Below are 72,089 nucleotides of genomic sequence, written 5' to 3'. Positions count from 1 at the left end.
TATATTACACCAGTGACATCACTATTCACCACATTATATATTACACCAGTGACATCACTATTCACCACATTATATATTACACCAGTGACATCACTATTCACCACATTATATATTACACCAGTGACATCACTATTCACCACATTATATATTATACCAGTGACATCACTATTCACCACATTATATATTATACCAGTGACATCACTATTCACCACATTATATATTATACCAGTGACATCACTATTCACCACATTATATATTATACCAGTGACATCACTATTCACCACATTATATATTACAACAGTGACAATCACTATTCACCACATTATATATTATACCAGTGACATCACTATTCACCTACATTATATATTATACCAGTGACATCACTATTCACCACATTATATATTACACCAGTGACATCACTATTCACCACATTATATATTATACCAGTGACATCACTATTCACCACATTATATATTATACCAGTGACATCACTATTCACCACATTATATATTACAGCAGTAACATCACTATTCACCACATTATATATATTACACCAGTGACATCACTATTCACCACATTATATATTACACCAGTGACATCACTATTCACCACATTATATATTATACCAGTGACATCACTATTCACCACATTATATATTATACCAGTGACATCACTATTCACCACATTATATATTACACCAGTGACATCACTATTCACCACATTATATATTACACCAGTGACATCACTATTCACCACATTATATATTATACCAGTGACATCACTATTCACCACATTATATATTATACAGTGACATCACTATTCACCACATTATATATTATACCAGTGACATCACTATTCACCACATTATACATTACACCAGTGACATCACTATTCACCACATTATATATTATACCAGTGACATCACTATTCACCACATTATATATTACACCAGTGACATCACTATTCACCACATTATATATTATACCAGTGACATCACTATTCACCACATTATATATTATACCAGTGACATCACTATTCACCACATTATATATATTATACCAGTGACATCACTATTCACCACATTATACATTACACCAGTGACATCACTATTCACCACATTATATATTATACCAGTGACATCACTATTCACCACATTATATATTATACCAGTGACATCACTATTCACCACATTATATATTATACCAGTGACATCACTATTCACCACATTATATATTATACCAGTGACATCACTATTCACCACATTATATATTACACCAGTGACATCACTATTCACCACATTATATATTATACCAGTGACATCACTATTCACCACATTATATATTATACCAGTGACATCACTATTCACCACATTATATATTACAACAGTGACATCACTATTCACCACATTATATATTATACCAGTGACATCACTATTCACTACATTATATATTATACCAGTGACATCACTATTCACCACATTATATATTACACCAGTGACATCACTATTCACCACATTATATATTATACCAGTGACATCACTATTCACCACATTATATATTATACCAGTGACATCACTATTCACCACATTATATATTACAGCAGTAACATCACTATTCACCACATTATATATATTACACCAGTGACATCACTATTCACCACATTATATATTACACCAGTGACATCACTATTCACCACATTATATATTATACCAGTGACATCACTATTCACCACATTATATATTATACCAGTGACATCACTATTCACCACATTATATATTACACCAGTGACATCACTATTCACCACATTATATATTACACCAGTGACATCACTATTCACCACATTATATATTATACCAGTGACATCACTATTCACCACATTATATATTATACCAGTGACATCACTATTCACCACATTATATATTATACCAGTGACATCACTATTCACCACATTATACATTACACCAGTGACATCACTATTCACCACATTATATATTATACCAGTGACATCACTATTCACCACATTATATATTACACCAGTGACATCACTATTCACCACATTATATATTATACCAGTGACATCACTATTCACCACATTATATATTATACCAGTGACATCACTATTCACCACATTATATATATTATACCAGTGACATCACTATTCACCACATTATACATTACACCAGTGACATCACTATTCACCACATTATATATTATACCAGTGACATCACTATTCACCACATTATATATTATACCAGTGACATCACTATTCACCACATTATATATTATACCAGTGACATCACTATTCACCACATTATATATTATACCAGTGACATCACTATTCACCACATTATATATTACACCAGTGACATCACTATTCACCACATTATATATTATACCAGTGACATCACTATTCACCACATTATATATTATACCAGTGACATCACTATTCACCACATTATATATTATACCAGTGACATCACTATTCACCACATTATATATTACACCAGTGACATCACTATTCACCACATTAAATATCACACCAGTGACATCACTATTCACCACATTATATATTATACCAGTGACATCACTATTCACCACATTATACATTACATAGATCAGTTTTTCCCAACCAGGGTGCCTCCAGCTGTTTCAAAACTACAACTCCCAGCATGCTCGGACAGCCGTTGGCTGTCCGAGCATGCTGGGAGTTGTAGTTTTGAAAAAGTTGAAGGCCTCCAGAGGTCATCCAGGTAACAGATCGCAGAGGACTCACCTGAGCGCCCGTCACATGACCACGTCTTCATCTACATCTCCCTCCATACAGAGAGCGGAATTTGACCTTTGCCCTTTATAAAGGTGGAGGCGGAATAGACATGGCTGACAATTACAGGGAAGAGACCAAGGACCTAATAAAAGGTGACGGGACGTGAAGCCTTAGGACTAGAGATGAGCGAACTTACAGTAAATTCGATTCGTCACAAACTTCTCGGCTCGGCAGTTGATGACTTATCCTGCGTTAATTAGTTCAGCTTTCCGGTGCTCCGGTGGGCTGGAAAAGGTGGATACATTCCTAGGAAAGAGTCTCCTAGGACTGTATCCATCTTTTCCAGCCCACGGGAGCACCGGAAAGCTGAACTAATTTATGCAGGAAAAGTCATCAACTGCCGAGCCGAGAAGTTCGTGACGAATCGAATTTACTGTAAGTTCGCTCATCTCTACTCGGGACCTCCTGACGGTTCATAGTGAGAACCATCACCGATACGGATCCGATAGACGCGACTTGTCTATTCACACTACGGACAATTTCCACCCGGAGATTCCGAGTGCGGCCGACGCTAGGACCGCGCAGACTGAATAAGTCTCCAATAGACTGCAATGTGTTCCGCGAGTAGAAGAATGAGCAACGCCAGTCTTCAGGCGGAAATTTTAAAGCGGATTTTTTTTTTCCGTTCGCAAATTCCGCTTCCAAAATTCTGTAGTGTGAATTTTGTGAAATGAAAACCCATTAATACCCATTCACTATATTATACATTTTCGTGAGCGGAATTTCTACAAGTAATTTCACAGCGGAATTGCAGGTGGAAATTCCGTAGTGTGAACCTGGCCTTAGAGTCAGGGGGGAGGGGCATCTCCTACATCATAATGAAAAGGTTAATAGTAACCGGGACCACCTGTGACCCGGAGGAACACCCCTACCCCACACCATACAGTAACAGTGGGAGTGGCTCATTATATAACAGCGGGGAGTGGCTTATTATAATATAACTGTGGAGTGGCTTATTATAATATAACAGTGGGAGTGGCTTATTATAATATAACAGTGGGAGTGGCTTATTATAATATAACAGTGGGAGTGGCTCATTATACAGTAACAGTGGGAGTGGCTTATGATAATATAACAGTGGGAGTGGCTCATTATAATATAACTGTGGGAGTGGGCTCATTATAATATAACTGTGGGAGTGGCTCATTATAATATAACTGTGGGTGTGGCTAATTATACAGTAACGGTGGGAGTGGGCTCATTATAATATAAATGTGGGAGTGGCTCATTATAATATAACAGTGGGAGTGGCTCATTATAATATAACAGTGGGAATGGCTCATTATAATATAACAGTGGGAGTGGCTAATTATACAGTAAAAGTGGGGAGTGGCTCATTATAATATAACAGTGGGAGTGGCTCATTATAATATAACAGTGGGAGTAGCTCATTATATTATAACAGTGGGAGTGGCTCATTATATTATAACAGTGGGAGTGGCTCATTATACAGTAACAGTGGGAATGGCTCATTATAATATAACAGTGGGAGTGGCTAATTATACAGTAAAAGTGGGAGTGGCTCATTATAATATAACAGTGGGAGTGGCTCATTATAATATAACAGTGGGAGTGGCTCATTATAATATAACAGTGGGAGAGGCTCATTATAATATAACAGTGGGAGTGGCTCATTATAATATAACAGTGGGAGTGGCTCATTATACAGTAACAGTGGGAGTGGCTCATTATAGATATAACAGTGGGAGTGGCTCATTATAATATAACAGTGGGAATGGCTCATTATAATATAACAGTGGGAGTGGCTCATTATAATATAACAGTGGGAGTGGCTCATTATACTATAACAGTGGGAGTGGCTCATTATAACAGTGGGAGTGGCTCATTATAATATAACAGTGGGAGTGGCTCATTATAATATAACAGTGGGAGTGGCTCATTATAATATAACAGTGGGAGTGGCTCATTATACAGTAACAGTGGGAGTGGCTCATTATAATATAACAGTGGGAGTGGCTCATTATAATATAACAGTGGGAGTGGCTCATTATACAGTAACAGTGGGAGTGGCACATTCTACAGTAACAGTGGGAGTGGCTCATTATAATATAACAGTGGGAGTGGCTCATTATACAGTAACAGTGGGAGTGGCACATTCTACAGTAACAGTGGGAGTGGCTCATTATAATATAACAGTGGGAGTGGCTCATTATAATATAACAGTGGGAGTGGCTCATTATAATATAACAGTGGGAGTGGCTCATTATAATATAACAGTGGGAGTGGCACATTCTACAGTAACAGTGGGAGTGGCTCATTATAATATAACAGTGGGAGTGGCTCATTATACAGTAACAGTGGGAGTGGCTCATTCTACAGTAACAGTGGGAGTGGCTCATTATAATATAACAGTGGGAGTGGCTCATTATAATATAACAGTGGGAGTGGCTCATTATAATATAACAGTGGGAGTGGCTCATTATACAGTAACAGTGGGAGTGGCACATTCTACAGTAACAGTGGGAGTGGCTCATTATAATATAACAGTGGGAGTGGCTCATTATACAGTAACAGTGGGAGTGGCACATTCTACAGTAACAGTGGGAGTGGCTCATTATAATATAACAGTGGGAGTGGCTCATTATAATATAACAGTGGGAGTGGCTCATTATAATATAACAGTGGGAGTGGCTCATTATAATATAACAGTGGGAGGGGCTCATTAATTATACAGTAGTGTTTTCCATGAAGCGGCGGTAGACCAGTGTCTTATACCGCTGGGTAATAAAGCCGCAGATCTGGCGAGCGCCTCTGTTCTTTCTAGTTCTTGTATCCTAAGGAAAGGCTCAGAGGAGCTCATACATCTGTGCCCGGTGGGGGGAGGCAGGGGGTGCGTATTCGTTTTTTCCTACCATGTTTTGGAGGAGCCCACAGTCGGCTATATACTGTGTGTGGGGCCACAAGGCAATCTAGGGCCCAGATTTATCAAACTGTGAGAGAAAATGTGGAGTGATTTTCCCCCAGCAGCCAATCACAGCTCAGCTTTCACTTTACCACAGCTTGTTAGCTGAGCTGCGATTGGTCACTGGGGGAAGATCCCTCCAGTTCGGATAAATCTGGGCCCTAGTTAGTAATATTAGAGTTTGTGGCTTTATTACCATTCGGGGGCACTATGGGGTGGGGAAAGCTGAGTAGGGTGCTGGGGAGGTGCACAGTCTAAGGGTATGTTCACACTGCGGAATTTGGGCGGCAGACAATTCCGCCGCTGAAATAGTTCCGTGCAAAGAGAGAACATGTTCCTTCTTTGCGGGAAGTCCGCGAACACTACATAGCCGGTAATGGTGACGGCGCAGTTCCGCGTGGACCCACCACCGCCGCTGGCTGCCAGACGGAATCTCCCCTCACTGAATTCCGTGAGTGGAGATTCAGCTACAAATCCTCAGTCTGAGCATATCCTGAGATGTGTGTCCGGCAGGTTCTGTGGAGACAAGTCATGGCGGTCTGGGCTGGATGGAGGGAAAAACAAAGGAAACCTCCCCTCCCCCCTTGTATACACCTCCCCTCCCCCTTGTATACACCTCCCCCCTGTATACACCTCCCCCTCCCCCTTGTATACACCTCCCCTCTGTATACACCTCCCCTCCCCCTTGTATACATCTCCCCCTGTATACACCTCCCTTCCCCCTGTATACACCTCTCCTCCTGTATACACCTCCCCCTGTATACACCTCCCCCCCTGTATACACATCCCCTCCCCTCTGTATACACCTCTCCCCCTGTATACACCTCCCCTTCCCTCTGTATACACCTCCCCTCCCCTCTGTATACACCTCCCCTCCCCTCTGTATACACCTCCCCTCCCCTTTGTATACACCTCTCCCCCTGTATACACCTCCCCTCCCCCTGTATACACCTCCCCCCTGTATACACATCCCCTCCCCTCTGTATACACCTCCCCCTGTATACACATCCCCTCCCCTCTGTATACACCTCCCCCCTGTATACACCTCCCCCCCTCTGTATACACCTCTCCCCCTGTATACACCTCCCCTTCCCTCTGTATACACCTCTCCCCCTGTATACACCTCCCCTCCCCTCTGTATACACCTCTCCCCCTGTATACACCTCCCCTTCCCTCTGTATACACCTCTCCCCCTGTATACACCTCCCCTTCCCTCTGTATACACCTCTCCCCCTGTATACACCTCCCCTCCCCTCTGTATACACCTCTCCCCCTGTATACACCTCCCCTCCCCTCTGTATACACCTCTCCCCCTGTATACACCTCCCCTCCCCTCTGTATACACCTCTCCCCCTGTATACACCTCCCCTCCCCTCTGTATACGCCTCTCCCCCTGTATACACCTCCCCTCCCCTCTGTATACACCTCTCCCCCCGTATACACCTCTCCCCCTGTATACACCTCCCCTCCCCTCTGTATACACCTCTCCCCCTGTATACACCTCCCCTCCCCTCTGTATACACCTCTCCCCCTGTATACACCTCCCCTCCCCCTATTGTATATACCTCAGGTGACCAATGACATCACAAACAGCTGGAAATATAACTTCCTGCTTGGACTGTGGATTTGTTCACACACAGCCGATTATTTACTATTGTCTATGATTGTTTACAGGACTCTATGGTTGTGTTCATGTAGGGGGTCCGCCCACAGGACAGATATTCGGATATACAGTGAAGTGACCCCGGCCCACGACTCACCTGGTGATCGGCAGGTAGTCAGTGACCAGCGGTCGGTGTGTACGATCGCCCCATGTGATCAGAACCCCGAGTGTCAGGTAAAACATTACAAAATACCCACAATCCAATGGGAATGAAGTCAGACCTGCCCGTCCTGTCAGTACAGAACAGCCTGTACCTGTGCCCCGCCCACCTGCTGCCCCGCCCAGGGGAGGTCACATGGTGTCTACACAGCGGGGACTACAACTCCCAGCACGACTGTTACATAGGACTGCAGGTCACATGGTGTCTACCCAGCGGGGACTACAACTCCCAGCACGACTGTTACATAGGACTGCAGGTCACATGGTGTCTACACAGCGGGGACTACAACTCCCAGCATGACTGTTACATAGGACTGCAGGTCACATGGTGTCTACACAGCGGGGACTACAACTCCCAGCACGACTGTTACATAGGACTGCAGGTCACATGGTGTCTACCCAGCGGGGACTAGAACTCCCAGCACGACTGTTACATAGGACTGCAGGTCACATGGTGTCTACCCAGCGGGGACTACAACTCCCAGCACAACTGTTACATAGGACTGCAGGTCACATGGTGTCTACCCAGCGGGGACTACAACTCTCAGCACGACTGTTACATAGGACTGCAGGTCACATGGTGTCTACACAGCGGGGACTACAACTCCCAGCACGACTGTTACATAGGACTGCAGGTCACATGGTGTCTACCCAGCGGGGACTGCAACTCTCAGCACGACTGTTACATAGGACTGCAGGTCACATGGTGTCTACACAGCGGGGACTACAACTCCCAGCATGACTGTTACATAGGACTGCAGTTCACATGGTGTCTACACAGCGGGGACTACAACTTCCAGCACGACTGCTACATAGGACTGCAGTTCACATGGTATCTACACAGCGGGGACTACAACTCCCAGCACGACTGTTACATAGGACTGCAGGTCACATGGTGTCTACACAGCGGGGACTACAACTCCCAGCACGACTGTTACATAGGACTGCAGGTCACATGGTGTCTACACAGCGGGGACTACAACTCCCAGAACGACTGTTACATAGGACTGCAGGTCACATTGTATCTACACAGCAGGGACTACAACTCCCAGAATGACTGTTACATAGGACTGCAGGTCACATGGTGTCTACACAGTGGGGACTACAACTCTCAGCACGACTGTTACATAGGACTGCAGGTCACATGGTGTCTACACAGCGGGGACTACAACTCCCAGCATGACTGTTACATAGGACTGCAGGTCACATGGTGTGTACATAGCGGGGACTACAACTCCCAGCTCAACTGTTACATGGGACTGCAGGTCACATGGTGTCTACACAGCGGGGACTACAACTCCCAGCACGACTGTTACATAGGACTGCAGGTCACATAGTGTCTACACAGCGGGGACTACAACTCCCAGCATGACTGTTACATAGGACTGCAGGTCACATCTATACATTCTCTGTACTCAGAGAGTTATCACTGTTATCTGTGGTGTTACATAGGACTGCAGGTCACATCTATACATTATCTGTACTCAGAGAGTTATCACTGTGTTATCTGTAGTGTTACATAGGACTGCAGGTCACATCTATACATTATCTGTACTCAGAGAGTTATCACTGTTATCTGTGGTGTTACATAGGACTGCAGGTCACATCTATACATTATCTGTACTCAGAGAGTTATCATTGTGTTATCTGTGGTGTTACATAGGACTGCAGGTCACATCTACTACATTATCTGTACTCAGAGAGTTATCACTGTGTTATCTGTGGTGTTACATAGGACTGCAGGTCACATCTATACATTATCTGTACTCAGAGAGTTATCACTGTTATATGTGGTGTTACATAGGACTGCAGGTCACATCTATACATTATCTGTACTCAGAGAGTTATCACTGTGTTATCTGTGGTGTTACATAGGACTGCAGGTCACATCTACTACATTATCTGTACTCAGAGAGTTATCACTGTGTTATCTGTGGTGTTACATAGGACTGCAGGTCACATCTATACATTATCTGTACTCAGAGAGTTATCACTGTGTTATCTGTGGTGTTACATAGGACTGCAGGTCACATCTATACATTATCTGTACTCAGAGAGTTATCACTGTTATCTGTGGTGTTACATAGGACTGCAGGTCACATCTACTACATTATCTGTACTCAGAGAGTTATCACTGTGTTATCTGTGGTGTTACATAGGACTGCAGGTCACATCTATACATTATCTGTGCTCAGAGAGCTATCACTGTTATCTGTGGTGTTACATAGGACTGCAGGTCACATCTATACATTATCTGTACTCAGAGAGTTATCATTGTGTTATCTGTGGTGTTACATAGGACTGCAGGTCACATCTATACATTATCTGTACTCAGAGAGTTATCACTGTTATCTGTGGTGTTACATAGGACTGCAGGTCACATCTATACATTATCTGTACTCAGAGAGTTATCACTGTGTTATCTGTGGTGTTACATAGGACTGCAGGTCACATCTATACATTATCTGTACTCAGAGAGTTATCATTGTGTTATCTGTGGTGTTACATAGGACTGCAGGTCACATCTATACATTCTCTGTACTCAGGGAGTTATCACTGTGTTATCTGTGGTGTTACATAGGACTGCAGGTCACATCTATACATTATCTGTACTCAGAGAGTTATCACTGTGTTATCTGTGGTGTTACATAGGACTGCAGGTCACATCTATACATTATCTGTACTCAGAGAGTTATCACTGTTATCTGTGGTGTTACATAGGACTGCAGGTCACATCTATACATTATCTGTACTCAGAGAGTTATCACTGTGTTATCTGTGGTGTTACATAGGACTGCAGGTCACATCTATACATTATCTGTACTCAGAGAGTTATCACTGTGTTATCTGTGGTGTTACATAGGACTGCAGGTCACATCTATACATTATCTGTACTCAGAGAGTTATCACTGTGTTATCTGTGGTGTTACATAGGACTGCAGGTCACATCTATACATTATCTGTACTCAGAGAGTTATCACTGTTATCTGTGGTGTTACATAGGACTGCAGGTCACATCTATACATTATCTGTACTCAGAGAGTTATCACTGTTATCTGTGGTGTTACATAGGACTGCAGGTCACATCTATACATTATCTGTAATCAGAGAGTTATCACTGTTATCTGTGGTGTTACATAGGACTGCAGGTCACATCTATACATTATCTGTACTCAGAGAGTTATCACTGTGTTATCTGTGGTGTTACATAGGACTGCAGGTCACATCTATACATTATCTGTACTCAGAGAGTTATCACTGTGTTATCTGTGGTGTTACATAGGACTGCAGGTCACATCTATACATTATCTGTACTCAGAGAGTTATCACTGTTATCTGTGGTGTTACATAGGACTGCAGGTCACATCTATACATTATCTGTACTCAGAGAGTTATCACTGTTATCTGTGGTGTTACATAGGACTGCAGGTCACATCTATACATTATCTGTACTCAGAGAGTTATCACTGTTATCTGTGGTGTTACATAGGACTGCAGGTCACATCTATACATTATCTGTACTCAGAGAGTTATCACTGTTATCTGTGGTGTTACATAGGACTGCAGGTCACATCTACTACATTATCTGTACTCAGAGAGTTATCACTGTTATCTGTGGTGTTACATAGGACTGCAGGTCACATCTATACATTATCTGTATTCAGAGAGTTATCACTGTGTTATCTGTGGTGTTACATAGGACTGCAGGTCACATCTATACATTATCTGTACTCAGAGAGTTATCACTGTGTTATCTGTGGTGTTACATGGGACTGCAGGTCACATCTATACATTATCTGTACTCAGAGAGTTATCACTGTGTTATCTGTGGTGTTACATAGGACTGCAGGTCACATCTATACATTATCTGTACTCAGAGAGTTATCACTGTGTTATCTGTGGTGTTACATAGGACTGCAGGTCACATCTATACATTATCTGTACTCAGAGAGTTATCACTGTGTTATCTGTGGTGTTACATAGGACTGCAGGTCACATCTACTACAGTGATGTAGTAATTGGGGGCAGTGATATAATAATGTAAGGGGGTGCAGTGATATAATTTGGGGCCAGTGATATAATTTGGGGGCAGTGATGTAATTTGGGGGCAGTAATAGAATTTGGGAGCAGTGATATAATAATGTAGGGGGGTGCAGTGATATAATTTGGGGGCAGTGATATAATTTGGGGGCAGTGATATAATAATGTAGGGGGTGCAGTGATATCATTTGGGTGCAGTGATATAATAATGTAGGGGGGTACAGTGATGTAATTTGGGGGCTGTGATATAATTTGGGGGCTGTGATATAATTTGGGGGCTGTGATATAATTTGGGGGCTGTGATATAATTTGGGGGCTGTGATATAATTTGGGGGCAGTGATGTAATTTGGGGGCAGTGATGTAATTTGGGGGCAGTGATGTAATTTGGGGGCAGTGATGTAATTTGGGGGAAGTGATGTAATTTGGGGGAAGTGATGTAATTTGGGGGCAGTGATGTAATTTGGGGGCAGTGATGTAATTTGGGGGAAGTGATGTAATTTGGGGGCAGTGATATAATTTGGGGGCAGTGATATAATTTGGGGGAGTGATATAATTTGAGGGAGTGATATAATTTGGGGGAGTGATAATTTGGGGGAGTGATAATTTGGGGCAGTGATATAATTTGGGGGCAGTGATATAATTTGGGGGCAGTGATATAATAATTTGGGGCAGTGATATAATAATTTGGGGGCAGTGATGTAATTTGGGGGCAGTGATATAATTTGGGGGCAGTGATATAATTTGGGGGCAGTGATATAATTTGGGGGCAGTAATATAATTTGGGGGCAGTGATATAATTTGGGGGCAGTGATATAATTTGGGGGCAGTGATATAATTTGGGGGCAGTAATATAATTTGGGGGCAGTAATATAATGATGATAATTTCCCACTGATCCTTTACCCCCTCAGTGATCGGTCCTGCAGACAGAGGTCAGATCAGTCAGCTCCTCAGCAGCGCCCCCTCCCTGGAGAGATGGAGATGACGGCTGCCAGGATCAGCATCTGCCCCTCCAGCTGTTATAATCATCATCATCATCATCGCTGCGGCCACTCTTTAACCCTTTCCCCTCCGCTCCTCACAGACTGTCGGCTCCTGAGGTGATGAGGCCACTCTTTAACCCTTTCCCCTCCGCTCCTCACAGACTGTCGGCTCCTGAGGTGATGAGGCCACCCTTTAACCCTTTCCCCTCCGCTCCTCACAGACTGTCGGCTCCTGAGGTGATGAGGCCACTCTTTAACCCTTTCCCCTCTGCTCCTCACAGACTGTCGGCTCCTGAGGTGATGAGGCCACCCTTTAACCCTTTCCCCTCCGCTCCTCACAGACTGTCGGCTCCTGAGGTGATGAGGCCACTCTTTAACCCTTTCCCCTCCGCTCCTCACAGACTGTCGGCTCATGAGGTGATGAGGCCACTCTTTAACCCTTTCCCCTCCGCTCCTCACAGACTGTCGGCTCATGAGGTGATGAGGTCACTCTTTAACCCTTTCCCCTCCGCTCCTCACAGACTATCGGCTCCTGAGGTTTAATCACCGTAATCTTTCTGGCAACAATAGAGCTCGGCTTTAACCGTGTGTGTGCCGCAGCCCCTCCACCCCAGGACCCTATCCTCAGGGATGGCTTGTCCAGCAGTGCGGTGGTTAATGCTGCCTCCGTCGGGCTCCGTTCACACCGCGCAGCCACTCAGCGCCCTTTTTTGGAAATGCAGCAAATGACTGAGGAGATTCCCATTGGCTGCCAACAGCTGTCAGTCATCATCCGGAGCCCCGGCACCGCAGGGATATATATATATACATCGCACATATAGGCAGAGCGGATCCCACAGGCTGCAGCACGGAGCAGAGCGCCACCATGAGCGAGGTGAGTGCCGCACACTTCACATTCCCGGCACACTTCACATTCCCGGCACACTTCACATTCCCGGCACACTTCACATTCCCGGCACACTTCACTGCAGCTTCTCTGGACTGTCACATAATACTATGTGTGGACGGAGCCTGAGAGAGCGGGAAGAGGTGAGGGAGAGAGATGAGGGACGGAGCCTGAGAGAGCGGGAAGAGGTGAGGGAGAGAGATGAGGGACGGAGCCTGAGAGAGCGGGAAGAGGTGAGGGACGGAGCCTGAGAGAGCGGGAAGAGGTGAGGGACGGAGCCTGAGAGAGCGGGAAGAGGTGAGGGACGGAGCCTGAGAGAGCGGGAAGAGGTGAGGGACGGATTGGGGGAGATGAGAGTGAGGAGAGAGATGAGGGGGATGAGAGTGAGGAGAGAGAAGAGGGGGATGAGAGTGAGGAGAGAGAAGAGGGGGATGAGAGTGAGGAGAGAGAAGAGGGGGATGAGAGTGAGGAGAGAGATGAGGGGGATGAGAGTGAGGAGAGAGAAGAGGGGGATGAGAGTGAGGAGAGAGATGAGGGGGATGAGAGTGAGGAGAGAGAAGAGGGGGATGAGAGTGAGGAGAGAGAAGAGGGGGATGAGAGTGAGGAGAGAGAAGAGGGGGATGAGAGTGAGGAGAGAGAAGAGGGGGATGAGAGTGAGGAGAGAGAAGAGGGGGATGAGAGTGAGGAGAGAGAAGAGGGGGATGAGAGTGAGGAGAGAGAAGAGGGGGATGAGAGTGAGGAGAGAGATGAGGGGGATGAGAGTGAGGAGAGAGAAGAGGGGGATGAGAGTGAGGAGAGAGAAGAGGGGGATGAGAGTGAGGAGAGAGATGAGGGGGATGAGAGTGAGGAGAGAGAAGAGGGGGATGAGAGTGAGGAGAGAGAAGAGGGGGATGAGAGTGAGGAGAGAGAAGAGGGGGATGAGAGTGAGGAGAGAGAAGAGGGGGATGAGAGTGAGGAGAGAGATGAGGGATGGGGGGGGGGATGAGAGTGATGAGAGAGATGAGGGATCGGGGGATGAGAGAGATGAGGGATCGGGGGATGAGAGAGATGAGGGACCGGGGGATAAGAGAGATGAGGGACCGGGGGATGAGAGTGAGGAGAGAGATGAGGGACCGGGGATGAGAGAGATGAGGGACCGGGGGATGAGAGAGATGAGGGATCGGGGGATGAGAGAGATGAGGGACCGGGGGATGAGAGAGATGAGGGATCGGGGGATGAGAGAGATGAGGGACCGGGGGATGAGAGTGAGGAGAGAGATGAGGGACCGGGGGATGAGAGAGATGAGGGACCGGGGGATGAGAGAGATGAGGGACCGGGGGATGAGAGAGATGAGGGACCGGGGGATGAGAGAGATGAGGGACCGGGGGATGAGAGAGATGAGGAATCGGGGGATGAGAGAGATGAGGGACCGGGGGATGAGAGTGAGGAGAGAGATGAGGGACCGGGGGATGAGAGAGATGAGGGACCGGGGGATGAGAGTGAGGAGAGAGATGAGGGGGATGAGAGTGAGGAGAGAGAAGAGGGGGATGAGAGTGAGGAGAGAGAAGAGGGGGATGAGAGTGAGGAGAGAGAAGAGGGGGATGAGAGTGAGGAGAGAGAAGAGGGGGATGAGAGTGAGGAGAGAGATGAGGGGGATGAGAGTGAGGAGAGAGAAGAGGGGGATGAGAGTGAGGAGAGAGAAGAGGGGGATGAGAGTGAGGAGAGAGATGAGGGATCGGGGGGGGGGATGAGAGTGATGAGAGAGATGAGGGACCGGGGGATGAGAGGGATGAGGGATCGGGGGATGAGAGAGATGAGGGACCGGGGGATGAGAGAGATGAGGGACCGGGGGATGAGAGTGAGGAGAGAGATGAGGGACCGGGGGATGAGAGAGATGAGGGACCGGGGGATGAGAGAGATGAGGGATCGGGGGATGAGAGAGATGAGGGACCGGGGGATGAGAGTGAGGAGAGAGATGAGGGACCGGGGGATGAGAGAGATGAGGGATCGGGGGATGAGAGAGATGAGGGACCGGGGGATGAGAGAGATGAGGAATCGGGGGATGAGAGAGATGAGGGACCGGGGGATGAGAGTGAGGAGAGAGATGAGGGACCGGGGGATGAGAGAGATGAGGGACCGGGGGATGAGAGAGATGAGGGACCGGGGGATGAGAGTGAGGAGAGAGATGAGGGACCGGGGGATGAGAAAGATGAGGGACCGGGGGATGAGAGTGAGGAGAGAGATGAGGGACCGGGGGATGAGAGAGATGAGGGACCGGGGGATGAGAGTGAGGAGAGAGATGAGGGACCGGGGGATGAGAGAGATGAGGGACCGGGGGATGAGAGTGAGGAGAGAGATGAGGGACCGGGGGATGAGAGAGATGAGGGACCGGGGGATGAGAGTGAGGAGAGAGATGAGGGACCGGGGGATGAGAGAGATGAGGGACCGGGGGATGAGAGTGAGGAGAGAGATGAGGGACCGGGGGATGAGAGAGATGAGGGACCGGGGGATGAGAGAGCGGGAAGAGGTGAGGGAGAGAGATGAGGGACGGAGCCTGAGAGAGCGGGAAGAGGTGAGGGAGAGAGATGAGGGACGGAGCCTGAGAGAGCGGGAAGAGGTGAGGGACGGATTGGGGGAGATGAGAGTGAGGAGAGAGATGAGGGGGATGAGAGAGAAGAGGGGGATGAGAGTGAGGAGAGAGAAGAGGGGGATGAGAGTGAGGAGAGAGAAGAGGGGGATGAGAGTGAGGAGAGAGATGAGGGACGGAGCCTGAGAGAGCGGGAAGAGGTGAGGGAGAGAGATGAGGGACGGAGCCTGAGAGAGCGGGAAGAGGTGAGGGAGAGAGATGAGGGACGGAGCCTGAGAGAGCGGGAAGAGGTGAGGGAGAGAGATGAGGGACGGAGCCTGAGAGAGCGGGAAGAGGTGAGGGACGGAGCCTGAGAGAGCGGGAAGAGGTGAGGGACGGATTGGGGGAGATGAGAGTGAGGAGAAAGATGAGGGGGATGAGAGTGAGGAGAGAGAAGAGGGGGATGAGAGTGAGGAGAGAGAAGAGGGGGATGAGAGTGAGGAGAGAGAAGAGGGGGATGAGAGTGAGGAGAGAGAAGAGGGGGATGAGAGTGAGGAGAGAGAAGAGGGGGATGAGAGTGAGGAGAGAGAAGAGGGGGATGAGAGTGAGGAGAGAGAAGAGGGGGATGAGAGTGAGGAGAGAGAAGAGGGGGATGAGAGTGAGGAGAGAGAAGAGGGGGATGAGAGTGAGGAGAGAGATGAGGGATCGGGGGGGGGGATGAGAGTGATGAGAGAGATGAGGGACCGGGGGATGAGAGGGATGAGGGATCGGGGGATGAGAGAGATGAGGGACCGGGGGATGAGAGAGATGAGGGACCGGGGGATGAGAGTGAGGAGAGAGATGAGGGACCGGGGGATGAGAGAGATGAGGGACCGGGGGATGAGAGAGATGAGGGATCGGGGGATGAGAGAGATGAGGGACCGGGGGATGAGAGTGAGGAGAGAGATGAGGGACCGGGGGATGAGAGAGATGAGGGACCGGGGGATGAGAGAGATGAGGAATCGGGGGATGAGAGAGATGAGGGACCGGGGGATGAGAGTGAGGAGAGAGATGAGGGACCGGGGGATGAGAGAGATGAGGGACCGGGGGATGAGAGAGATGAGGGATCGGGGGATGAGAGTGAGGAGAGAGATGAGGGACCGGGGGATGAGAAAGATGAGGGACCGGGGGATGAGAGTGAGGAGAGAGATGAGGGACCGGGGGATGAGAGAGATGAGGGACCGGGGGATGAGAGTGAGGAGAGAGATGAGGGACCGGGGGATGAGAGAGATGAGGGACCGGGGGATGAGAGTGAGGAGAGAGATGAGGGAATGGGGGATGAGAGAGATGAGGGACCGGGGGATGAGAGTGAGGAGAGAGATGAGGGACCGGGGGATGAGAGAGATGAGGGACCGGGGGATGAGAGTGAGGAGAGAGATGAGGGACCGGGGGATGAGAGAGATGAGGGACCGGGGGATGAGAGAGATGAGGGACCGGGGGATGAGAGTGAGGAGAGAGATGAGGGACCGGGGGGGATGAGAGTGAGGAGAGAGATGAGGGACCGGGGGATGAGAGTGATGAGAGAGATGAGGGACCGGGGGATGAGAGTGAGGAGAGAGATGAGGGACCGGGGGGGATGAGAGGGAGGAGAGAGATGAGGGACCGGGGGGGGGGATGAGAGTGAGGAGAAAGATGAGGGACCGGGGGATGAGAGAGATGAGGGACCGGGGGATGAGAGTGAGGAGAGAGATGAGGGACCGGGGGATGAGAGAGATGAGGGACCGGGGGATGAGAGTGAGGAGAGAGATGAGGGACCGGGGGATGAGAGAGATGAGGGACCGGGGGATGAGAGTGAGGAGAGAGATGAGGGACCGGGGGATGAGAGTGAGGAGAGAGATGAGGGACCGGGGGATGAGAGTGAGGAGAGAGATGAGGGACCAGGGGGGATGAGAGGGAGGAGAGAGATGAGGGACCGGGGGGGGATGAGAGTGAGGAGAGAGATGAGGGACCGGGGGATGAGAGTGAGGAGACCGGGGGATGAGAGTGAGGAGAGAGATGAGGGACCGGGGGGGATGAGAGGAAGGAGAGAGATGAGGGACCGGGGGGGGATGAGAGTGAGGAGAGAGATGAGGGACGGGGGGGGGGGGGATGAGAGTGAGGAGAGAAATGGGGACTGGGGGGATGAGAGTGAGGAGAGAGATGAGGGACGGGGGGGGGGGATGAGAGTGAGGAGAAAGATGAGAGACGGGGGGGGGGGATGAGAGTGAGGAGAGAGGTGAGGGACCTGGGGATGAGAGTGAGGAGAGAGATGAGGGACCGGGGGGGATGAGAGTGAGGAGAGAGATGAGGGACCGGGGGGATGAGAGTGAGGAGAGAGATGAGGGACCGGGGGGGATGAGAGTGAGGAGAGAGATGAGGGACCGGAGGGGATGAGAGTGAGGAGAGAGATGAGGGACCGGAGGGGATGAGAGTGAGGAGAGAGATGAGGGACCGGAGGGGATGAGAGTGAGGAGAGAGATGAGGGACCGGGGGGGATGAGAGTGAGGAGAGAGATGAGGGACCGGGGGGGATGAGAGTGAGGAGAGAGATGAGGGACCGGGGGGGATGAGAGTGAGGGGAGAGATGAGGGATCGGGGGGGATGAGAGTGAGGAGAGAGATGAGGGACCGGGGGGGATGAGAGTGAGGAGAGAGATGAGGGACCGGGGGGGATGAGAGTGAGGAGAGAGATGAGGGACCGGGGGGGATGAGAGTGAGGAGAGAGATGAGGGACCGGGGGGGATGAGAGTGAGGAGAGAGATGAGGGACCGGGGGGGATGAGAGTGAGGAGAGAGATGAGGGACTGGGGGGGATGAGAGTGAGGAGAGAGATGAGGGACTGGGGGGGATGAGAGTGAGGAGAGAGATGAGGGAGCGGGGGATGAGAGTGAGGAGAGAGATGAGGGAGCGGGGGATGAGAGTGAGGAGAGAGATGAGGGAGCGGGGGATGAGAGTGAGGAGAGAGATGAGGGACTGGGGGGGGATGAGAGTGAGGAGAGAGATGAGGGAGCGGGGGATGAGTGAGGAGAGAGATGAGGGACCGGAGGGGATGAGAGTGAGGAGAGAGATGAGGGACCGGAGGGGATGAGAGTGAGGAGAGAGATGAGGGACCTGGGGGGATGAGAGTGAGGAGAGAGATGAGGGACCTGGGGGGGGATGAGAGTGAGGAGAGAGATGAGGGACCGGGGGGAATGAGAGTGAGGAGAGAGATGAGGGACCTGGGGGGGGATGAGAGTGAGGAGAGAGATGAGGGACCTGGAGGGGATGAGAGTGAGGAGAGAGATGAGGGACCTGGGGGGATGAGAGTGAGGAGAGAGATGAGGGACCTGGGGGGGGATGAGAGTGAGGAGAGAGATGAGGGACCGGAGGGGATGAGAGTGAGGAGAGAGATGAGGGACCTGGGGGGATGAGAGTGAGGAGAGAGATGAGGGACCTGGGGGGGGATGAGAGTGAGGAGAGAGATGAGGGACCGGGGGGAATGAGAGTGAGGAGAGAGATGAGGGACCTGGGGGGAATGAGAGTGAGGAGAGAGATGAGGGACCTGGAGGGGATGAGAGTGAGGAGAGAGATGAGGGACCTGGGGGGATGAGAGTGAGGAGAGAGATGAGGGACCTGGGGGGGGATGAGAGTGAGGAGAGAGATGAGGGACCGGGGGGAATGAGAGTGAGGAGAGAGATGAGGGACCTGGGGGGGATGAGAGTGAGGAGAGAGATGAGGGACCAGGGGATGAGAGTGAGGAGACCGGGGGATGAGAGTGAGGAGAGAAATGAGGGACCGGGGGGGATGAGAGTGAGGAGAGAGATGAGGGACCGGGGGATGAGAGTGAGGAGAGAGATGAGTGACCTGGGGGATGGGAGCGGGAAAGAGATGAGGGACTGGGGGGATGGGAGTGGGGAAAAAACTGAAGGACACTGGTGATGAGGGAAGGTATGGGGTGATGAGAGACGTGGGTGATCAGAGCAAAGGGACAGGGCTGATTAGGTCGGGGTGATGGGAACAGGGGGATGGAGGTGTGAGGGACAGGAGTGATAAGAGGGGGTGCCGGAGTGATAAGGGCAGAAGGATTCCTGACCATGTGCAACTTTACCTGGACTGCAGCACCAGACAACATAGCTGAACTGGAATGTAAGGGGTTAAAGAGTCAAAGATTATGTGGTTTATGGCTGGACAGAGACGAGAGAACCGCGTCCGGGTCTGTTCAGACTTTTTTAATTTTTTTCCCCATAACTGCTAAAAATAACGAAATCTTGTTCATGTAGGCTGAAATCCCTTCAGTGTATAGCGCCGGTCGCAGGAGATATGGCGCGTGATGCAAGGAATAGGACGCAGGGAATATGATGCAGGAGATATGGTGCAGGATTCAGGGGAAGTGGTGCAGGACGCAGAGGAAGTGGTACAGGATGCAGGGGATATGGCACAGGACACGGGCTATAGAGCAAGAAGCAGGGGAAGTGACGCATGATGCAAGGGATATGACGCAGGGCATATGGTGCAGGGGAAGTGGCGCTGCACACAGGATATGGAGCAGGACGCAGGGAATATGGCACAGGACTCGGGAAGTGACGCAGGGAATATGGCACAGGACTCGGGAAGTGGCGCAGGACTCAGGGGATATGGCGCAGGACTCAGGGGATATGGCGCAGGACTCAGGGGATATGGCGCAGGACTCAGGGGATGTGGCGCAGGACGCAGGGGAAGTGGCGCAGGATGCAGGGGATATGACGCAGGGAATATGGCATTTAGGAGATATCTTACTTTTATTGGCCCTCAGTATACACAAAAGGGTAAAATCTGTCCGTCTGCTGCTGCTGGAAACCATGTCATCCGTGACCGTAATAATGTGTATGGTAATGAAGTAGTGCGCCAATATCATTATACATTGTAACGACTATGCAGCAGTGTGCAGTAGAGACGTCCATGTAATGCAGAATGTGAAGGTAGCAGAGCCAGGTCATGTACTGTTCACACTGTGCAGCTAATGTAATAGATGTGACCAGCAGTCCTATGTAACACCACAGATAAAATAGTGATTACACACAGTATACAGGACAGGATAAGTGGTACTGTGCAGTGTGTGTGTATATATATATATATATACACACACACACACACTGAATAAAAGCAAATACTGAGGAACTCTTATTTTATGTAAAAAGAAATACAAAACATAAACCAACATAGCAACCATAACAATGATAATCAAACCTCATACATAACAAATAATATTACAAACACAAACAAAATCCCCTCTGGTCCAGGACAACACACACACACTACATACCTATATATACACACCACAACCTATATACACATCATATACCTATACACACAGAACATATACCTATACAAAAAAAAATGTATCAATAATAAACACAACTAAATAAGAATTTACTCATAATATCCCCCACCCTCCCTATGAGTTACGCAAAAATATACACAAAATATAAATCTAATATACTTTTTTATATTTTATTTTTTGTTGCAAAAAAAAAAACATAAATCTATATCTTATCTTATAAATCTCCATTCTATACCTAAACTTAACCAAAACCCTTTGCATCATATTAAATCTACATATACAATCCCTATACCATCCCTATACATATATACAATACCTATACTGTCACTATGCATATATACAAACCCTATACAATATACAGTCCCAATACATATATACAACCCCTATTTATATATGCAATCCCTATTCATACATACAACCACTATTCATATATACAGTCCCTACACCATAACACCAACCCCTCAGGGCTCCGGTTCGATGTCTGTAAGCCGCCTACATCTTTTCATCTTTATCAAAACAAAAATGTCTGGTTACCGCCTCAACTCATCACCAGGGAGGAGATTACTCAGTTAGGGCACCTTAAAGGAGAACCCCCTCCACAGGGAAGAGGCTCCAAATACCCCAAACTTTTCATACTCCAAAGAACAAACCTTCACAAGGTCACCGAGAGTGTTCCTACAAACCTCGTCCACGGGGAGGATTCTGTCTCATCTACACTAAACACCTCGCTTTCCACGTGTGATACCTGACCACTACACTGACTAAAAATGAAGTGCAGCAGTCCTGGACACCCAGATCTTTGAAAGCCCCATAAAGCCACTCAGCATAGGAAAGGGCAGCCAGCCGCGGCCAGCCTATGGAAGCTCCCACCCTTTGATATACCTCTATATTAAAAGGGCACTGAAGCAGGAAGTGGTCCATGTCCTCCAGCACACCCCCACACTCCTCCCGGGGACAACCATTTCATCTGAGTTCCTGTACTTTAGATTGCCCCTTACATATAGATTACCATGGAAGCCTCGCCAGGTCAAGTCCCAATACTTCAAGGGGATCCTAGGTGAATTTAAAAGAGACAACCCAATCCCTTGATCCAGCCTAGGCAATCCTTGAGGGCCAGTGGTTTCTGGAAATGAGTCAGCAAGACCCTGTTATCGAGGATTTTCCTTGGCAGAGTTCTTACCTCCCACATCCCCAGCCCCCACCTCCAGATGACCTTCAGAACCAGTGCAGCATAAGTCGGGAGATGCCCGTGTGGCATGCGAAGATCCTTCACTTGACCTCCTCTCTTCCATTCCTGGAAGAAAGGCTGAAACCATCTCCTGCAAGAGACTACCCACGGAGGAGTCCTCTCTGTCCAGAGGTTTGATATATTGGTCCTTTGACCATACCCAACCCGCCTAGTCTCCTCGTGCGGTAAGTCACCTCCCTCTTAACTAGGTTAAATCTATTCCCGCACAACATTAGGAAGAACAGAATATAGACCCGGGCCCAGAGAGGTTCTGGCAAAAGTCTGACATTGCCCAAATAGATTAACAAGGGGAGCAAGAAAGACCTGATCAAGAAGACCCTTTCCCTAAAGGTCAAAGACCAGCCTATCCACTGTTCCACTCTTTTGGAGACATCTTCCAGTCTGCTTTCCCAATTTCGTGTGGGGTAATCCCCGGGACCAAATTCAATGCCCAGAATTTTTTGCAGATTCCTGGGGCACAGGGAGGGTGTCCGGGAGACAAAACTCAGGGTCTCCACCTCCCAACCAAAGACTTTTGCACTTGTCCCGGTTGATCTTAGACCCAGATGCCTCAGAGTAGCAATCTACCTCCGACATCACCCACCCTGCCTTCCCTTGCGAAGAGACAAAAATGGAGACGTCATCAGCGTACGCCACTACCCTTAAGGCAGAATCCGGCACCGCCGGGTCTACCTCGCCCCCGCCAATGGTCCCCAATCGATCTTTGAAGGAAGGGGTCGATCGCGAACACATAAAGCAAAGGGCTTAACGGACAGCCTTGACGCACACACCAGACTCCACCCCAAAAGGGAGGCCCACCCAATCGTTTACCAATGGAAAAGTCTCAGCCCCTGCATGCAATGTTCTCAGCCAATCCACAAACCCCCCTGGCAGACCGTATTTCAAAAGAGTGGACCAGAGATACTCGTGATCAACTCGATCAAAAGCCTTTGCCTGGTCCAAGGACAGCAGAAACCCCTTCCAGTGACCAGCCCGACCCTGCTCCACGGCCTCGCGGACACCCAGCACCGCTCTAAAAGTGCTGCGACCATGAACAGAGCAGTGCTGGGACCCCGAAAGGAGCTGGGGTGCAAATTTCACCAACCTGTTGAAGAGCACTTTTGCCAGGATCTTTCTGTCCACATTGAGAAGCGCTATGGGACGCTATGGGATGATCAGAGCCGACCTCCTCATTGACTTCGGCAGAGTGCCCGAGGATAGAGCCTCATTTATTACTTCAGTCAAGAGGGGAACCAAAGTGTCCTTAAAGGTCTTATAAAACTCGGATGTTAAGCCATCCGACCCTGGCGACTTTTTGAGGGCAAGCCTCTCAATCGCCAGCTTCACTTCCTCTTCTCTGATCTTCTCTGTCAAAACATTAAGAGAGGGGTGTACTCCTGACTGGGAAATGGCATCAGCCAGGAAAGCCGACATCCTGCCCGATCTAGATCCCTCTTCCCCAAGAGGTGCGAGTAAAAGGCTCTGATGACCTCTAGGATCCCCGATGTTGACTTGTTCAGAGATCCTCTACTATCGATCAGGCCGGTCACGATCTTACGATCCACTGACATCTTACAGCCCCGACAAGGGTCGGGCGAGCGGTACTTCCCAAAATCCCTCTCGAAAACCAAAGATGCTTGTCTGTCATACTGGTGCTTCTTTAGCAAAGATTTCACTTTGAAAATTTCCTCTCGGTCACCTCCAGTTGAGGCCAGAACCTTGAGTTTCCTCCTTAGTTCCTGATAAAGGCGATCCCTATTCAGACTCCTAAGGTTCGCAGTCTGGCGGAAGAATCTCTCCTCCCGTTTTTTGAACATCTCCCTCCACTCTGACTTAGTCTGCATAAGTCCAGTAATGGTACCTGGCTCTGCAGAAACTCCTCAAAGGACCGTCTAATCTCCTTGACTTCCAGGAGAGACAAATTCAGCTTCCACAATCCCCTTCCCATCCTGGGGGTCTTTGAAACATTCAAAGAAACAATAATCAAACAGTGGTCGGAGAACTCTACCTCCACAACCTGCAAAGGTGAAGAGACAGAGTTCTCCTTCAAAAAAAACTATCCTAGACCTAATCTCTCTACCTCTAAAGTATGTGAACCCGCTGTGACCTGGGATGTGCCAGATGTGGACATCCACCAGGCGAGACTCACTAGCTATTCTATTCAAGGCGACGCTATCTCAATCTAGCCGATCCCTGGAGCCTCCCCTATCACAAGACCTTGTTACAGTATTAAAGTCTCCTCCAAAGATGACCTGCCAACTAGTAAAAAGTAGGGGTTTAATCCTCATAAAGAGACTTTTCCGGTCCCACCTAGTCTGTGGACCATAGATGTTTATAAGGCATAGCTCTTGTCCCTTCATGAGGATGTCTAATACCAGACATCTCTCCATTTCTAGCTCGATTACACGTCTGCATTCTACCTGAGCGGTTTTAAAAGCTCGGCCGCAAGAGATCAGTGAGAGGGCCCGTGGCGCCACTCACGCTTCGCCTTATGGATAGCAGTTAGATCTGTTAACCTGGTCTCCTGCAAAAATAAAATGTTGGCCTCAATTCGGCCGAGAAAATCAAAGGCCGCAAATCTTGCCGCATCTGACTTTATGCTGGCGACATTAATACTTGCCAGCGTCAATGGGGAGGGTGCCACCATCATGTGTGATAAAGCTAGACAGCCCTCTTCTTCCCTCCCTTTCCCTGAGTGTCATCATCTGATTTCCCCACATTCCCCCTTTTTAAACACACAGACATATCCATATTTTTTACAGAGTTTCCCTCTTTCCAGAGGTCACCTCCTGCACCTGGGACAGCTCATCCCCCCCCCCCCCCCCTGTTACCAGAGAAGAAGGCTTAACGCTTCCCGAAGGCCTCACTTCGGACACCGGCACCTTGTCTCCGGCCTCCTCATCTGAGGAGGAGATGTCATCCCTGAGGACTTGGTACCAGTTAGGGCTATCTACCAGAGGGGAGCCGGTAGATCCTTCTGCTGGTACCTGGACAAGGGTGAGGGGGACTGAATGATCCCACTCCAAAGAAGGGGGATCATTCTCCTTCCTCTTCTTCACTATCTTTTTTTCTGGCACCCGATTTTCTCTTATTCTTTAGCCACTCTTTGCTCTCCTCATCCATACTCTCCTGGAGAGGAGGTAGCAGTGATAGCCATTTTCTCCTCCTCCTCTCTATCAGGTCTCCTGGCCTCCTCCTCCAGCTCACCATCCCTCAGGTCCTCAGCAGAAACCACCATCTCAGGGTCAGGTAAAGCTACCTCACCTGCCACCTGAGGATCCCCCTCCCTTTCCCTTTGGCGTGCCTCCAAATGCCTCAGCCTAGAAGGTGTCATTCTTTTCTTCCTTGAACCAGAAGTCTCCCCGCCTCCACCGGTACCCTCTCCAGTGGAGTCAGCATCTTGGCTAACCCCAGCTGGAGATTCGACCGGCAAAAGAGACCGGACAGCGGCTGAAGAGGTGACCAAGGTCACCACACAGGTGACAACAAATGTCCCCACAGGTTGCGGTGAGATGTCCTATCCCTCCACACAACGCGCACTTCTGGACCCTACATTGTGTGCTGAAGTGTGTTGGGTCACCGCACCTATGGCAGACCTTTGGCTGTCCCTCGTAGAAAACCAGGATCCTGTCCCTCCCCAGAAAAGTGGAGGAGGGAATGTGGGTGACAGAATTACCTGAAACCTTCAACTTGACCATGAAGGTCCAGGCCCCTGACCAAATACCAAATTCATCCCAGTTCTTCTGGGGAATGCTGACCACCTCTCCATAATGCCCAATCCAGGTCATGATGTCTATGCAAGAAAGAGATTCGTTACACGTTAATACCATCACTTTCTTGATGTTATTTTGGCGAGAAATTGCCTGTACAGCATAATCTCGCCACTCGGGTTCTATCTTTGCCAGCTCGTACTGAGACCAAAAGAGCTTGAGCCCTTCGGCCCGGACGAAACTGACATTGAAAAATGGGGGTACCATGAGGATGTATCAGGGCAAAGATGTCAGCTGCCCTGAAATCCATCTTGAGGAGGAGCTCTACCACCTTTGTCCGGTTTGGACAAGTATCATTGCCGCTCCACCTAAGACGGACCACATTCCTCCTGGTGACCCAGGACCCGGCTGTGGGGAGTGACCATGACTACTCTCCTTTGCTCTCGGGAGGCCCCAAAGCCGTGCCTCTCTATCCAAAAGGACAGTTCTACCTCTCTACCCTCTACAGTGATAGATTTATCCTCCCCTACACAAGGCCTCCAGAAAGTCTCTGAAGGTCACTATTCCCAGGACCAGAGGGTGCAGGACTCTCATGAGGCCTACGTGACCCAGCAGCAACGTTGGCATAACTCCTACTGGGCACCTCTGCTGGGGGTTCTGATGGACCAATCACTCTAACATCGCTTTCACTCCCCACAGAATCCATACTCTTCCCCCCCCCCCCTCTCACACTCACATCCCCTCCATCCGTCCTGTCATCATCCTTCCCGTCCTCTCTTACTCCCTTTCCCCCAATCGCACCTACATTCAGTCCTGGACCAGACTCCACAGACAGATCCCCCGTATTTACAGTATCCACAGCATTTACACTATGTACAGAATTTACAGTATCTACAGTATAGTATATACAGATGTGACCTCGGGTGATCCCGACCAGTCTTGCTCTGCCACAGACTCTGACTGGTCAGGAACCCCCTCTGCTTCACTGGCCACAGGAAAGTCCTTTGGGGCTGGAGGCCGTCCAGAAACAGTTTTTATAATATTGTCCATAGAACCTCCTGTCCCCACGGGTTTCAAGACAGTCCCCTTCATGTTTCTCAATCGCTTTAGCAGCCGCCATCGCCAGTCCAGCTTGGCCGGTTTTATTATCCCTGTCTAGGTGCCACCCGCCCCAACCGCAGATGAGGTTCCCCTTCGAGAAGCCTCTGCAGGTGACACCCCAACAGCAGACAACACACCTGCCGCAGACCCCACCACGGAGCCTGCTTTGCCACTAGGCACCCCATGGTGCCGCTTATCTCCGCCCTCGCTCTCAATCTCCGCCGAAGAAAAGCAGCCTCCCGCTGGGCTGCTGACCTCGCCAAACATGTCCGGCTTCACAGCCGAAATCGCCCCGACACTCTTACCGCTATGACAAGCTGAAACAGTGTCACTTGACTCTCCTGTAGGAGCCTCCATACTCTGCTCCTCCCCTGTACAGAACCCACTGAAGGGCCCTGACTAAATGAAGCTGGGGAAAGGGGGACATAAGAAAGCGACACCGACTCACCCCTTTTCTTGTCACTTTTCCTCTTTCTCCTCCTCTCCTCCTCATCCGGTACAGAGTCTTCTCCAAAGGTAAATTTCTCCAGATGTACCGGAGATTCCATCTCCCTGATGACCGCCATGAGTCTCCCCCCAGGGTCACTGTTGTCCTCCGAGCTTCTCCGTGATCCTGGCGCTGAGGCTGGGGGTCCTTGTCTGGGGCAGATCCTGCTCTGAGACCCCTGCGATGGATCCTGGGTCATAATGGGGTCACCATCCTCCGCTTCAGCCATGGGGTCATTTAGCCCCTTCATTTCCTCAAACCTCTCCTGCTTACTTAGCTTTTCCAGAAATGGTCCGCTGTTGGTCTGGATGTCCATCCATTTCTTTTCAATCATATTAATTTCCGTTTTTATCCTTGTAATGTCCTTATCGGCCTCTACGCTCTTGCTCCCGGACATGGTGTTTTCCCGCACTCGAGCGCATTTTAGCTCTGCCCTCAATCTACTGAGTTATTTGCCATTAATTTTAAAGGCCTGCAGAAAATAGGCAATTCTTGAGCTATAGTTGCTGACAGACTCCTGAGGCCTCCGCACACCCCAATCTTTCACATTCAAGTTTTCCACCAAAACCTCTCGGCTTCGGCTTGGATCCAGAGGGGGGCAGGAAAAACATTGCTGCTTCCCCCACCAGGTCTCCTTACCCCCTCTGAACAGGCCGGTCGCTGTGCTTCCTCTGTCCCCGCCGGCCTACTCCGGGAACCAGAGGCCTGGGACTTGCTCTCCTCCTGCATCCCAAGAAACCTACTCCCCTCCAGGCCGAAGGGAGCAGGAACCAGGAGCCACACAGATCGCCTCCCAGCAGCAGCACTGACAAACGATCCACACCCGATCCACCTGAGGGTTACACCCAGTATACAGGACATGAGAAGTGGTACTGTGCAGTGTACATATATGTGTGTGTAAATATATATACAGTATACAGGACAGGAGAACTGGTACTGTGCAGTGTGTATATATTTATATATATATATATATATATATATATATATCTCAAAACAAATTTGTAGAGCAGTGCCCAATCAAGTTGCAGGTGGTGCAAGCAGCAGCAAAGGTCCCCGGTCAAGGCAGGTTACACATCCAAGAAAGAGCTGCAACACTCAGGATTATAAACGTAACAAAAGGTGTTTATTCCATATCAATACAGCAAGCAACGTTTCTGCTGCCAATGCAGCCTTTGCGTTGCTTGAAAAAAGCTGCATTGGCAGCAGAAACGTTGCTTGGTGTATTGATATGGAATAAACACCTTTTGTTACGTTTATAATCCTAAGTGCTGCAGCTCTTTCTTGGATATATATATATATATATATATATACTGAGCTGTGAGGATAGATGCACACTGGCAGTATGCCACTAGAGTGTAAGCTTGTTAGACGAGCGTCCTTTTACAATATAGGCTCTTAAGCTCCTGTGCACGTTGTAATCTCTCTTGGGTGATGTTTGGAGGGGGGGGGGGGGGTCAGATCTTAGTTATTGGCTAAATCTCCATCTGGTAAATACGGGTCCCCCAGAGCCGATCACGTGGAGAACCAATCCGAGGAATATTCTACACGGAACCTACCATATTATCTGTGGGGGAGGGAAAGTAACAACCCCTATGGACTTAATTACCCTCATAATTTCCTTTTACTTTCAGGTGACCACTAGGGGCTCTCACTGCCAGGGGTTAAGGACATTTTTGTCTGCTACCGCACGGTCATAGGGGGAAATTTATCAAAACCTGTGCAAAGGAAAAGTTGCCCATAGCAACCAATCAGATAGTTTATTTCATTTTGCAGAGGCCTGATTAAAAATGAAAGAAGTGAGCCGATTGGTTGCTATGGGCAACTGGACAGGTTTTGATAAATCTCCCCCATAGTCCCCAATTGATTTTGGCAGTGGACTTCAACGGCTGTCCGGGCATGCTGGGAGTTGTACTTTTGCAACAGCTGAAGGTCCACAGTTTGTGACAAACAGGATTTCTGTCAAACGCCTTCTGCCCTGAAACATACTATTACGTTGCATCATCTGTTCATTTGAAGTGTAATAGTACGTTGCAGTGATGGCGTGGGCTTAGGAGATGTACCCACACCATCACTTTCGGATGCCAACTGTTTTATACAGCTGACACCTCCCTCTAATATCCATCGGTGACTGTGGCATCTAAGTGGTTAAACACATGGGTCTCTATCGCGCCAATGTGTTGCTATGGCAGATGGGAGCATAACACAGTCCCTTATGTCTGCCGTGTACGGATGCCAACTAGGCCTTGCCATAGGCGTATATGGCAATTCAGACATATAACAGTGTATACTATATGAGAGGATCAGAGAATCACAGGATCAGGTCCCCTATTGGGGCAAAATATATATATATATATATATATATATATATATATATATATTGAAAAAAGTTTCGGATTTTAGTAAAATAAGAAATCTAAGTTTTTTTTAACTTTTTTTTTTTTTCTTTTATTTTTTTTTTATAAAAAATGATTTTTCACCTTTCTAAAGCTCTGCACTGGGAATAAATAAAAATAATAAAAATAAAAGAAGCTTCACAGAACTGTTATCGCCCCATCTGTAACAATGAAAAAGCTAAAATAAACATGTTCGTTATCCTGTACAGAGAACGCAGAAATACCTTAGAAGCGAAGCCAGAACAGCTGTTCTTTGTTCATAACACCTCCCAAAAGACGGAATAAAAAAAGCATCAAAAAAGGGGTTTGTACTCCGAGACGGTGTCAGAGAAAACTACGAGGTAAAAAACTGCTAAACAATTCTTACAAAAGAACAAAGCATAATTAAAAAAAGAAAAAACTTTATAAAGTTGTTGTTGGACAAAAATAGTAAAGTATAATAAAAAAGAAAAACAACTTCGTAAAGTTGACACTGGACGAAAATAGTAAAGTATAATAAAAAAAAACTTTATACAGTTGTTATTTGGCCAAAAATAATTATAAAAAAAAAAAGATAAATACTTTATAAAGTTATTATAATTGGACAAAAATAGTAAATTATAAGAAAAAAGAACTTTGGAAAGTTGACATTGGATGTAAATAGTAAAGGATAATAAAAAAAACTTCATACAATTGTTATTGGAGAAAAATAGTAAAGTATAGTAAAAAAAATACTTTTTAAAGTTGTTATTGGACAAAAATAGTAAATTATAATAAAAAGAAATGACAGTTATTGGACAAATATATTAGAGTATAATAAAAAAATTTATAAAGTTGTTATTGGAGAAAAATAGTAAAGTATAATAAAAAGAGAAAACCTTATACAGTTAATGAGCAAAAATAGTAAAGTATAATAAAAAAAAAATACAAAAAATTTATAAAATTGTTACTGGACAAAAATAGTAAAGTATAATAAAGAGAAAACTTTAGTAAAATAAAAAACAAAAATAAATAAAATTTTAATAGTAAACAATACATACCCCAAAATAGTGGCATTAAAAAAAAAAAAAAAAAAAACGATAAAAAAATGGCTACACTGAAAAAGTTAAAATCTTTTAGGGCTTTTAAAAAGAAAGATGCAAAAAATAAATAAATATATCACAGTGTCATTAATTACCAACAAACTAGGTCGCGTCCTGGAGGGGTATAAAAAATGCATTAAATTGTACATTTGGGCCAAAACACTCACGTCCAGGCCGAGGTTCGACAAAAACAACATAAAATAATAGATGAAGGTGTCTACCGCTTGGGCTCCCAAAAATGCTGAGGCACAGGCCATGCAATATTTAGCCGCCATCTGCAAGTGTGTGAAAAATATAAACTGCGCACCGCCTTTACACTACAACTTTACAATGGAAACGCACAAAGTCCAACACCTTCATGTGACTTTGTGTCAGTTGTTATCAGCAAAAATTTAGCAAAAAGTTCAACTACGTAACATTTACACAAGTAGCGAAAAGCGGTAGAGTTTATATGTACCCCACATGTTTGGCTCACAGTAGGAATGCTAAAGTTGTGCCAATTTTTCCATGGAAATTAAATAGTGATATATAATTTCCTATCTCCCTTTTGAACTCTAAGGGCACGTCCCCACGTGCCGTATTTGCTGCTGCGTATATTCTCAATGAAGTCAATGGGTAGCAAAATCAACTGCGTATTTTGTTAGCCATTGACTTCAATGGGAAAGAAAATACACAGCAGCAAAATACGCAGAAAAATATGCCCTGTGGGAGCGTGCCCTCAATCTAATGATCCAGATTTCTATGTATTTAAACAATAATTCTGGTGACTGGCGGAGATCTGTTCCATCTGTCAGGTATTAGAGGATTAGACGTTCCTCTCCTCCTATTATTGCTAGAAAAGCAGGCGGCATAAGGAAAAAACATTTTGAGGCTCTAAATCAGTGTTTCCAATAGCTGTCCAGGCATGATGGGAGTTGTGATTTTGCAGCTGTAGGCACCCTGGTTGGGAAACACTGATTTAAAGCCAGATAGAAGGAGGATCACAGCTTACACATCCTCATCCTCCTCCTCTTCATACATCCTCCTCCTCTTCATACATCCTCCTCCTCTCCATGCATCCTCCTTCTCTCCTCTCCATACATCCTCCTCTTCTCCATGCATCCTCCTCCTCTCCATGCATCCTCCTTCTCTCCTCTCCATGCATCCTCCTCCTCTCCTCTCTATACATCCTCCTCTCCATACATCCTCCTCTACTCTCTATACATCCTCCTCCTCTTCATACATCCTCCTCCTCTCCATGCATCCTCCTTCTCTCCTCTCCATACATCCTCCTCTTCTCCATGCATCCTCCTCCTCTCCATGCATCCTCCTTCTCTCCTCTCCATGCATCCTCCTCCTCTCCTCTCTATACATCCTCCTCTCCATACATCCTCCTCCTCTTCATACATCCTCCTCCTCTCCATGCATCCTCCTCCTCTCCTCTCTATACATCTTCCTCTCCATACATCCTCCTCTACTCTCTATACATCCTCCTCCTCTCCATGCATCCTCCTTCTCTCCTCTCCATACATCCTCCTCCTCTTCATACATCCTCCTCCTCTCCATGCATCCTCCTCCTCTCCTCTCTATACATCCTCCTCTCCATACATCCTCCTCCTCTTCATACATCCTCTCTATATATCCTCCTCTCCATACATCCTCCTCTACTCTCTATACATCCTCCTCTACTCTCTATACATCCTCCTCCTCTCCATGCATCCTCCCCCTCTTCAAACATCCTCTCCATACATCCTCCTCCTCTCCATAAATCCTCCTCCTCCCCATACATCCTCCTTCTCTCCATACATCCTCCTCCTCTCCATACATCCTCCTCCTCTCCTCTCCATGCATCCTCCTCTCCATACATCATCCTCCTCTCCTCTCCATACATCCTCCTCCTCTCTAAACATCCTCCTCGCCTCTCCATACATCATCCTCTCCATCCATCTCCTCTCCATACATCCTCCACCTCTCCTTTCCATACATCCTCCTCCTCTCCTGTCCATGCATCATCCTCCTCTCTTCATACATCCTCCTCTCTTCTCCATCCACCCCCCTCCTCTCAATGCATCCTCCTCATCTCCTCTCTGTACATCCTCCTTCTCTCTGCTCCGTACATCCTCCTCCTCTCCGTACATCCTCCTCCTCTCCATCCACTTCAGCCTGGTCTAGAGCCATGATCCTGTTCTTGTTTTAAAGCCAAGCTCTAAGACCAGGATTGAGGCTCTAGGCACCATGTAGCCTGAGCTAGAGCCTTTAGTATTAGATAAGTCCTAGGCCACCGAGTGCTGCCCAGCCAGGATGTATGGTATAAACCCCTTTGCAGGGATTGGGATAAAGGGAATGTGACTGTTTCTATCATGTTTTTTGGCTAAACACATTCCTTAAGAATTTTTGCACTTTTTTTTTTTTTTTTTTAACTTTTCCGCATCGCTGTCTGTATTCTCACTCTGGCCGTAGACACTCACCACTATGGCGTGTGAAGGGTTAATTTTGTGCTCCATGGATATAACCTGTTCAGCTGACTACGGGGGTGGGGGCATCCATGCTGAAACAAATCACTTATTCCAAAGGAAATGCAATTGTGTGGCATGGCCTCTGCACAAATACAGCCTGTCTCAATGCTCTTAAGGGCACCTGCGCTCCTCGGCACATATACTACTGCTATTACAGGTGCTGGTACCTGCCGGCCAGCATGTGGCGCTGTCACTGGAGAGCCTGACACCATGCCACAGCTGGCACCACCTGACTGAGGGGAACTGGTTGTTACCCTATGGAAACCATGTTGTGGTAGTAAAGTTACCGAGACAGCAAAGAGACAGCAGATTTGTGGAGAGACAGCTTATGTTTATATATCTATAGAGACATCTTGGGGGAGATTTGTCAAAACCTGTGCAAAGGAAAAGTTGCCCATAGCAACCAATCAGATCGCTTCTTTCATTTTGCAGAGGCCTTGTTAAAAATGAAAGAAGCGATCTGATTGGTTGCTATGGGCAACTGGGATACTTTTCCTCTGGACAGGTTTTGATAAATCTCCCCCTTATGTATATATCTATAGAGACAGCTTATGTGTATATCTATAGAGACATCTTATGTGTATATCTATAGAGACATCTTATGTGTATATCTATAGAGACATCTTATGTACAGTATACAACATACAATGGTAATTTGTTCCAAATGAACCATCGATACTTGAATTTATCGTTGAGGGATCTGTGCAATAATAATATACAAAGTTATACTCACGTGTCCCCGCCGCTCCGGACCATCACCGCTGACCTGGATCGTCACTGTCAATCGTCGTCATCACGTCGCTGCGCACAACGCTTCTATTGGATGACGGGACGGCGTGCGCGGTGACGTGATGATGACAAAGGAGAGCGACGGCCATGCAGCGGAGCATGAAGAGGAAGGTCCGGAGCGGCTGGGACAGGTGAGTGACACTCACCGGAGCACACGGGGAACATTAAACGGCTATCCGACAGCAGCTGAAGCAGTCTGCGCTGCCGGATAGCCGTTTATGCGATGGCCCCGACATACAAAAGCATTGTATGTTGATGCTGCCTTCAACATGTGATGGTCTCTGAGAGGCCATCGTATGTTGAAATTATTGTATGTCAGGGCCATCGTAGGTCGGGGGGGGGTCACTGTATGTCTATAGAGACAGTTTATGTATATGTCTATAGAGACAGCTTATGTATAGGTCTATAGAGACAGCTTATGTATATGTCTATAGAGACAGCTTATGTGTATATCTAAAGAGACAGCTCATGTGTATATCTAAAGAGACAGCTCATGTGTATATCTATAGAGACAGTTTATGTATATGTCTATAGAGACAGCTTATGTATATGTTTATAGACAGCTTATGTGTATATCTAAAGAGACAGCTTATGTGTATATCTAAAGAGACAGCTTATGTGTATATCTATGGAGACAGCTTATGTGTATATCTATAGAGACAGCTTATGTGTATATCTATAGAGACAGCTTATGTGTATATCTATAGAGACAGCTTATGTGTATATCTATAGAGACAGCTCATGTGTATATCTATAGAGACAGTTTATGTATATGTCTATAGAGACAGTTTATGTATATGTCTATAGAGACAGCTTATGTATAGGTCTATAGAGACAGCTTATGTATATGTCTATAGATACAGCTTATGTGTATATCTAAAGAGACAGCTTATGTGTATATCTATGGAGACAGCTTATGTGTATATCTATAGAGACAGCTTATGTGTATATCTATAGAGACAGCTTGTGTGTATGTCTATAGAGACAGCTCGTGTGTATGTCTATAGAGACAGCTCGTGTGTATGTCTATAGAGACAGCTCGTGTGTATGTCTATAGAGACAGCTCGTGTGTATGTCTATAGAGACAGCTCGTGTGTATGTCTATAGAGACAGCTCGTGTGTATGTCTATAGAGACAGCTCGTGTGTATGTCTATAGAGACAGCTCGTGTGTATGTCTATAGAGACAGCTCGTGTGTATGTCTATAGAGACAGCTCGTGTGTATGTCTATAGAGACAGCTCGTGTGTATGTCTATAGAGACAGCTCGTGTGTATGTCTATAGAGACAGCTCGTGTGTATGTCTATAGAGACAGCTCGTGTGTATGTCTATAGAGACAGCAGAATAATATAGACCGCTCCGGTTTGACTCTATAGGGAACACGTTGTAGAGTCCCGGTAAGGTCTGACCACACGTTTCACGCCCCGCTACCCCCGTCCCGTTTCCAGGTCTGAGAACTATTCTCCCATTCCTGAGGTCTCACAGTCTCTCTGAACGCTCTCCATTTATTATCTTTGGCGCTCTATTTCTGGAGAGTAATTTCTCTGCTGGACGTAGTTCAGATTATTTCTATTTATTCAGTTTTCGGTGTGAACTTCCCATTACCTCTTCCCAAATTGTATACCCCAGAAATATCCTGTAACTATTCACATTAACTACAGCAGCGCAGAGCATTTAAGGTTATGAGATCTGATCTTATGGAATGGTAGTCACAGGAAGGAGCAGGGTCACCAGCAGTACAGAGGATTTCAGGACAGGGTGTGCTGATCTTGTAATGTTCTCTGCTGTTAAAGGGGTACTCCACTGCCCCAGCGTTCGGAACATTTTGTTCCGCAGCCCGCACCCAGTGTTCGGGGGTTGTCACAATCACGCCCCTCGCGTTATTACACCACGCCCCCTCAATGCAAGTCTAAGGGAGGGGGCGTGACCCTTAGACTTGCATTGAGGGGGCAAGATGTCATGAGGGGGGTGTCTGTGATGTCACATCCCCCGCACCCAGCGTTCGCAACCAAATGTTGCAAACGCTAGGGCAGTGGAGTACCCCTTTAAGTAGCAAGTGGGGGGGGGGTGTTGTAGGTCACACAGCACAGAGTATTTCAGGATGGGGGGGCTGTAGATCACACAGTACATAGTATTTCAGGATGGGGTGGGCTGTGGATCACACAGCACAGAGTATTTCAGGATGGAGGGGGGCTGTGGATCACACAGCACAGAGTATTTCAGGATGGGGGGGCTGTGGATCACACAGCACAGAGTATTTCAGGATGGGGGGGGGCTGTGGATCACACAGCACAGAGTATTTCAGAATGGGGGGGGCTGTAGATCACACAGCACAGAGTATTTCAGAATGGGGTGGGCTGTGGATCACACAGCACAGAGTATTTCAGAATGGGGGGGCTGTAGATCACACAGCACAGAGTATTTCAGGATGGGGTGGGCTGTGGATCACACAACACAGAGTATTTCAGGATGGGGGGGCTGTAGATCACACAGCACAGAGTATTTCAGAATGGGGGGGGCTGTAGATCACACAGCACAGAGTATTTCAGGATGGGGGGGGCTGTAGATCACACAGCACAGAGTATTTCAGGATGGGGGGGCTGTAGATCACACAGCACAGAGTATTTCAGGATGGGGGGGCTGTAGATCACACAGCACAGAGTATTTCAGGATGGGGGGGGGCTGTAGATCACACAGCACAGAGTATTTCAGGATGGGGGTGCTGTAGATCACACAGCACAGAGTATTTCAGGATGGGGGGCTGTAGATCACACAGCACAGAGTATTTCAGGATGGGGGGGGGCTGTAGATCACACAGCACAGAGTATTTCAGGATGGGGGGGGCTGTAGATCACACAGCACAGAGTATTTCAGGATGGGGGGGGGCTGTAGATCACACAGCACAGAGTATTTCAGGATGGGGGGGCTGTGGATCACACAGCACAGAGTATTTCAGGATGGGGGGGGGCTGTAGATCACACAGCACAGAGTATTTCAGGATGGGGGGGGGCTGTAGATCACACAGCACAGTTTGGGTATTTGTTTTTCTCCATCTATAATAAATGAGAGGAGTAGAAGGCGACGTCTGACAGATCAGCGACTGTCACAGATTGTGCGCCAGACAGAGGAAGAAAAAGGCTCATAATAAACAGTTCCCACAGTGTCTGCCCCGCCACCTGGGGGCAGTATGGATCCGCAGTGTGATCCAATTCTATGGATCAGAGAATGGGGAGAAGAGAAAAGCAGAGGAGAAAGATGGAGATTATGGAGGAAAAGATAGAGTGATGGAGAAGAGAAGGGATAGGAAAAGGGGGAAGAGGCGAGGATGGAGAAGGAGGAGGAAGAGATACAGAGCGATGGAGGAGGAGGAGAGATGGAGAAGAGAAGGGATAGGAAAAGGAGAGAGGAAGGAAAAGAGGAAAAAAGACAGATAAGACTGGAGGGAAGATAGGAGGGAGCGAAAGGTGAAGGGAGAGAGTGAAAGTGGAGTGAGGAAGAGCAGATGAAAGAGAGGAGAAAGGTCAGAAAAAGGAGAAACTGGATGTAATGGAGAGAAAAAAAGATAAGAGGGTGAGGACAGAACGGAAGGAAAGAGGAGGGAAAGAAACATGGAGAGAGGGGTGGAGAATGGAGAGAAAAGAGACAGTGAAAAAGACAGAGGGAAAGAAGGAGAGGGACAGATAGGAGGGCAGGAATATGTGGAGAGAGGAGAAGATGGAGTGGTGGAGGGAGAACGAGAGGAGGTGGATAACATAGAGAAGGTAGAGAGCGGAAAAGAGATGGAGACCGAGGAGGGGGTGAAGAGTGAAGGAGATGGATGGAGGAGGCTGTACGCTGAGGAGCGCTGGGAATCCCTCCATTATGAAGCTGTTAGGAGCCCTGGGCATCCAGGAGATGCTGGGGCCGGGGAGCGTTACAGTAATTCAGAGAGATTTCCAGGAGGAGGTGAAGGGGGACGCTGCCTCATGATGAGCTCTCAGCAGATAGAATAATACAGGATTAATGGCAGAGGCTTCCTGCTCCCTCACACTCAGCTTTATTCCCACATCCACCATCATCATCATCATCGTTGGAGAGAAGATTCCCCCATCCTCAAGCTTCCCTGTCATTATCCTGCAGGAGAGGATTCCGCCACCTTACAGCGCTCGGCTTATGTGACCAAGTACAGCTGGCAGGGGGGAGGGGGCGGCCTGTCTATAAATACCCATAAACAATCTGCATAAAGCTGGACAAAGTCCGAATTGTGCCCCCCACGGCACAACTAGGCCCCGAATAATTTCCATAGCACCGAGGAAGAGCCTCCGCTGACCCTACACCACTATTAGTCCGCACTGCCATTTATTCATGACCCCCCCTCCACCAATTACAATCCATTTCAGCGGGGATCGATAAACCTTCCTGAAGCAGGGCACGTGCCTGGAGCAGCCATGTAATTTTGCTTTGGCTCCTAATATTTTTTCCGCTTTAATGGCTGCAGAGTCTCTTATTGCTGTGTGTAATTAATGGCGTACTCGGCGGCACCTCGCTGAATCACTTAGCGCAGGGGTCCACTCCTCCCGTGATCCCCTCCACCCCCAGCTACATGACCTATTGAGACGTATAATGGGAGCACCTGTCGGGCTGGAGAAATTATTGCTTATTGATTTGCTCCGGACAGAGTAAATTACGCTGTGACAGAAATATCATACATATACTCTCTGTGTTGAGGAGGTGATATAATGAGATGAAGGGTATAAACCGTGCCCATGGCTGTTCTCACCCATCTTACCCCAAGCGTCATTATTAATGGGGGCAGTTTAGTGTGAATGGTGCACCCAGAGGTTACAAAACTACAACTCCCAGCCAGCCCGCATAGCCAATGGCTGGTGTAAAGCTATAACTCCCAGCCGTTGGCTATCCCGGCAAAATGTGATTCTTGTATACACTGCTGGGAGTTGTAGTTTTACAATATCTGGAGCTTCACAGTTTAAGATATCCTCTCCATCACTTTGTATTTCCTAGAAAGGAATGATCATGAGACAGTAATGAGATGTATTTCTGGCAGCGGCATCATTGTCTTGAGAGGCCACTTGTAAACAGACTGTAATAGACCAGCACTGGGAATGTATTAAAAATGAATAATACGTAACCTACAGACGCAGCAGGGTCCTAGAGAGACCTGGGAGGATGGGTGCTCCCCCACTGCACCCCCTAACAACCTTGTTCCATTACATAATGTGCAGCATCCTGACTCCTAACTTTTTATACTGACTACAAATTTGTCCCACCCTGGTCTAATCTCCTGGCCGCATGTTACAGAGCAGGAGGAGCTGAGCACATTGTGTGAAAACAGTCATTACCCGAAACTTGTTTGCATGTTATCTTTGCTTATTCTGAGCCGAGGAGTCCAGTGGGCGGTCCTACAGAGTGATTGACAGCTCAGAACAGCCAGAGATTCATATGGATAAATGAAAAGTTATTGTGATTTTTTTTCCCCCCACAAAATTATATATATCCGCTCAGCTCCCGCTGGTCTATGACATGGAGACGGTACATCACACGGCACATTACGCGACTCTCTCAGGGTGACAAGTTCCATTTAAACAGTTAATATTTGATTGGCAGCTCGGAGCCAAGAACAAGGAGTGGGAGAGGGGACCTTGAGGTTATTTTTGTTCCCTGAGGACCCCACAGGAGACATCACTGCTGCTCAAGGTCTCCGAACTAAACAAATATGGCATCGCCGCTTATATTGTTACCGCAGTAACCGGTGTTTCTACGGAAACCGCAGGAGGACAAGAGAAAAGGCTAATGAGACAAGATCGGGGATCAGAGCCACTACTATATTATAGAGATTGAGCTTAAGTGATATTGCGCGGGTTCACTGCCGCCGCTGGTTACAGATCGTGGGCGCAGCTTCCTTCACTGTTAACAATCACGTTTCAGCCTCGTGTCGTTCCGCTCGCCTGTAATTAGCGTAGGATTAATTACTGTGTAGTGCCATCACGTCTCTCCCCCCACCCCCTGGCATAGTATCATGTTGTGCCACTTGTCGAGTAAAATAAGTCAGTGGGCGGCAGTGTTTAATAATACGACAGCCGTCCCTGCCCGTCCGTCGCGTGATGGTGTTCAGGTAATCGAGAGCCTTGTAGAAGAAGAAGATGGATGTCAGGACTCCCCCCATAGACGCCATTAAATATGACGTCATTGACTGTGCCCCGTATACAGCTGCACCCCAACAATTATACCCTAAGCTTTTTGATTTATGAATAGAACGACGAATGCACAGTCTACCCTGACACATGCGTGAGCTTCACTATTGGGGAGACATAATTTAGTGTGAATGGCGCCCAATACCGCGATATTTAATAAAATCTTTCTTCCCTTTTACATTATATTATGTTTTATACTATATTCAGTCCATTCCTTGCAGTGGTCTCCAACTATAGACCTCCGGATATTACAAACCTACAACCCCCAGCATGTCTGGGCAGCTGTTGGCTGTTGTAAACTACAACTCCCAGCATGCCCGGACATCCGTTGACTGTCCGGGCATTCAGGGACTTGTAGTCTTACAACATCTGGAGGTTCACAGTTTGCAGACCGCTGTTTTATCCCTAAGCAAAGAAGAAGGCGGAAAGTGCCACCAGTTTATACCCCAGTCAGGGTTGGCGGGAATCTGCGCTGTGACCTCTGCGTCCATTATGATGGAAGGCGAAATTGAGCGAATCAAGTATCTTTCATGCGGTTTGATAACAGAACCGTCGCATGTTGCCCTTACTTTCTGTAATGTGCCCATACGAGTCCACAGGAAGGTGGGGGGGCACGTATGACCGGACGTGTCTCTATCCCAATGATCAGGTTATACCCAGCAGTCAGCCGGGAGGCCGCCGAGCACCATCATATATCCCCCCTCCCCAGCAGAACACACAGGACGCCGCTGAATTATTCACCAGGCGGTGTCCTATCTCATTAACAGTCCATTACCAGGCGGATAGGAACGCGATTACTGGAACACCACGGATCCCCCCTCCTGCGGCCTGCCGCACTGGAAATGGGGGGGAAACAATGTAATTAACATCACAGAATTGAAGCGTCTGGATCTGATTGTTAACACCACCGGTGAGCAGAGGGGGGGGGGGGGGGGGGGGGGACCTACAGCCCCGGCAGATTCTTCACTGCATGTATAATCACATTTTTCCTGCATCCTCCCACATTCCCGTGCACTGCAGCATTCCTTTATATATATATATATATATATATATATATATATATATATATATATAGCGGCCATCCTGAGAACCCTAAAGAATGAATAGAATGCAAGAATGACAGTTCACACTGACACATGAGCTCATCTCTGTTCTATTTCTGAACACTGTTTGTTGGATATGGAGGACGTGACGTATACCTGGCATTATAAGACTGTCCTGGTCATGGGACACAGATCCGGGAGAGAATGCGCGGCGGCGACGTTCTCCCCTCGCTCTTTTACAAACACATGAACTCTTAGCTGAGCTAAATAAAACTTTGTCATCCACATTTTTCTGTGTAAAAGGGGATGTACGTCCAATGAATGATGGAAGGAAATGGCCGGACTGACGCAGACTCATCCACAGCTTGCTTGAAGAATAGGACTGATGCCCCTCTAATTCCCCAACCTCCCCATATGTTTGCTGAGTAGTTTAGCCCTGTGATCCACCTACCCCCATAAATTACCCCCCACCCCTGATCCCAGACTGTAATGTATTGGTGTTCGACTTGGTTTTCTTTTATAATGAGTAATGGAGTGGAATGTTAGTGTAGCATGTGGTATAGTTTAGGGAACCTGTTCTGTATATTGTACTGTAACGGTTTGTATGATTGTAATTCATCGTATGACTTATAAATAAGACTGAAAAATCGATAAAGCTCTCTCTATATCTTATCAATAGGATCGGGTATAAGGGCGCATGCACACTTTGGAAATTCTGCTCTGAATTATTCCGCTTTCAGCAGCCATGGGCGGATATGGTACTTAATGGCCATATGGGCATCAGCCACCGTCCCATTGAATGCTATGTAGTTCTGGGTGGAATTCCACCGAAAGAATGTACCCAGATCCACCTTGGAAGTTCCACTACAGAATTTATATAGCTTGCACAGTGCAGCACAATCCTATTGAGATCAATGGATCATATTGTAAACAGAATTCCGCTCTGTAGTGTGCATGGGCCCTAACTAGATGTGGGCATCCAGTCGCTGGGACCGAAGCTCATCTGTCCTGTATGTAAATGGTCACATAAAATGGGACAAAAATTACTGGAAAATCACAGAAAAGAGGCCACTCTTACTGGTTACTGGTACAAGGGCAGGTTTGACGCCTCTTCCCACCATGATGCAGATCAACCACAATGCTATATAGGGGAGGTTGCACAGGTGAAAAATATGATGAATAACCACTCACACCCTACCGTTCATAAGGGGGTATGAACATTGCGGAGTCTGGCACAATAACAGAATAAATACAGAAGCATTGAAGAGTGTGCACTGTTCTTGTGACCAGTTTGGGTCCCAAACCCGCACTGATCAGTATAGTGTCTCCTATCCCTTTATGGAAGCCATACCCATACAACCAAAGCCATCTCTCCCCATGTCCCTATACACATTATTTCTAGGCTCAGCCAAACACTCATGGGGGAGGTGAGGGAAGCTGCTGCCAGACTCCTGTAGCGGCAACCTACCTCCCCAAGAACAAAGGAATCAAGATTTAGCATGCCTGATCCTTCCCAACATCATCTGTCAAGGAGACTCTGGAGGCCTCCATAAACTTTAGGAGGCCTCCATAAACCGATCAGTTGACATAAGTCTAACGTATATGGGCATCTATACTCCATGTTTTCCAACACCTCTACCCCCTTTCTAACCCTTAGAAGAGTAGTGAGTTTATGTCAGTCCCCCCTTTATACCTGTCAATCAGTTGGATAGAAGAATAAAGTCCTGCCCTCCAGACTCCTTAGAACATAATAAAAAGGCAAGGATGTCCTTACAATAGAGGTAGACCGGGAAAGCCTTGGGGCTTTTGGAGAGAGGGGGTCCAGTGTCAGTCAGGTCTCCCCCTTTACTTTGAACTAAGAACCTGTGAGGGTGACCAAAATAAAATATAGTCATGGTAGTGCACCAGGCTCTTGTCCTCTTTAAAGGGGTACTCCGCTGCCCTAGCGTCTGGAACATTTAGTTCCGAACGCTGGGTGCGGGCTGCGGGGGTCGTGATGTCACGGCCATGCCCCACGTGATATCACACCACGCCCCCTCAATGCAAGTCCCATAGACTTGCATTGAAGGGGCATGGCGTGACTTCACAGAGGGGTGTGGCAGTGATGTCATGACCCCCGCACCCAGCGTTCGGAGCTAAATGTTCCGGACGCTGGGGCAGTGGAGTACCCCTTTAAGATTAACTATATCTCCCAGGTGCCATAATGAGGGGCCCAGTTTCATCCCTTTTTGGTGCCCTTTACACCACAATTCACAAATGTATTTGCCATTTTTGCCATCTGTAAGAAGTGATAAATCCAGAACTAAAGTAGAAAAAAAATTATTGAGAAGTTTTAGGGAGGGGGCCAAGGAGGACGGCTGGAGTCCTTATTGTTACTGGAGATTTTTCAGTAGGTTCTTAGTCACCATAAGAAATGTCTGGAGTCACCTGAGACACAGATCAGATCCCATAAAGCTGCCGATATGGATGGAAAATGACAGGACTGGGAGCCGTATTCCCTCTGTTATTGTTAGTCGGATCCCTCATCTCCGCCCTTATGATGCCACTGAGTTATTTTTGTTGCCCCCGCTGGATTAAAGAAGCCAAGAGCCAAAAACAAGAGCAGGAAGGAGAGGTCACCAGGAGAAGGAGGAATCTCCTGAGATGATCCGAGCGTCAGCACCAAGGACAGCGGCTTCACATCCTGCCTGGTATAATGAAGGGAAACCCGGGCCGAGGTGACAACAACGTCACATGGCTTCAAGGGCAACTCCACCGGAATCAAGAACGACCTCAGACATGAGACCCAAACACCTGATACTAGAGGAACAGCCATTCATCTAATACTGCTGACAACTAGCCCCTATATCATGTCTGAGAGGTGGTCACAGCCCCGCCCCCTGCACGACATAACTGATATAATAGTAATATAATGACATGTGATCACAGCCCCGCCCCCTGTATGACATCACTGATATAATAGTAATATAATGACATGAGATCACAGCCCCGCCCCCTGTATGACATCACTGATATAATGGTAATATAATGACATGTGATCACAGCCCCGCCCCCTGTATGACATCACTGATATAATAGTAATATAATGACATGAGATCACAGCCCTGCCCCCTGTATGACATCATTGATATAATAGTAATATAATGACATGTGATCACAGCCCCACCCCCTGTATGACATCACTGATATAATATAATGACATGTGATCACAGCCCCGCCCCCTGTATGACATCACTGATATAATAGTAATATAATGACATGAGATCACAGCCCCGCCCCCTGTATGACATCACTGATATAATAGTAATATAATGACATGTGATCACAGCCCCGCCCCCTGTATGACATCACTGATATAATAGTAATATAATGACATGAGATCACAGCCCTGCCCCCTGTATGACATCATTGATATAATAGTAATATAATGACATGTGATCACAGCTCCACCCCCTGTATGACATCACTGATATAATATAATGACATGTGATCACAGCCCCGCCCCCTGTATGACATCACTGATATAATAGTAATATAATGATATGAGATCACAGCCCTGCCCCCTGTATGACATCACTGATATAATAGTAATATAATGACATAAGATCACAGCCCCGCCCCTATATGACATCACTGATATAATAGTAATATAATGACGTGTAATCACATGTCAGTATCTCCTATTATTCTGTGTGTGTGTGTATATATATATATATACACACTGCACAGTACCAATTCTGCTGTCCTGTATACTGGGTGTAATCCTCAGTATCTGCTGTTATTCTGTATATATACACTGCTCGGTACCACTTCTCCTGTCCTGTATACTGGGGGTAATCTTCAGTATCTATTCTGTATATATGGACACTGCACAGTACCATTTCTCTTTGTTTTGTATGCAGGACATCTGTCTCTCAGACTCTACAATACGTATTCCCTATTACATTGGGGCATCTCTTCGCTCCTTGCTCTTCACTCCTCCCCCATCTCTCTGGTCACCTCTGAGGCTAATTTGCTGCCCTTGAGTTCTGAGCGGTAGAATAATTAGACTGTGGAGTTGGTGGTGAGTAAATAGATCATTAGGCAGAACGCGACCGTACGGGTGCAACAACACGTACCAATGGCGGGACACGAGCCATAACCTATGACGACCATATCAGATCTATGACCCTAGGGGGCCTTTGGATCCCACCGATCCTGAGAATGAAGCTGTGAAGCCTCATGGCAGGCGGCTGGCAGCGCCAATATGTAGGAACAGACTACAAATGAGCCACAGACTGATACTACTCTATTCTCAGGGTCGAGGGGGCTCCGAAATTGGTCCCCACATGAACCGTGAGACTTCTGCAGATTGGCCGGGATGACACTAGGTTTGGCTACTTAGGATGTTACCTTCTACTACTGACTGGCACTAAGAGCAGCTATTTAGGGGGTGCAATTTCCCCTCCTGTTTAGCTGTTTATAAAGACGAACACAAAAATAATGCGTATATGGACCAAGTAATACCATAAGTATAATAAACTTTATTGATGCACAAATGCAAAAAAATGACATTCCTTTTTGATAAACAAAACAGATACAACTCCATGGTACAGAGACAAAAAAGAAGGGGGAACTGGAAAAACTCCAAATGCTTCAGCGGTGTAATAAAGTGTGGGAATTAATTAAACTGAACCACCTAAGACAGCCCACAATACCATACATAAAGTAAATTAGGGTAACTCAGCAGAGTAATAGAATAGAGTAAGAGAATATACATGCAAAAATATAATAGATGTATATGTGGCACAAGAAGAGAATGTAGGAGCGGAAGCAAGGAGTTAGAGGGGTATTCCAGGAAAAAACTTTATTTTTTTATATCAACTGGCTCCAGAAAGTTAAACTGGTTTGTAAATGACTTCTATTAAAAAATCTTAATCCTTTCAATAATTATCAGCTGCTGAAGTTGAGTTGTTGTTTTCTGTCTGGCAACAGTGCTCTCTGTTGACACCTCTGCTTGTCTCGGGAACTGCACAGAGTAGAAGAGGTTTGCTATGAGGATTTGCTTCTAAACTGGGCGGTTCCCGAGACAGGTGTCATCAGAGAGCACTTAGACAGAAAAGAACAACTCAACTTCATCAGCTCATAAGTACTGAAAGGATTAAGATTTTTTAATAGAAGTAATTTACAAATCTGTTTAAAGGGGTTATCCAGGAAAAAAACTTTTTTAGATATATGTAAACTGGCTCCAGAAAGTTAAACAGATTTGTAAATTACTTCTATTAAAAAATCTTCATCCTTTTTAGTAAAGAACAACCTTAACTTCAGAAGCTCATAAGTACTGAAAGGATTAAGATTTTTTTAATAGAAGTACGGTAATTTACAAATCTGTTTAACTTTCTGGAGCCAGTTGATAAATAAAAAATGTTTTTTTCCTGGATAACCCCTTTTAAGTATTAGCAAATTGTGTAACAAATACAGATAAAGCAAGTCCTTACATATAAAAGTAATAAAGATCTGCTGAGAGCTGTAATCACTGTCTATGTAGAGGACAGGAGCCTCTTCAGGGTCCTGTACAGTACACAGTAGGGATCGACCGATTATCAGTTTGGCCGATATTATCGGCCGATAATCACGATTTTGGGCATTATCGGCATCGGCAATTACCTTGCCGATATGCCGATAATGCACTGCGACCCCTGACCCGCCGCACCACCCCACCGCGTCGCACCCCCCACCGCCCCGGCCCCATTGCCTCCCCCATCCACGGTTTTATAATTACCTGTTCCTGGGGCCCGGGGTCAACGCTACTTCTGGCTCCTGCTGTGTCCTGCGTTACGCTGTGCGCAATGACACGTGACGTCACCGTCAGTGCACACAGTGACCACTCAGGAGGACACCACCGGAGCCAGATGTAGAGTGGACCCCGGGAACAGGTAATTATAAAACCGGGGATGGGGGAGGCAATGGGGCCGGGGCGGTGCGGTAGGGGGAGTGGTGGCGGTGATAGGACTCGGGTCCCCCGGACAGGCAGGGGGAGAGAGGCGGGTGGCGGTGGCGGCCTATGGCACCGCAAAAGCCGCTGCAGTACATTGATTTAAAGCGCCCACTTTAAATCAATGATCTGCAGCGGTGTCGCAGGGGGTAAATAGCCGATAACTTATACCGGAATATCGGTATAAGTTATCAGCTATCGGCCCTAACCTCCACAGAGTATCTGTATCGGCCCTAAAAAAAAAACGATATCGGTTGATCCCTAGTACACAGTGCTCTAAAAAAGTTAAATGGAGCTGTCCTCACCTGGTGTCCAAAGGAGCAGCTAACCCTGGGACAGGTGAAGAGTACAGAACCTGTAATACCTCCCTGTACTGTAGGGGGCGCTACCAAACATCAGTCAGTGCATACACTTCAGTAATACAGGTGTTTTACCAGTGAATGCTCATTCTGATTGGTCGGTTCTTTCAGCCATCAACACGTTTTACAGATCTGGACTGTCCGTAGCATTGTATGTTGAATCTGGTTTCAAGTTACAATGGTCCAGAAAAGACATTGGCCCTGATTTACTAAAATCAGTGTTCTTTCTGGAGTGTTTTAGATTTCACTCCTCTTTTTCTGGGAGCTGATTTACCAATGTGTCGCACGTGTTGGTTTATTTTCTATCACATGTTTTTTTTTTTTTTTGTGTCGCACGGGGAAATGTGTCGGACATACTCCGGGTAAAAAAAACATGGGTATAGAATACAAATCGTCAATAGCATGTGCCAAACAAGCAAAACACAAGATGTAATGGGAATTAAGCAACAAAATAGAACTTACAAAATGTAATGGACTTAGACCATCTAATATAGGAGTTTAACCCCCCTCCCCCCCCCAAAAAAAAAAAAAAAATATATATATATATATATATATATATATATATATATATATATATACACACACACACACACAAATAAAGGCATATTTTAAAGTTTAAAATGCATTGCATATTCTAAAAATCCTTGTGTAGAACTGTAAAACAATGGGGAAAAAAAAGAAAATAGAATAAGCACTCCCCACCACGTTAAGCTGTGCCTTTGCCAAAATCACTCACTTTTGGTAGTTTTTACACATCCTCTTTGCTGTCGGTTATTCTGTGAGCCAAACTCATACTTTTTCAGGAGTGCTTTTGGAATTACTCTGAGAAATTTCTGCTTTTTTTCGGGAACACACCCATTTCTTGGTTAACCACGCCCATTTTCTTGTAATAAAAAAACAAAACACTCAGAGTATTTTCAAAAGTGTAGGTTGTGCGGTGTAAAATTTGGGCGCAGAATTAGTCGCACGGATGGTGCGACAAAAATGTAGGCGCATAAGCCGAGAAAAAAAGTCAGTTGGACTTTAGTAAATCAGAGCCATTGTATGTTGAAACTATTGTAAGTTGAGGGATCACTACGTGTGTGCTCAGCTATAATTCTAGCGCAGGATCCTCTATTTGTTCTCAGGGGATTTTTTGTCTATTATATTATTCATAAAGACAACAGCATAATGTTCCCTAACATTGTATTCTTCTTTATAAAGTTTCTGCGAGTGATTTGTGGGCCATGTGACCTAGCAGCTCTCCCCCATCGAGTGCCTTATTGCCTGCGAGTAACATTGTACATCTGGCAGGGAGAGGCGAGAGCTGAAATGTTGGTCCTCAGTGTGGGCACCGAGGCAGAAACACCACGCGGAAGCTTTTAGGATAATTAGGATGTGTATGTAAAAGCTGAGCGGGTGGCACCGAGCGACAGCTGCTCCACATGGCAAGAGACCCAGAACCGGGGAGGAAGAAAATAATTGAGACGTAGATTATACAGGAACACGTCACCCTCCAAATTATCTACAGGAAGCCCCCAACATGTCATTCACACCCAGACAAAGAGCCATCTGCAGAAGAGCAGCCTGGGGTACAGATGTGCTGGTATCTAAGATATTGGGCCAGTGAAGAGCAGTGCCTGGTTTCCTCCAGACATGATGCTGCCCCCACCATGATCACTGTAGGGATGGTATTGGGCAGGTGATGGGCAGTGCCTGGTTTCCCCCAGACATGATGCTGCCCCCCACCATGATCACTGTAGTGATGGTATTGGGCAGGTGATGGGCAGTGCCTGGTTTCCTCCAGACATGATGCTGCCCCCCACCATGATCACTGTAGAGATGGTATTGGGCAGGTGATGGGCAGTGCCTGGTTTCCCCCAGACATGATGCTGCCCCCACCATGATCACTGTAGGGATGGTATTGGGCAGGTGATGGGTAGTACCTGGTTTCCCCCAGACATGATGCTGCCCCCACCATGATCACTGTAGAGATGGTATTGGGCAGGTGATGGGCAGTGCCTGGTTTCCCCCAGACATGATGCTGCCCCCCACCATGATCACTGTAGTGATGGTATTGGGCAGGTGATGGGCAGTACCTGGTTTCCCCCAGACATGATGCTGCCCCCATGATCACTGTAGGGATGGTATTGGGCAGGTGATGGGTAGTGCCTGGTTTCCCCCAGACATGATGCTGCCCCCACCATGATCACTGTAGGGATGGTATTGGGCAGGTGATGGGCAGTGCCTGGTTTCCCCCAGACATGATGCTGCCCCCATGATCACTGTAGAGATGGTATTGGGCAGGTGATGGGCAGTGCCTGGTTTCCCCCAGACATGATGCTGCCCCCATGATCACTGTAGAGATGGTATTGGGCAGGTGATGGGCAGTGCCTGGTTTCCCCCAGACATGATGCTGCCCCCACCGTGATCACTGTAGGGATGGTATTGGGCAGGTGATGGGCAGTACCTGGTTTCCTCCAGACATGATGCTGCCCCCACCATGATCACTGTAGGGATGATATTGGGCAGGTGATGGGTAGTGCCTGGTTCCCCCAGACATGATGCTGCCCCCACCATGATCACTGTAGGGATGGTATTGGGCAGGTGATGGGCAGTGCCTGGTTTCCCCCAGACATGATGCTGCCCCCACCATGATCACTGTAGGGATGGTATTGGGCAGGTGATGGGCAGTGCCTGGTTCCCCCAGACATGATGCTACCCCCACCATGATCACTGTTGGGATGGTATTGGGCAGGTGATGGGCAGTGCCTGGTTTCCCCCAGACATGATGCTGCCCCCACCATGATCACTATAGGGATGGTATTGGGCAGGTGATGGGCAGTGCCTGGTTTCCCCCAGACATGATGCTGCCCCCACCATGATCACTGTAGGGATGGTATTGGGCAGGTGATGGGCAGTGCCTGGTTCCCCCAGACATGATGCTGCCCCCACCATGATCACTGTAGGGATGGTATTGGGCAGGTGATGGGCAGTATCTGGTTTCCTCCAGACATGATGCTGCCCCCACCATGATCACTGTAGGGATAGTATTGGGCAGGTGATGGGCAGTACCTGGTTTCCCCCAGACATGATGCTGCCCCCACCATGATCACTGTAGGGATGGTATTGGGCAGGTGATGGGCAGTACCTGGTTTCCCCCAGACATGATGCTGCCCCCACCATGATCACTGTAGGGATGGTATTCGGCAGGTGATGGGCAGTGCCTGGTTTCCTCCAGACATGATGCTGCCCCCACCATGATCACTGTAGGGATGGTATTGGGCAGGTGATGGGCAGTACCTGGTTTCCCCCAGACATGATGCTGCCCCCACCATGATCACTGTAGGGATGGTATTCGGCAGGTGATGGGCAGTGCCTGGTTTCCTCCAGACATGATGCTGCCCCCACCATGATCACTGTAGGGATGGTATTGGGCAGGTGATGGGCAGTGCCTGGTTTCCTCCAGACATGATGCTGCCCCCACCATGATCACTGTAGGGATGGTATTGGGCAGGTGATGGGCAGTGCCTGGTTTCCTCCAGACATGATGCTGCCCCCACCATGATCACTGTAGGGATGGTATTGAGCAGGTGATGGGTAGTACCTGGTTTCCTCCAGACATGATGCTGCCCCCACCATGATCACTGTAGGGATGGTATTGGGCAGGTGATGGGCAGTACCTGGTTTCCCCCAGACATGATGCTGCCCCCACCATGATCACTGTAGGGATGGTATTGGGCAGGTGATGGGCAGTGCCTGGTTTCCTCCAGACATGATGCTGCCCCCACCATGATCACTGTAGGGATGGTATTGAGCAGGTGATGGGTAGTACCTGGTTTCCTCCAGACATGATGCTGCCCCCACCATGATCACTGTAGGGATGGTATTGAGCAGGTGATGGGTAGTACCTGGTTTCCTCCAGACATAATGCTGCCCCCACCATGATCACTGTAGGGATGGTATTGGGCAGGTGACGGGCAGTGCCAGGTTTCCCCCAGACATGATGCTGCCCCCACCATGATCACTGTAGGGATGGTATTGGGCAGGTGATGGGCAGTGCCTGGTCTCCTCCAGACATGATGCTGCCCCCACCATGATCACTGTAGGGATGGTATTGGGCAGGTGATGGGCAGTGCCTGGTTTCCTCCAGACATGATGCTGCCCCCACCATGATCACTGTAGGGATCTGTAGACCTTCCGAATGCATTTTATATAGGATAGGATGAGATTATAATCCTCCAGTACTCTCAGGTTTATCGCTCAGGAAACCTTTCCATCTCTCGTCCTTTCTAATGCTACAACAACCAATAAAGTGATGGAGTAAGAAACCATGGGGTGGTAAATGGTAATGGAGACATATACTCCTGTGTGATGAGATTCCTCCGCAGTGTCATCACCTCCCAGTAACCCCATGTCAGGTGCCAGTGTTGGATGGGCCGCATTGCGGATCACTTGTGCCCGCCAACTGGTACCTTACCCACTGTAGGGAGGGGCTGTATATGAGTAGCTTGTCCTCAGAGGAGTATATGGGGGTCACAGAAAGTTCACAGTATTCATAACCTGAATGTGGTGGGTCATTCTATGGGATGAATAAGCTCTGTAGTAGTAATATCTCATCATCTGCCGTCCCCTCTCTGTCCTCCCTGCCCCTCATCATGTCCCCTCTCTGCCCCCCATCCTGTCCCCTCTCTGTCCTCCCTGCCCCTCATCCTGTCCCCTCTCTGTACTCCCTGCACCTCATCCTGTCCTCCCTGCCCTTCATCCTGTCCTCCCTGCCCCTCATCCTGTCCCCTCTTCCTCTCTGCCCTCATCCTGTCCCCTTTCTGTCCTCCCTGCCCCTCATCCTGTCCCCTCTCTGTACTCCCTGCACCTCATCCTGTCCTCCCTGCCCTTCATCCTGTCCTCCCTGCACCTCATCCTGTCCCCTCTTCCTCTCTGCCCTCATCCTGTCCCCTTTCTGTCCTCCCTGCCCCTCATCCTGTCCCCTCTCTGTACTCCCTGCACCTCATCCTGTCCTCTCTCTGCCCTCCCTACCCTTCAACCTGTCCCCTCTCTGCCCTCCCTACCCTTCATCTTGTCCCCTCTCTGTCCCTCCTGCCTCTCCTTGCCCCATCCTGTCCCCCTGCCCCTTCTCCACCTCATCCTGTCCCCTCACTGCCCCTCCTCCTGTCCCCTCTGCCCCTCCTCACCTCCTCCTGTCCCCTCGGCCCCTCCTTGCCTCCTCCTGTCCCCTCTGCCCCTCCTCGCCTCCTACTGTCCCTTCTTGCCTCCACCTGTTCCCTCTGCCCCTCCTCACCTCTTCCTGTACCCTCTACCCCTCCTCACCTCTTCCTGTCCCCTCTACCCCTCCTCACCTCTTCCTGTCCCCTTTGCCTCTCCTTGCTTCCTCCTGTCCCCTCTGCCCATCCTTGCCTCCTCCTGTCCCCTCTGCCCCTCCTTACCTCCTCCTGTCCCCTCGGCCCCTCCTCGCCTCCTCCTGTCCCCTCGGCCCCTCCTCGCCTCCTCCTGTCCCCTCTGCCCCTCCTCGCCTTCTCCTGTCCCCTCTGCCCCTCCTCGCCTCCTCCTGTCCCCTCTGCCCCTTCTCGCCTCCTCCTGTCCCCTCTGCCCCACCTCGCCTCCTCCTGTCCCCTCTGCCCCTCCTCGCCTCCTCCTGTCCCCTCTGCCCCTCCTCGCCTCCTCCTGTCCCCTCTACCCCTCCTCACCTCCTCCTGTCCTCTCGGCCCCTCCTCGCCTCCTCCTGTCCCCTCTGCCCCTCCTTGCCTCCTCCTGTCCCCTCTGCCCCTCCTCGTCTCCTCCGGTCCCCTCTACCCCTCCTTGCCTCCTACAGTCCCCTCTGCACTTCTCACCTCCTCCTGCCCCCTCTCCCTTCCTCGCCTCATCCTGTCCCCTCTGCCCCTTCTCGCCTCCTCCTGCCTCTCCTCACCTCTTCCTGTCCCCTCCTCGCCTCCTCCTGTGCCTTGCTCACCTCTTCCTGTCCTCTCTGCCCCTCCTCCTGTCCCCTCTGCCCCTCCTCGCCTCCTTCTGTCCCCTCTGCCCCTCCTCACCTCATCTTGTCCCCTCCTCGCCTCCTCCTGTCCCCTCCTCGCATCCTCCTGTCCCCTCTGCCCCTCCTCCTCGCCTCCTCCTGTCCCCTCCTCGCCTCCTCCTGTCCCCTCCTCGCCTCCTCCTGTCCCCTCTGCCCCTCCTCCTGTCCCCTCTGCCCCTCCTCCTGTCCCCTGTCCCCTCCTCGCATCCTCCTGTCCCCTCTGCCCCTCCTCCTGTCCCCTCTGCCCCTCCTCCTGTCCCCTCCTCGCCTCCTCCTGTCCCCTCTGCCCCTCCTCACCTCCTCCTGTCCCCTCTGCCCCTCCTCCTGTCCCCTCTGCCCCTCCTCCTGTCCCCTCCTCGCCTCCTCCTGTCCCCTCCTCGCCTCCTCCTGTCCCCTCTGCCCCTCCTCCTGTCCCCTCTGTCCCTCCTCGCCTCCTCCTGTCCCCTCCTCGCCTCCTCCTGTCCCCTCTACCCCTCCTCACCTCCTCCTGTCCCCTCTGCCCCTCCTCCTGTCCCCTCTGCCCCTCCTCCTGTCCCCTCTGCCCCTCCTCGTCTCCTCCGGTCCCCTCTACCCCTCCTTGCCTCCTACAGTCCCCTCTCCCCTCCTCGCCTCATCCTGTCCCCTCTGCCCCTTCTCGCCTCCTCCTGCCTCTCCTCACCTCTTCCTGTCCCCTCTGCCCCTCCTCGCCTCCTTCTGTCCCCTCTGCCCCTCCTCGCCTCCTTCTGTCCCCTCTGCCCCTCCTCACCTCATCTTGTCCCCTCTGCCCCTCCTCGCCTCCTCCTGTCCCCTCCTCGCATCCTCCTGTCCCCTCCTCACCTCTTCCTGTCCCCTCTGCCCCTCCTCCTGTCCCCTCTGCCCCTCCTCCTGTCCCCTCCTCGCCTCCTCCTGTCCCCTCCTCGCCTCCTCCTGTCCCCTCTGCCCCTCCTCCTGTCCCCTCTGTCCCTCCTCGCCTCCTCCTGTCCCCTCCTCGCCTCCTCCTGTCCCCTCTACCCCTCCTCACCTCCTCCTGTCCCCTCTGCCCCTCCTCCTGTCCCCTCTGCCCCTCCTCCTGTCCCCTCTGCCCCTCCTCGTCTCCTCCGGTCCCCTCTACCCCTCCTTGCCTCCTACAGTCCCCTCTCCCCTCCTCGCCTCATCCTGTCCCCTCTGCCCCTTCTCGCCTCCTCCTGCCTCTCCTCACCTCTTCCTGTCCCCTCTGCCCCTCCTCGCCTCCTTCTGTCCCCTCTGCCCCTCCTCACCTCATCTTGTCCCCTCTGCCTCTCCTCGCCTCCTCCTGTCCCCTCCTCGCATCCTCCTGTCCCCTCCTCACCTCCTCCTGTCCCCTCTGCCCCTCCTCCTGTCCCCTCTGTCCCTCCTCGTATCCTCCTGTCCCCTCTGCCCCTCCTCGCCTCCTCCTGTCCCCTCCTCGCCTCCTCCTGTCCCCTCCTCGCCTCCTCCTGTCCCCTCTGCCCCTCCTTGCCTCCTCCTGTCCCCTCCTCGCATCCTCCTGTCCCCTCTGCCCCTCCTCACCTCCTCCTGTCCCCTCTGCCCCTCCTCCTGTCCCCTCTGCCCCTCCTCCTGTCCCCTCTGCCCCTCCTCCTGTCCCCTCTGCCCCTCCTCCTGTCCCCTCTGCCCCTCCTCGCCTCCTCCTGTCCTCTCTGCTCCTCCTGTCCCCTCTGCCCCTCCTCGCCTCCTCCTGTCCTCTCTGCCCCTCCTCACCTCACTGGTCTTCCTTTTAAGTATGTCTGAGACCTCAGGACACACGTGAATCTTCCATTATTAAATGAGGATTTTCCATTAATCTTGTCAGCGCCGTCTCCTAGGGCCCGGAGCGTTACTTACATGATGAGTCCCTCATGGCCTCAGCGGACGGAGATTTGTCATTGTCCTCAGAACTTAGAGATTTAATACATTTCTCAGTTAGATTATCCTTCTTAGCTATATCTGTGCCTGAGAAAGCTGGGTGTCAACTTAAATTGCCGTCATTACCAGCCCTCCCCAGGTTGTCACCCAGCTCTGCTAACATCTTTTTAAGTTGCCCTCTAAGACCATGGTGAGTCGCAGAAGTCTATAAGGTGGAGGTCCCCTTTATGGGAACCTAATTCAGTAGGTAAATCTTCAGTGCACCCAGAGTTGCGGTTCTGGTCAGCCACGCCGGCACACAACAGGTTAATGCTTGTTAATAAACGGAAGACACAGGGAGCACTTATACTGCGAAATACTGATAGAGCGGGTTATTGATGATCACTCATAGTGGTGATGGGTTAGCAAGTCTGTCCAGATAATGTCCTACAGGAAACATCTACAGTGGGGCAAAAAAGTATTTAGTCAGCCCCCAATTGTACAAGTTCTCCCCCTTTTAAAGATGAGGCTGTAATTTCCATCATAGGTTATAACCTCAACTATGAGAGACAGAATGAGAAAAAATCCATAAAATCACATTGTCTGATTTTTAAAGAATTAATTTGCAAATTATGGTGGAAAATAAGTATTTGGTCACGTACAAACAACCAAGATTTGTAACTTCTTCTTTAAAGGGGTACTCCGGCCCTAATACATCTTATCCCCTATCCAAAGAATAGGGGACAAGATGTCTGATTGTGGGGGTCCCACCTGCTGGGGACCCCCCACAATCTTGTCATTCAGCACCCAAGCTCTCCGCAGCGATGGAGGCTCCGAGTGTGGAACATGGCAGTCACGCTCCCTTCCATAGACTTGCATTGAGGGGGCGGGGCATGATGTCACACAGGGGCGGAGTCGTGATGTCACGATACTCTGGCCCCGTGGTCATTATGCTACACACTCGGAGCCTCCAGCACTGCGGAGTGTTGAATGACAGGTGGGACCCCTGCAATCAGACATCTTATCCCCTATCCTTTGGATAGGGGATAAGATGTATTAGGGCTGGGGTACCCCTTTAAGAGTCTCCTCTGTCCTCCACTCGTTACATGTATTAATGGCTCCTGTTTGAACTTGTTATCAGTATAAAAGACACCTGTCCACAACCTCAAACAGTCACACTCCAAACTCCACTATGGCCAAGACCAAAGAGCTGTCGAAGGACACCAGAAACAAAATTGTAGACCTGCACCATGCTGGGAAGACTGAATCTGCAATAGGCTAACAGCTTGGTGTGAAGAAATCAACTGTGGGAGCAATTATTAGAAAATGGAAGACATACAAGACCACTGATAATCTCCCTCCTTCTGAGGCTCCACGCAGGATCTCACCCCGTGGTGTCAAAATGATCACAAGAACGGTGAACAAAATCCCAGAACTACATGGGGGGACCTAGTGAATGACCTGCAGAGAGTTGGGACCAAAGAAACAAAGGCTACCATCAGTAACACACTACGCCACCAGGGACTCAAATCATGCAGTGCCAGACGTGTCCCCCTGCTTAAGCCAGTACATGTCTTGGCCCATCTGAAGTTTGCTAGAGAGTATTTGGATGATCCCGAAGAGGATTGGGAGAATGTCATATGGTCAGATGGAACCAAAGTAGAACTTTTTGGTAAAAACTCAACTTGTCGTGTTTGGAGGAGAAAGAATGCTGAGTTGCATCCAAAGAACACATTACCTACTGTGAATCATGGGGGTGGAAACATCAGGCTTTGGGGCTGTTTTTCTGCTAAGTGACCAGGACGACTGATCCATGTAAAGGAAAGAATGAATGGGACCATGTATCGTGAGATTTTGAGTGAAAACCTCCTTCCATCAGCGAGGGCATTGAAGATGAAACGTGGCTGGGTCTTTCAGCATGACAATGATCCCAAACACACCGCCTGGGCAATGAAGGAGTGGCTTCATAAGAAGCATTTCAAGGTCCTGGAGTGGCCTAGTCAGTCTCCAGATCTCAACCCCATAGAAAACCTTTGGAGGGAGTTGAAACTCCATGTTGCCCAGCGACAGCCCCAAAACATCACTGCTCTAGAGGAGATCTGCATGGAGGAATGGGCCAAAATACCAGCAGCAGTGTGAGAACCTTGTGAAGACAGAAAACATGTGACCTCTGTCATTACCAACAAAGGGGATATAACAAAGTATTGAGATGAACTTTTCTTATCTACCAAATATTTATTTTCCACCATAATTTGTAAATAAATTCTTTATAAATCAGACAATGTGATTTTATGGATTTTTCTCATTCTGTCTCTCATAGTTGAGGTTATAACCTATGATGGAAATTACAGCCTCATCTTTATAAGGGTACACAACGTTGTCATCATCCAGATGTTTTACATATAAACAACATTATAATCTGACATTGTGATCTGCTGATCCTGACTGGATGAGGTTCTGACGTTGTGATCTGCTGATCCTGACTGGATAAGGATCCGATGTAATGATCTGCTGATCCTGACTGGATGATGATCTGACGTTGTGATCTGCTGATCCTGACTGGATGAGGTTCTGACGTTGTGATCTGCTGATCCTGACTGGATAAGGATCCGATGTAATGATCTGCTGATCCTGACTGGATGATGATCTGACGTTGTGATCTGCTGATCCTGCCTGAGGATCTCCTGTCATCATTTTGAGGCCCGGATCTTTTAGGCTCTGATCACACATGGGAGGAGGAGACATATGGCCGGGTCTGTCCTAGATAAGTGACATCATCAACACCAGAGACCCTAACAGACAAAATGTGTTCCCTAAATCAGTCCCCTGAGGACATATTCATAGGCATGTCACTGTCTTCTCATCCTCGTTGGGCCCCAGGGGGCCCATCATCTTTAGAATATGATGAAGAGCATCTGTCACCTCCCAGCCTCCTCTCTGTCACTGTCTACGGCAAAATGGAGGCCAATCCAGTACCTTCAGGCAAAGTCCATGTATAACCGGAGACCAAGAGCTTCACAGATGGTGGTTCCCCCCCCCGGGCTATGGATCTGCTCATAGAGCCGCACAGTACAGAATAAGATGAATATACCCCCTGAATGACCTGTCCCCGTCCTGCAGATCACACTCTATAAGGGGAAGAGGATGATGGGATCATTATGGCTTCTCTCCACATTATGTCTCTTGTTTCTCTTTTCCAGCTACGAGCCAAAAGTGAGATTCCATCTCCAAACCCGGCCGCCATGAATGAGGAAAAGGGTGAGATATGTCTACTGTATGAGAGTTATATTCTGGTATATAGGGGCGGTATTATAGTAGTTATATTCTTGTATATAGGGGCAGTATTATAGTAGTTATATTCTTGTATATAGGGGCAGTATTATAGTAGGTATATTCTTGTATATAGGAGCAGTATTATAGTAGTTATATTCTTGTATATAGGAGCAGTATTATAGTAGTTATATTCTTGTATATAGGGGCAGTATTATAGTAGTTATATTCTTGTATATAGGGGCAGTATTATAGTAGTATATTCTTGTATATAGGGGCAGTATTATAGTAGTTATATTCTTGTATATAGGAGCAGTATTATAGTAGTTATATTCTTGTATATAGGAGCAGTATTATAGTAGTTATATTCTTGTATATAGGGGCAGTATTATAGTAGTTATATTCTTGTATATAGGAGGCAGTATTATAGTAGTTATATTCTTGTATATAGGAGCAGTATTATAGTAGTTATATTCCTGTATATAGGAGGCAGTATTATAGTAGTTATTTTCTTGTATATAGGAGCAGTATTATAGTAGTTATATTCTTGTATATAGGAGCAGTATTATAGTAGATATATTCTTGTATATAGGAGCAGTATTATAGTAGTTATATTCTTGTATATAGGAGCAGTATTATAGTAGTTATATTCTTGTATATAGGAGCAGTATTATAGTAGTTATATTCTTGTATATAGGAGCAGTATTATAGTAGTTATATTCTTGTAGATAGGAGCAGTATTATAGTAGTTATATTCTTGTATATAGGGGGCAGTATTATAGTAGTTATATTCTTGTATATAGGAGCAGTATTATAGTAGTTATATTCTTGTATATAGGAGCAGTATTATAGTAGTTATATTCTTGTATATAGGGGCAGTATTATAGTAGTTATATTCTTGTATATAGGAGGCAGTATTATAGTAGTTATATTCTTGTATATAGGAGCAGTATTATAGTAGTTATATTCCTGTATATAGGAGGCAGTATTATAGTAGTTATTTTCTTGTATATAGGGGCAGTATTATAGTAGTTATATTCTTGTATATAGGAGCAGTATTATAGTAGATATATTCTTGTATATAGGAGCAGTATTATAGTAGTTATATTCTTGTATATAGGAGCAGTATTATAGTAGTTATATTCTTGTATATAGGGGCAGTATTATAGTAGTTATATTCTTGTATATAGGGGCAGTATTATAGTAGTATATTCTTGTATATAGGGGCAGTATTATAGTAGTTATATTCTTGTATATAGGAGCAGTATTATAGTAGTTATATTCTTGTATATAGGAGCAGTATTATAGTAGTTATATTCTTGTATATAGGGGCAGTATTATAGTAGTTATATTCTTGTATATAGGAGGCAGTATTATAGTAGTTATATTCTTGTATATAGGAGCAGTATTATAGTAGTTATATTCCTGTATATAGGAGGCAGTATTATAGTAGTTATTTTCTTGTATATAGGAGCAGTATTATAGTAGTTATATTCTTGTATATAGGAGCAGTATTATAGTAGATATATTCTTGTATATAGGAGCAGTATTATAGTAGTTATATTCTTGTATATAGGAGCAGTATTATAGTAGTTATATTCTTGTATATAGGAGCAGTATTATAGTAGTTATATTCTTGTATATAGGAGCAGTATTATAGTAGTTATATTCTTGTAGATAGGAGCAGTATTATAGTAGTTATATTCTTGTATATAGGGGGCAGTATTATAGTAGTTATATTCTTGTATATAAGAGCAGTATTATAGTAGTTATATTCTTGTATATAGGAGCAGTATTATAGTAGTTATATTCTTGTATATAGGAGCAGTATTATAGTAGTTATATTCTTGTATATAGGAGCAGTATTATAGTAGTTATATTCTTGTATATAGGAGGCAGTATTATACTAGTTATATTCTTGTATATAGGAGCAGTATTATAGTAGTTATATTCTTGTAGATAGGAGCAGTATTATAGTAGTTATATTCTTGTATATAGGGGCAGTATAATAGTAGTTATATTCTTGTATATAGGAGCAGTATTATAGTAGTTATATTCTTGTATATAGGAGCAGCATTATAGTAGTTATATTCTTGTATATAGGAGCAGTATTATAGTAGTTATATTCTTGTATATAGGAGGAGTATTATAGTAGTTATATTCTTGTATATAGGAGGCAGTATTATAGTAGTTATATTCTTGTATATAGGAGCAGTATTATAGTAGTTATATTCTTGTATATAGGAGCAGTATTATAGTAGATATATTCTTGTATATAGGAGGCAGTATTATAGTAGTTATATTCTTGTATATAGGAGGCAGTATTATAGTAGTTATATTCTTAAAAAGTCCAAAGTGTTAGGCACAGCTCACTCGTACGCCCTTTCTGCGTCTCGGACGAGACTGAACCACAACTCGTATAATAATACAAGAATATAACTATGTAAAGAATGAAGAGATGTCCAGCGCAGATTCCAAGCAATACGAAACAATTTATTCAGCAGTAACACGACATGATGACAGGTAGGTGACGCGTTTCAGCCACAATCTGCGGCCTTAGTCATATGACTAAGGCCGCAGATTGTGGCTGAAACGCGTCACCTACCTGTCATCATGTCGTGTTACTGCTGAATAAATTGTTTCGTATTGCTTGGAATCTGCGCTGGACATCTCTTCATTCTTTACATAGTTATATTCTTGTATACAGGAGCAGTATTATAGTAGTTATATTCTTGTATATAGGAGGCAGTATTATAGTAGTTATATTCTTGTATATAGGAGGTAGTATTATAGTAGTTATATTCTTGTATATAGGAGCAGTATTATAGTAGTTATATTCCTGTATATAGAGAGTATTATTATAGTAGTTATATTCTTGTATATAGGGGCAGTATTATAGTAGTTATATTCTTGTATATAGGGGCAGTATTATAGTAGTTATATTCTTGTATATAGGAGCAGTATTATAGTAGTTATATTCCTGTATATAGAGAGTATTATTATAGTAGTTATATTCTTGTATATAGGAGCAGTATTATAGTAGTTATATTCTTGTATATAGGAGCAGTATTATAGTAGTTATATTCTTGTATATAGGGGCAGTATTATAGTAGTTATATTCTTGTATATAGGGGCATTATTATAGTAGTTATATTCTTGTATATAGTAGCAGTATTATAGTAGTTATATTCTTGTTTATAGGAGGCAGTATTATAGTAGTTATATTCTTGTATATAGGAGCAGTATTATAGTAGTTATATTCTTGTATATAGGAGCAGTATTATAGTAGTTATATTCTTGTATATAGGAGCAGTATTATAGTAGTTATATTCTTGTATATAGGAGCAGTATTATAGTAGTTATATTCTTGTATATAGGAGCAGTATTATAGTAGGTATATTCTTGTATATAGGAGGCAGTATTATAGTAGTTATATTCTTGTATATAGGAGCAGTATTATAGTAGTTATATTCTTGTATATAGGAGCAGTATTATAGTAGTTATATTCTTGTATATAGGAGCAGTATTATAGTAGTTATATTCTTGTATATAGGAGCAGTATTATAGTAGTTATATTCCTGTATATAGAGAGTATTATTATAGTAGTTATATTCTTGTATATAGGAGCAGTATTATAGTAGTTATATTCTTGTATATAGGAGCAGTATTATAGTAGTTATATTCTTGTATATAGGGGCAGTATTATAGTAGTTATATTCTTGTATATAGGGGCATTATTATAGTAGTTATATTCTTGTATATAGTAGCAGTATTATAGTAGTTATATTCTTGTTTATAGGAGGCAGTATTATAGTAGTTATATTCTTGTATATAGGAGCAGTATTATAGTAGTTATATTCTTGTATATAGGGGGCAGTATTATAGTAGTTATATTCTTGTATATAGGAGCATTATTATAGTAGTTATATTCTTGTATATAGGAGCAGTATTATAGTAATTATATTCTTGTATATAGAACCAGTATTATAGTAGTTATATTCTTGTATATAGGGGCAGTATTATAGTAGTTATATTCTTGTATATAGGAGCAGTATTATAGTAGTTATATTCTTATATAGAGGAGCAGTATTATAGTAGTTATATTCTTATATATAGGAGCAGTATTATAGTAGTTATATTCTTGTATATAGGAGCAGTATTATAGTAGTTATATTCTTATATATAGGAGCAGTATTATAGTAGTTATATTCTTGTATATAGGGAGCAGTGTTATAGTAGTTATATTCTTGTATATAGGGGGCAGTATTATAGTAGTTATATCCTTGTATATAGGGGGCAGCATTATAATGATGTTCTCCGATCTGACTTCTTCACAGATAAAGCTGGTAACTCAGAGAAGGTGGAGGAGGAGGTTGACATTGACCTGAATGCTCCAGAGACAGAAAAAGCGGCACTGGCCATTCAGAACAAGTTTCGTCGGTTTCAGAAGAGGAAGCAGGACCCCAGCCCATGATCATGTTGCCTCCGACCTCTTATACTGATTCTGCACTTCCTTTTCTATAAGGGACGAGCCGGATAAAATAAATGGGGCATTATATCTACAGTCCCCCAAACATTACCTATCCCCCCCCCCCACCCCACCCTTAATTTATATGAATGCTTGCGTGAGTGGCCGATGCCATCCTCAGGCAGAATACCCACTGGCCGCCCTGTACATACTCTCCTGGGTATAGTCAATCTGATAGATGAGAGACTTTTGTGCACTACAATATGAAGGCGACTTTATGGCAGCTCTGTAATGGCAGCTGTAGTCTGGTTTGCCGGCATGTGTAGACCGTCTGGGGGTCCTTACCCTTATATCAAGGCATGCTCCCTGTATCCTAACCTGCACTTGTCATCGACCATCACAATGGACCAAACCAACAACCCATGAACCACTCGAAACATGCAGCTAATTTGACACCTTTGCTATACTGATGTTGGGGTCTTCACATAACAATGGGGGCTCCTTCCTCCCGATTCGGATAGTCCATCAATGTTGTAGGACAGTGTTCCCCAACCAGTGTGCCTCCAGCTATTGCAAAACTACTACTCCCAGCATGCCCGGACAGCTGAAGACTAGGTTTTGCAACAACGAGAGCAGTGTATCCTGACTAGTGTGCCTCCAGCTGTTTCAAAACTACAACTCCCAGAATGCCCGGAGAGCCAAAAATTTGGTTTTGCAACAGCAAGAGCAGTGTTTCCTAAGCAGCGTTCCTCCAGCTGTTGCAAAACTACAACTCTCAGCATGCCCGGACAGCCGAAGACTAGGTTTTGAAACAACGAGAGCAGTATTTCCTGACCAGGATGCCCCCAGCTGTTGCAAAACTACAACTCCCAGCATGCCCTGACAGCCGAAAATCAGCCAACGGCTGTCCGGGCATGCTGGGAATTGTAGTTTTGCAATACCTGGAGCCACATTGGTTGGGAAACACTGGTTGAATCCCCTCACTATTGGGGAGATTTATCAAAACCTGTGCAGAGGAATAGCTGCCGATAGCAACCAATCAGATCACTTCTTTCATTTTGAAGAGGCCTTGTTAAAAATGAAAGAAGCGATCTGATTGGTTGCTCTGGGCAACTTTTCCTCTGCACAGGTTTTAATAAATCTCCCACTATAAGAGCACAACAGACTATTTGGCTGTCCTAGTTGTTACATATCCCATCAGACTGCAGTTGTGATAAACTCATGTCCCCTGAGGAATCTTCTGTATGAGAAAGAGATGCGTCGGGATCAAAACTTTTGACATGTCTCCAAGAGAGTGCTTCCCAACCAGGGTGCTTCCAGCTGTTGCAAAACTACAACTCCCAGCATGCCCGGACAGCCAAAGGCTGTCCGGGCATGCTGGGAGTTGTAGTTTTGCAACAGCTGGAGGCACATTGGTTGGGAAGCACTGTTGTAGGAAGACGCAGCCTACTGCAGAGCTCCTTGTGTCATCCTCAATTCCCTCTAGGACTTTGCTGCCATCTAGTGGTTGTTTTTTGGCACCTACAGAATATTCAGAAATCCCTGGTGCAGTCCCATGTAAGCGAATCATTCATATCAATTGTCTGCATCCTGGACCCTCCATCTGCTGTGGAACTACAATGATCAGCATTCCCTGTCTGCCTGTCACAGGTTGCAGATGGCTGGTTAACTTATTTATGACAGACGCCAGCCCCATTTTATGACAACACTGACCAAGGGGCGCCCCAAAGTTTAACCCTTATTCTCCTGAGCCTTGGCCACTTCTCACATCTCCAGACTTCACTGTGGACTCTTATAGGATAACCACATTTTTGGGATATTTCAGCATGTTTAAGTAATAAAATAATATAAAAGTAGGACACTAACATTTGATGTTTCTTTCAAACTATGAAGTGAACAGAGCGATGATCTGCAGATTTCTAGAGAGGTCAGTGGTGTGATAATCTGCAGGATATACCACTATGTATCTATAGAGAGGTCAGAGGTGTAATAATCTGCAGGATATATCACTATGTATCTATAGAGAGGTCAGAGGTGTAATAGTCTGCAGGATATATCACTATGTATCTATAGAGAGGACAGAGGTGTAATAGTCTGCAGGATATATCACTATGTATCTATAGAGGTCAGAGGTGTAATAATCTGCAGGATATATCACTATGTATCTATAGAGAGGTAAGAGGTGTAATAATCTGCAGGATATATCACTATGTATCTATAGAGAGGTCAGAGGTGTAATAATCTGCAGGATATATCACTATGTATCTATAGAGAGGTCAGAGGTGTAATAATCTGCAGGATATATCACTATGTATCTATAGAGAGGACAGAGGTGTAATAGTCTGCAGGATATATCACTATGTATAGAGAGGTCAGAGGTGTAATAGTCTGCAGGATATATCACTATGTATCTATAGAGAGGTCAGAGGTGTAATAATCTGCAGCATATATCACTATGTATCTGTAGAGAGGTCAGAGGTGTAATAGTCTGCAGGATATATCACTATGTATCTATAGAGAGGTCAGCGGTGTAATAATCTGCAGGATATATCACTATGTATCTAGAGAGGACAGAGGTGTAATAATCTGCAGGATATATCACTATGTATCTATAGAGGTCAGAGGTGTAATAATCTGCAGGATATATCACTATGTATCTATAGAGAGGTCAGAGGTGTAATAATCTGCAGGATATATCACTATGTATCTATAGAGAGGACAGAGGTGTAATAATCTGCAGGATATATCACTATGTATCTGTAGAGAGGTCAGGTGTAATAATCTGCAGTATATATCACTATGTATCTATAGAGAGGTCAGTGGTGTAATAATCTGCAGGATATATTACTATGTATCTATAGAGAGGTCAGTGGTGTAATAATCTGCAGGATATATCACTATGTATCTATAGAGAGGTCAGTGGTGTAATAATCTGCAGGATATATCATTATGTATCTATAGAGAGGTCAGAGGTGTAATAGTCTGCAGGATATATCACTATGTATCTATAGAGAGGTCGGAGGTGTAATAGTCTGCAGGATATATCACTGTATCTGTAGAGAGGTCAGGTGTAATAATCTGCAGGATATATCACTATGTATCTATAGAGGACAGAGGTGTAATAGTCTGCAGGATATATCACTATGTATCTATAGAGAGGTCAGAGGTGTAATAGTCTGCAGGATATATCACTATGTATCTATAGAGAGGACAGAGGTATAATAATCTGCAGGATATATCACTATGTATATAGAGGTCAGAGGTGTAATACTCTGCAGGATATATCACTATGTATCTATAGAGAGGTCAGAGGTGTAATAATCTGCAGGATATATCACTATGTATATATATAGAGGTCAGAGGTGTAATACTCTGCAGGATATATCACTATGTAACTATAGAGAGGTCAGAGGTGTAATAATCTGCAGGATATATCACTATGTATCTATAGAGAGGTCAGAGGTGTAATAGTCTGCAGGATATATCACTATGTATCTATAGAGAGGTCAGAGGTGTAATAATCTGCAGGATATATCACTATGTATCTTTAGAGAGGTCAGAGGTGTAATAATCTGCAGGATATATCACTATGTATCTATAGAGAGGTCAGAGGTGTAATAATCTGCAGGATATATCACTATGTATCTATAGAGAGGTCAGAGGTGTAATAATCTGCAGGATATATCACTATGTATATATATAGAGGTCAGAGGTGTAATACTCTGCAGGATATATCACTATGTAACTATAGAGAGGTCAGAGGTGTAATAATCTGCAGGATATATCACTATGTATCTATAGAGGGGTAAGAGGTGTAATAATCTGCAGGATATATCACTATGTATCTATAGAGAGGTCAGAGGTGTAATAGTCTGCAGGATATATCACTATGTATCTATAGAGAGGTCAGAGGTGTAATAGTCTGCAGGATATATCACTATGTATCTATAGAGAGGTCAGAGGTGTAATAATCTGCAGGATATATCACTATGTATCTATAGAGAGGTCAGAGGTGTAATAGTCTGCAGGATATATCACTATGTATCTATAGAGAGGTCAGAGGTGTAATAATCTGCAGGATATATCACTATGTATCTTTAGAGAGGTCAGAGGTGTAATAATCTGCAGGATATATCACTATGTATCTATAGAGAGGTCAGAGGTGTAATAATCTGCAGGATATATCACTATGTATCTATAGAGAGGTCAGAGGTGTAATAATCTGCAGGATATATCACTATGTATCTATAGAGAGGTCAGAGGTGTAATAATCTGCAGGATATATCACTATGTATCTATAGAGAGGTCAGATGTGTAATAATCTGCAGGATATATCACTATGTATCTATATAGAGGTCAGAGGTGTAATACTCTGCAGGATATATCACTATGTAACTATAGAGAGGTCAGAGGTGTAATAATCTGCAGGATATATCACTATGTATCTTTAGAGAGGTCAGAGGTGTAATAATCTGCAGGATATATCACTATGTATCTATAGAGAGGTCAGAGGTGTAATAATCTGCAGGATATATCACTATGTATCTATAGAGAGGTCAGAGGTGTAATAATCTGCAGGATATATCACTATGTATCTATAGAGAGGTCAGATGTGTAATAATCTGCAGGATATATCACTATGTATCTATAGAGAGGTCAGAGGTGTAATAATCTGCAGGATATATCACTATGTATCTATAGAGAGGTTAGAGGTGTAATAATCTGCAGGATATATCACTATGTATCTATAGAGAGGTCAGAGGTGTAATAATCTGCAGGATATATCACTATGTATCTATAGAGAGGTCAGAGGTGTAATAGTCTGCAGGATATATCACTATGTATCTATAGAGAGGTCAGAGGTGTAATAATCTGCAGGATATATCACTATGTATCTATAGAGAGGTCAGAGGTGTAATAATCTGCAGGATATATCACTATGTATATATATATAGAGGTCAGAGGTGTAATACTCTGCAGGATATATCACTATGTAACTATAGAGAGGTCAGAGGTGTAATAATCTGCAGGATATATCACTATGTATCTTTAGAGAGGTCAGAGGTGTAATAATCTGCAGGATATATCACTATGTATCTATAGAGAGGTCAGAGGTGTAATAATCTGCAGGATATATCACTATGTATCTATAGAGAGGTCAGAGGTGTAATAATCTGCAGGATATATCACTATGTATATATATAGAGGTCAGAGGTGTAATACTCTGCAGGATATATCACTATGTAACTATAGAGAGGTCAGAGGTGTAATAATCTGCAGGATATATCACTATGTATCTATAGAGGGGTAAGAGGTGTAATAATCTGCAGGATATATCACTATGTATCTATAGAGAGGTCAGAGGTGTAATAGTCTGCAGGATATATCACTATGTATCTATAGAGAGGTCAGAGGTGTAATAGTCTGCAGGATATATCACTATGTATCTATAGAGAGGTCAGAGGTGTAATAATCTGCAGGATATATCACTATGTATCTATAGAGAGGTCAGATGTGTAATAATCTGCAGGATATATCACTATGTATCTATAGAGAGGTCAGAGGTGTAATAATCTGCAGGATATATCACTATGTATCTATAGAGAGGTTAGAGGTGTAATAATCTGCAGGATATATCACTATGTATCTATAGAGAGGTCAGAGGTGTAATAATCTGCAGGATATATCACTATGTATCTATAGAGAGGTCAGAGGTGTAATAATCTGCAGGATATATCACTATGTATCTATAGAGAGGTCAGATGTGTAATAATCTGCAGGATATATCACTATGTATCTGTAGAGAGGTCACAGGTGTAATAATCTGCAGGATATATCACTATGTATCTATAGAGAGGTCAGATGTGTAATAATCTGCAGGATATATCACTATGTATCTATAGAGAGGTCAGAGGTGTAATAGTCTGCAGGATATATCACTATGTATCTATAGAGAGGTCAGAGGTGTAATAATCTTCAGGATATAACACTGTCAGCAGGTACAGGGTGCAATGTTCTGCAGGCCTCTAGATGACGTTACAATAAAACAAGGAGACTGTATTCAGGTTGTCAGTTTTTATTAACTATTAATGGTCCGGAGGTCTGTGTGCTGTGGCTTTGTACAGGGGTCACATCTGTATTTACATACATTTATACACACATATCGGGCGGACGTGGCCGTTGCTGATTCGGATTGGGGAGCATTGAGGATGACCGTCCGCACGGACACCGCAACGGAGACATCGCCCACTTAAAGTGTTTTCTGTGCGGCCATATTGGAAGTCCCTGGATGCTTTGCTGCCGGGGACCCCCATAACCTCAATTGTCAAGTCTGGTCTGTTCGCTGTGAATAGGCTTCATCACTACGAGTCAGAAAAATACTGAAAAATCATAAAAAATCGTCAAAGCGGTTAATTCTTAATGACAAAAGGGCCAGAAGAACGTGTGAGGATTCACCTTGTCTATACACAAAATACACAGGAAACTTCATTCTCTATCAGTTTCCCGCCACAAAAATGGCGAATGATGCAGCACCGTGAACAATGAAGGACGAGACACGAAATATCCTGACAGTGACGCTAAACTCCAGACTGGAGACCTGCAGAGAACTCAAGAAGGTCGGAGGAATCAGGATCACAGTGTGTAGTATCACCTGGGGAGGAGGCAATGAGCAATGCTGGACACGTAGTCTGATCATTACGGTAACAGATCCGGTGTGATGAACCCTGATGACCCTATAGTCTGATAATTATGGTAACAGCACACTGTGACCCTATAGTCTGATAATTATGGTAACAGCACATTGGCATGTGATGAACCCTGATGACCCTTTAGTCTGATAATTATGGTAACAGGTATCACACTGTGACCCCATAATCTGATCATTATGGTAACAGGTATCACACTGTGACCCCATAATCTGATCATTATGGTAACAGGTATCACACTGTTGGATGTACTGAGCGCAATGAGCAATTCTGGACATATAGTCTGATAATTATGGTAACAGGCAGCACACTGGCATGTGATGAACCCTGATGACCCTATAGTCTGATAATTACAGTAACAGGATGACCCTATAGTCTGATAATTACGGTAACAGGTTGGCATGTGATGAACCCTGATGACCCTACAGTCTGATAATTACGGTAACAGGTAGCACACTGGCATGTGATCAACTCTGATGACCCTATAGTCTGATAATTACAGTAAGAGGATGACCCTATAGTCTGATAATTACGGTAACAGGTTGGCATGTGATGAACCCTGATGACCCTATAGTCTGATAATTACAGTAAGAGGATGACCCTATAGTCTGATAATTACGGTAACAAGTTGGCATGTGATGAAACCTGATGACCCTGTAGTCTGATAATTACGGTAACAGGTATAACACTGTCAGATGTACTGAGTGAGCAATGCTGGACATATAGTCAGATAATTATGGTAACAGGTAGCGCACTGACATGTGATGAACCTATAGTCTGATAATTACGGTGACAGGTATCAATCACACTGTCAGATGTACTGAGCGCAATGAGCAATGCTGGACATATAGTCTGATCATTACGGTAACAGATTGGCATGTGATGAACCCTGATGACCCTATAGTCTGATAATTACGGTAACAGGTATCACACTGTGAAATGTACAATGAGCACTGCTGAGATTTGTCTGAGATTTACGGTAACAAGTATCACACTAACGCAGTGGTCTCAAACCTACGGACCTCCAGATGTTGCAAAACTGCAACTCCCAGCATGCCCGGACAGCCGTCGGCTGTCCGGGCATGCTGGGAGTTGTAGTTTTGCAATATCTGGAGGTCCGCAGGTTGGAGACCACTGCACTAGTGTGTGATTAACCCTGATAGCCCTATAATCTCATATATATGGTAACAGGTATCACACAGGAGCATGATGAACCATGCTGGCTCTATAGTCTGATACTTACGGTATTAGGGTAAGATTAAGTATAAACAGCCAATCTGAGACTACATGGTAAGGAGGATTTCTATTCTGTTATTTACTGTATTCAGGCAGGATTTATATTCTAGGATTTATGGTATATAACACTGGAGTTAAGCATCATCACCTCATAGAAGCTCTTCAGGTTGATGAATGACGCTGGGCTTATAAACTGGTATTTACGGTATAGTCAAGTATATGTCCGCTGATAAACTAAGCTGGTCGTATATACAGATATTTACGATATCATGATGTAAAGACAAATGCTGGGTATAATATCTAATATTTACAGTATTATCACCCTACCAGATGCCCCTGGGGATGGGGTGTCTTATATTCTGGGATTTACGGTACCGGTTATTAATATCTTCTTTTAAACCACAATGGACGCTGCAGT

At 46.4% G+C, this 72,089-nt stretch overlaps 2 protein-coding genes across 2 annotated transcripts in view; one reads left to right on the top strand and one right to left on the bottom strand.

The window, feature by feature from the left end:
* The first annotated feature begins 13,572 nt into the window (after positions 1 to 13,572).
* Positions 13,573 to 65,585, top strand: PCP4L1 (Purkinje cell protein 4 like 1). The gene is made up of 3 exons (XM_056545036.1): positions 13,573 to 13,620; positions 59,191 to 59,248; positions 63,598 to 65,585. Exons 1-3 carry the CDS (start codon positions 13,588 to 13,590, stop codon positions 63,732 to 63,734), a joined length of 228 nt encoding a protein of 75 aa, XP_056401011.1. The 5' UTR covers positions 13,573 to 13,587; the 3' UTR covers positions 63,735 to 65,585.
* Positions 65,586 to 71,543: 5,958 nt separating this feature from the next.
* The window catches only part of MPZ (myelin protein zero), an 18,405-nt gene continuing 17,859 nt past the window's right edge, over positions 71,544 to 72,089 (bottom strand). Inside the window, exon 6 of the mRNA XM_056545034.1 lies at positions 71,544 to 72,089. This exon is cut by the window's right edge and continues 861 nt beyond it. The gene's annotated coding sequence lies outside the window, so the exon portion shown is untranslated.

The sequence above is a fragment of the Hyla sarda genome, chromosome 11, assembly GCF_029499605.1.
Source record: "Hyla sarda isolate aHylSar1 chromosome 11, aHylSar1.hap1, whole genome shotgun sequence".
NCBI classification, from domain to species: Eukaryota; Metazoa; Chordata; class Amphibia; order Anura; family Hylidae; genus Hyla; species Hyla sarda.
This window is presented reverse-complemented; position numbering and strand designations above follow the sequence as displayed.

What these genes read in the sequence shown, in the direction of transcription:
- PCP4L1 (XM_056545036.1), top strand. Translation starts at nt 13,588, where the DNA reads ATGTGTGGACGGAGCCTGAGAGAGCGGGAAGAG. An exon ending in GCCTGAGAGAGCGGGAAGAG is followed by an intron (nt 13,621 to 59,190) that starts GTGAGGGAGAGA and finishes TCTCTTTTCCAG; the next exon opens with CTACGAGCCAAAAGTGAGAT. An exon ending in CGCCATGAATGAGGAAAAGG is followed by an intron (nt 59,249 to 63,597) that starts GTGAGATATGTC and finishes ACTTCTTCACAG; the next exon opens with ATAAAGCTGGTAACTCAGAG.